This window comes from Trichomycterus rosablanca, chromosome 25, assembly GCF_030014385.1.
Source record: "Trichomycterus rosablanca isolate fTriRos1 chromosome 25, fTriRos1.hap1, whole genome shotgun sequence".
In the NCBI taxonomy this organism is placed as follows: domain Eukaryota; kingdom Metazoa; phylum Chordata; class Actinopteri; order Siluriformes; family Trichomycteridae; genus Trichomycterus; species Trichomycterus rosablanca.
The window spans coordinates 13810341-13882429 of record NC_086012.1 but is presented as its reverse complement, the minus strand read 5'-3'; the positions used below and the strand labels follow the sequence as shown (position 1 = coordinate 13882429).

At 41.6% G+C, this 72089-nt stretch overlaps 2 protein-coding genes and 3 long non-coding RNA genes across 5 annotated transcripts; 4 read left to right on the top strand and 1 right to left on the bottom strand.

Annotated features, from left to right (window-relative positions):
* Positions 1-257: 257 nt before the first annotated feature.
* Positions 258-7473, top strand: LOC134302516 (uncharacterized). The gene is made up of 3 exons (XR_010007542.1): positions 258-383; positions 821-901; positions 7209-7473. It is a non-coding gene; the product is annotated as an uncharacterized LOC134302516 (long non-coding RNA).
* A 7724-nt stretch (positions 7474-15197) lies between these two features.
* LOC134302573 (uncharacterized) lies at positions 15198-15703 on the bottom strand. The gene is made up of 3 exons (XR_010007547.1): positions 15639-15703; positions 15384-15480; positions 15198-15267 (listed from the first exon to the last, which is right to left on the bottom strand). It is a non-coding gene; the product is annotated as an uncharacterized LOC134302573 (long non-coding RNA).
* A 24096-nt stretch (positions 15704-39799) lies between these two features.
* On the top strand, positions 39800-41374 carry LOC134302769 (uncharacterized). Its single transcript, XR_010007580.1, has 3 exons — positions 39800-40001; positions 40206-40290; positions 40367-41374. It is a non-coding gene; the product is annotated as an uncharacterized LOC134302769 (long non-coding RNA).
* A 10463-nt stretch (positions 41375-51837) lies between these two features.
* LOC134302233 (collagen alpha-5(IV) chain-like) lies at positions 51838-57647 on the top strand. Its single transcript, XM_062987269.1, has 15 exons — positions 51838-51873; positions 51962-52042; positions 52329-52512; positions 53804-53911; positions 53983-54201; positions 54277-54444; positions 54523-54690; positions 54880-54999; positions 55824-55934; positions 56147-56263; positions 56337-56435; positions 56566-56637; positions 57039-57167; positions 57250-57348; positions 57421-57647. Exons 1-15 carry the CDS (start codon positions 51838-51840, stop codon positions 57645-57647), a joined length of 1938 nt encoding a protein of 645 aa, XP_062843339.1.
* Positions 57648-58188: 541 nt separating this feature from the next.
* On the top strand, positions 58189-62253 carry LOC134302232 (collagen alpha-2(IV) chain-like). The gene is given in 7 exon segments (XM_062987268.1): positions 58189-58213; positions 58394-58501; positions 58882-58998; positions 59952-60140; positions 61714-61773; positions 61776-61973; positions 62024-62253. Coding segments are annotated over 7 exon segments (927 nt in total).
* Positions 62254-72089: the final 9836 nt, after the last annotated feature.

Here is a 72089-nt window from a genome sequence, read left to right as displayed (position 1 = left end):
TTACACATAAGGTGCATATTTGCATTAATTGTATAAAAATATGAAATGTGGGACGCTCGTGTGAAACCATGAACATTTATTTAAAACAGAGGGATGAGGGAGTTATCCTTGTTTAGTAAACTGATTACCTGGAGAGAGAAGCTGTGAAGGTGATGGTTTGTTCGAGTCTTTAATGCTCTTACACAAACTACTGGTTCCACACTCCAGTCCAGATGGTGGCGGTAATGCAACAAAAATTTAGTTGCCATCCACCATGAAAAAGGTATATAAGTAGGAGACGAAGTAGGAGACGAAGTGGGTGAAGAAGGAGAAGAAGAAAAAATACGAATACGAATACGAAAACGACAACAACAACAACAACAACGACAACAACAACGACGCTGGTAAGCCGCAGTACAGACAGACAGCCGGGAATGTGCCAACAACACAGGTGCCAACTAACCAGGTTCAGTAGAGCAGATTAGCCGCGGTGCTAATGTGGCGCCGGCGAGCAGGAAGGCGAGCGTCGGGGCCGCGAGTGAGCTGCCTTTGGCAGTTCACTCAGTGGTCCCGACGCTCGCCTTCCTGCTCGCCGGCGCCACATTGGTGTCAGAAGTGGGATTGATTACTTTGACAGGCACCCATCTATCACCCCATAAAGGTGTAACAACCCTCCCAACAAGGATGTGCTTAGGCCTAGCTTTTGACTGAGTAGGTTCAACAATTACTGTGCTGCCTGCAGACATTGAAGATGTATTAGGTAACCTGCCCCAGACAAGATGTTCACTCTGTGGTTCAAGCGTCACACATTTTTTAACCTGTATTGTGCCCACTCTATCAGGAACAGGACCACCCCTCCATCTTTCTGTATTGGACAACAGACACATGAATTGACAAAGCTCATCATTCTGATCACCGCATGGTAAGGACATTAACTTCCAATAACTATCAGTGTCTTTCAAGGACGTCAAGAGGTGCTTAATTGCATTGCTGCCCAAGAGCATCTGCTCTGTTTGGCCTGGTACAACTAGTGCAGGAATAACCATTCTACACCCATAGACAGTAACATCAAGATTATACAAGCCCTTAGGAGTTACATGGTGACCCCCACAGCCAACAATGACAATATCCTCAGTCACTTCCTTGATAATGTCAGGACAATGTAATAAAAGGCCTGCCTCAGCAGCTTCACTTAATGTGCAGGCCATTGATCCACTGTCTATCATAGCTCTGAAATTGGGACCATTGTGCAAAGTCACCTCTGCGTAGAATAAGCTATCAACTGTAGCAATTCTCTGAGAACCAAGAAAAATTAATGTTTTGGATGAAACTAAACTAGTACTGCTTAATTCAAAAAGCGAATCATAATCGTGAAACTCAGCAGATCCAATGTTATTGTTGGGAGGCACATCATGCTTGTCTGCGCTGCCCTCCCTGAAGTGCAGACTGGTTAGTTTTCCTGATGCTGAGGGATGACGCTTGTCTTCACTGGGCAGTTGCGGCGTGCATGGCCAGCTGAATGACACTGGAAACACAGTTTCTTTTCACGGCAGTGAGAAAGGGCAGAGTGAGTGGTATCACTGCAAATTGAACAAGGTGTTTTGTCAAAGCCTTCAATTCTCGGTAGCTTGTAGGCATTTCCTCTCCGAAAGCCAGACTGTACGTCAGTGCCATGAAGCAAAATCTTTTCCAGCATCTCCACAACACGAGCTAAACTGGCATGGTCTGGGCTTGGCATCTGTTGTGAAATCTGATCACTTGAATTATTGACTGGGTTAGGACCCACCTCTACCTTGTTTACAGCAACGCTCACCTTCCCTCCAGTAAACACAGGTGCAGCAGCTGAAAAGCTAGTTTCGGCATGATATTCATTCAACACTTCCTGTACTTCTTCTGCTGTCCACTTATCAATGGGTTTGGATCTAAAAGTAAGGGCTAAGTCTTTGCTTGGGCAGTTTCTGATAAACATGCGCGTCACTTCTAATGCTGGGTTATCTAGTGTCTTACCCTGTTCGGTCAGACAGTCTGCGGCAGTGTCAGCAGCTTTATTCAGTCTCAACCAATAATCAAAGGGGTTTTCCTTGTCCTTAGGCAATGTTGTGTAGAAGTCAGCCAGAGGAAGAGAAGAATACTTAGTGCAGCTAAAGTGTTTCCTCAGGACACTATAAATCACATCGGGGTTACTCTGAATGTTGAGATTACTGTTACGAATTCCAAACCTTACAACATCTTTTGCTTTCCCCTGCAGGTGCATAAGGATTTCTTCAGCCTGCTCCCCCAAACTTATATTGGTTCTTTTAATGAAGGTTTTCATAAGATCCTCCCATTCTTGTATAGAAACAGTGTCTGAGCCATCTCCTTTAAAAGTTGGAGGTTCTTTAATTTTCCTAGGTGTGACTATATGAACCTGAGACGGATCCATAACCTGGCTGTTTGTGGACTGAGACTTAAGGCTGGTGTCTACTTGTGCATTGTCAGAATGAGAAGCTGTTGGGCTAGAAGCTGGAATGTGAGCTATTATGCTATCAGCTAACTGTTGACCAAGCTGTTGTATTATGCTGCTCATGCTATCGACCAAACCAGAGTAGTCATGTGTTAAGTTTGGTGTGGATGCAGTTACAGGGTCTAAAGTATGTGGAACACTACTTTGGTGAGATGCAGAGGGTATGCTTGCTACAGGCACTTGATCAAGATCAGGTACATCAATATGGTTGACAGTTACCAACAGAAAAAGGTATCGGTGTAAATTTTCCCTTCCCTCTACCAACAGATGGCGCTGGTGTATTTAAAATAGGCTGGTTACCAGGACTAGAAAACATCTTTCTGACTTAAAACAAATATGGTAACAACAAACACCCAAATAAAAATAGAAGAGAACTGCACGTGACAGGCCACTTAATGCTTTGCTTGGCTTCCACCTGAAGTGACGACAGGACGACCTCCAGTTCTTGATTGAAGTCACGAGTCACGGCACCAATGTGACCTTTAGTGTCTCGTCCTGTCCTTTTATCACACGACACTGGTTGGTGGATGAAGGGGTTTCTTTATTCATATGCCTGCAATGAGTTCAGCAATCACAGTTACAAAACGATCAGCCAGCCAGCCCACAGCACTGCTCCGTCTATGTGCTGTCGGCAGTTTACAGTTTTCTTTATACATATAACAAAACAAAAAGAACACTGCCGTCTTGTGGCGGACACAAACACTACAATGGCGGCAATGCCAAAACATTTTTTACAACGTAAACTTAGACAAATGAATAAATAATCTTTTATGATAAACAAACAAACAAACAAACCTACCTGCAATGAGTTCAGCAATCACAGTTACAAAACGATCAGCCAGCCAGCCTAAACAGAATGGGCTCATTATTAACTGAGCACGTGCGATTAACAAACTCCGATTAAAAAGATGCAAAATAGCTTATATTAACCACCAGCTCACAAATATTGATCTACACATTGCTATTAAACAAAACACAGCAGAGCTGAATAGTTACCAACGTGATAAAAGTATATTTTTTAGCAATATTTTGGGAGCTCTGCTGAGACGGACTTCACACAGCACTGCTCCGTCTATGTGCTGTGGATCTCCCAGAATGCAGCTGGTTATATAAAAGGGTGCTGGCGGCATGTGACCAAAAGGTGGTGCCAAACTCATTTGCAAGAATTTCATAACTATACACAAACATATGCATCTTTTTTACACTGTTACACTAACAGCGAGGTTCGGTAGAGCAGATTAGCCGCGGTGCTAACAGCGAGGTTCGGTAGAGCAGATTAGCCGCGGTGCTAACAGCGAGGTTCGGTAGAGCAGATTAGCCGCGGTGCTAACAGCGAGGTTCGGTAGAGCAGATTAGCCGCGGTGCTAACAGCGAGGTTCGGTAGAGCAGATTAGCCGCGGTGCTAACAGCTACAGAGACATCCCAAGGTGCAAAAATTCATTTCCGGAAGGTAACCCCGGACCAAAAAAACTAAACTATAAAAGCTTTTGCACACATTAAAGGATGTGGGTGATAACAGAACTTTTAGGAGCTGCTAACTGAGCTACTAAGCTAACTGTTCGTGCCCCAAACAAATTAATGTGTACTACATAGTGCTCTAGATAGTGTGAAAGAAAATAGATTTATGTATCCTACATAGTGCACTATAGTATTTTATATATGAATTCATGTTCCCTCATTAGTGCACTAGACAGTATATTAAACATGTTCCCTACACAGTGCACTAGATTGTATATCAGATAACGGATTTAATACGCTATCTGTGTGTAGGTGTGTGTGTGTTTGTAGGTGTGTGTAGGTGTGTGTAGGTGTGTGTGTGTTTGTAGGTGTGTGTAGGTGTGGGTGTGTGTAGGTGTGTGTGTGCGTGCGCTCTTAGCCGATCGTTATAGATTCCTTTTTTTATTTGAAACATATTCTTACATCGTTGAACATAAACACACATTACAAACATTACATTACACAGTGAGCATTACACAGAAATACTTCCAAACTCTTCCAGTAATGCCAAAGCTTTTCTAGCTTTCTTGTTCTTGGAAAATTTGATAGTCAATGTAGTTAAGAAGAGCTATATTAAATACTCAGGCATGGTTCTTACTGTTACCCCACACAGGATTACATGTTATGTACATGATACAATTGGGCTCTTATTGTTTTATTTAGTTAATTTGACCAAAACTACTTTTTTGTTGTTTTGCTCTCATTCTCTGTCACAAAAGAGATTGACACGACTGATCTAGACCCTCCTGAAACTAAAACACTACCATAATATGACAATGGTCATATTATGGTCATATATATATATATATATATATGTGTGTGTGTGTGTGTGTGTGTGTGTGTGTGTGTGTGTGTGTGTCACCTGAGTTTGGAGGCTGCTGCTTGTTTCTGTTCTCATTCATGTAAGATTCATTATTCTCATATATGTCCTCACTCATCTCCATTCTGATTCATCCAATAATCTGATCTAACAGTAAAATGTTAAAAAACTTTCACACTGAAATCAACAGGGATTAAAACTACACCATTTAGCTTGATGTATATGATATTTACCAAGAATAAAAAATAAATCACATATTTTCTATTTGTAGGGGTACCATCTCTGTAGAAATGTAATAACAACTTGCATATCCAAAGACATTCATGTAAATTTTTTTTTTATTCAAAAACTGAACCATCTCATGCCAAAACATAGATACAATGGGACATAAAAAAAAAAGATGCTCAATAGTTTCTGTCTCCATTACCGAAAGAACAACAATAATCTATATCCAGTCTGAATCTTTCCAAAGTAACCTATGGGCAGGATAAATCTTGTATTATCTTAAAAAATACTTTTTTAGTTTTATTCGCAATACAATATCGTTTAAGTACACTCCAAGTATCTTCCCCAGGGTGTCCGCGGATCCTTAAAAAGCCTTAAAAAGTCTTAAATTTGTGTATCTTAAAAAAGGCCTTAATTTGTTTTAAGTCTTAAATTCATCTGCCACTGGTCTTAAAAATGCCACAGAGTGTAAATACAATTTTGTTTTGATTTTCACGGATTGTATCTCGTAATTTTCAGATTTCGTATGCAAGTTGTTTAAATGTCTAAACAGCGGATTGAACTAAGCGGAACCGACGGCAGTCTTAATGGTTCCGAGGGGCGCTAATTTAATAACAGGGTTCGTACAAGTGCTTGAAATCCTTGGAAGAGCTCGTTCACAACCGACAGCTAGTATGTGAGTGCGATCTGCCGGTCTGTTTTATGTGTGATCTGTCCGAAGAGACAGTGGGTAGTGATGGATCGTTCGCTAACGAGCCGATTCTATTGAACGGCTCTTTAAAATGAACGAAATGAACAGAGCCGTGCCTCAGGGAGCCGTTAAGTGTATTTTTTTTTTTGTTTTTTTGCGCAGTTCTTATCGACTGTAATACACCTATTCAGCTTCACATCAGTGGAGGGAATCAATCAGTTATAATAAAGAGCGAGCAAGACACACACAGAGAGAGAGAGAGAATTCAATTATTTGGATGGTGGAGTGAAAACTTTTGGCAATATAGTGTATGCATTTGAGAAAATTAAGACCCCGTTTTTAGTGTACAGACGGTTCTGGTTTATACAAAACATAAGTATAAATGGTTTTGGTTTATACAAAACTGTTCATTTAAGTTTAAATCATTAAATATTGGTTAAACAGAAAATACAGCACTCGCATGCTTACAATAAAGTCTGTAAACATAATGTTGAGGTGTGCTTTTTGCTGCGTTGTTACTGCGACAGTGGTCTTAATTTTTGTCTGAGTGGTATTAAAAAGTCTTAAAAAGTCTTAAATTTAATTTCCCAATACCTGCAGATACCCTGTTCCCATATTAAGTCAGGAAACATTGATATCCATAAAGATTTGGAAGGGGGAATATAATAACAATTAAATAAGGATCAGACCTTTTTTTATTGATACGTTTATCATTAATAATATCAGTGTCACCCAAAAACAAGTGTTTGTTTATTGTTAAATTTTTTTTAACATTTCTAACATTTCTACCTTGAAGAGGACAAGGTAACCTCTATATTCAGCTATTCATAACATCCTAAAACTCACTGTTTAAAATGGGCTGGTCAATACAAACTTTGCCATTCATCCAAAATATTTTGAAAACAGTGCAGCCATAAAATCAAGTCTTGAGTTAGAATATTTCAGGAAGTAAAAACATCACAGCATTAGTGTATGGGTTCACATTAAGATCACAAAGTTTTGCAATGACACAAAATGATTGTCGCCGAAGTTTACTGAAGAAACTTCGGCAGACTATTGAGATTTTTAGACAACTCATTACTACCCTAATGAAGTATAACTTGTAATACCAGGCTCATCAGCAGTGTCTGATTTGTCATTCAGGGCAGATTCCAGCAATTTTCTTAAGTCACGTCTCCCTGAGGGTCCTGGCCTCTTGGATGACCTTGTCTTTAAAACTGGGGTTCCATTTTTCCAGGAACCGGGAAGCAGTCTCTGCTCCAAACATCAACAAGAAGTCTCGCAAAATCTAAAACAAAGGACTACCATTACAATCACAAAGTGAATTAATTAATTATTTTTTATAAATGTTTACCAAGTTCACATTTATAACTGACCAGTTCCTTAATGTCCAAAAAACGTGGAAACATTTGAATTAAGTCTGATGATTGCTGAGGGTCATGGAGCATCTTTTGACGATAATGAAATGTTTCTCTCATCTTTTGAAAATCTAGGTCACGGTCTGTGGTGTGGTGAAGTAAAGACATGACCTCCATACATCTCCTGTTTGCTGGTCATCTATGGAACCAAATGTTCTTGATGATGTGGGGCCTCTCGTTAGCTCCACTCTGTTATGGGATGTAGATTCAGCTTTGGACTGAAGTCTTCACACGCCACTCAAAAAAGCCTTTGTTGCTCTGAAGGTCATAGAAATGTTCCTAAAAATAAGAGTGTACTTGTTTGGAATAAAGTTTTTTGATTGACCTAATAAATGTATGCTGCTTATTAGGGGTGTGCTATATCATATCATTTACGATAATACAGTGGAACCTCTGTATACGTCCTTAATCCATTCCAGAACCTTGGACTTATACCAAACAGGACGTATACAATGACTAATCTGTTCCCATGAAATAAATCCTATTGTTATTGGCATATTATACGTTGATGGGGTTGTATAAAATAAGTTATAAAATGGATAGTTTTGGTCCTAAGATCTGATTGGCCGAGCTGCGTTCAAAGCCGTTGTAAAATCCCCGATAAAAGCGCACCTCTGACCACCTCACATCATTCCATATTAATGCACCACTGAAAAGAAAACAAAAAGAAAAAGTACACTATTTTAAGTCATGTACTATACATGAAAATGTCCAGATTAATATAAACAGTAATCCTGATCATTAAGCAGGTGTTTCGTCCAAGAAATAGTGTCATAGTTTGCGAATGTTATGTTCTCTCATGTTGCCTAGCAACACGGCACACCGTTAACGGGACTACAGTATCTGTAGTACAGTACCTGAAAATTATATTGTTTACTGTTTACTTGTTTACTGAATGGTAGCAACTGGCGTAATGACTCGTGAGAGGTAAACAAGAGTAGCGTGCGGTGTCGTGACTGATTTTGACCCGTACAAGTACTAGCACACGAGTCGTATTCCAAACAAAGGTCGTATACCAAGCTAACTTTTTCACATCCAAACAGGACGTATACCAAGTTGGACTTAAACCAAATCAGACGTATACCGAGGTTCCACTGTACTTGTATAATTTTTAAAACGATAAAAAAAATCCCATATCGTGATGATAGCGATATTCTGCGTACTTTACGTAATGAAGTCACACAGCTACGCAAATGGCGTACATTCGTTACGTGGGTCATTTGGGCACAGCACCGAGTATGGCAGAAAGCGGCACTGGAGGAGCTCGTTCCAAAAACTCCAAGTCCACCATAAATTAATCTTTGGCAACCCAAACCCCAACCACCGCTTCACCGGCAACTTTTTTATGGAAGTATTTCTGTACGCAGGTTTACACAGCGCACCTCCACCAACCAGTGCAGGAATACTCTCAACATTAATGTCAACCACCAACACAGATGTAGTACTACTATTACTTAGTACTAATACTGCTACTGTACTGAGTAGTAATTGTGGCGCGCTACGAGTTGGGCGGTTATACACCAGATTGGGCGGATTTGGTTGGAAAACAATTTAATAGCAGTTAAATAACACTTATTTAACCCCTTAATGCCTGAACTTACATCAAAAATTTTTTTGTGTTTTTGCTTTAAAGCCGATGCTACATTAAGTGGAGATTGTAAATGTGTCCATAGCACATAAAATAGATATAAATTTGGGTATGTTGCAAATTAGCGACAACAGGCATAAATAGTAAAAAATGGTAAACAGGCATAAATGGTAAAAAAAAAAAAAGTAATGAAACGTCTTCCGTTTCAGATATTGAGACTTTACATTTAGGTATGTAGACTAACATACATACATATACAGTACATTCACATATACAGTGTATCACAAAAGTGAGTACACCCCTCACATTTCTGCAAATATTTCATTATATCTTTTCATGGGACAACACTATAGACATGAAACTTGGATATAACTCAGTGTACAGCTTGTATAGCAGTGTAGATTTACTGTCTTCTGAAAATAACTCTACACACAGCCATTAATGTCTAAATAGCTGGCAACATAAGTGAGTACACCCCACAGTGAACATGTCCAAATTGTGCCCAAATGTGTTGTTGTCCCTCCCTGGTGTCATGTGTCAAGGTCCCAGGTGTAAATGGGGAGCAGGGCTGTTAAATTTGGTGTTTTGGGTACAATTCTCTCATACTGGCTACTGGATATTCAACATGGCACCTCATGGCAAAGAACTCTCTGAGGATGTGAGAAATAGAATTGTTGCTCTCCACAAAGATGGCCTGGGCTATAAGAAGATTGCTAACACCCTGAAACTGAGCTACAGCATGGTGGCCAAGGTCATACAGCGGTTTTCCAGGACAGGTTCCACTCGGAACAGGCTTCGCCAGGGTCGACCAAAGAAGTTGAGTCCACGTGTTCGGCGTCATATCCAGAGGTTGGCTTTAAAAAATAGACACATGAGTGCTGCCAGCATTGCTGCAGAGGTTGAAGACGTGGGAGGTCAGCCTGTCAGTGCTCAGACCATACGCCACACACTGCATCAACTCGGTCTGCATGGTCGTCATCCCAGAAGGAAGCTGACGCACAAGAAAGCCCGCAAACAGTTTGCTGAAGACAAGCAGTCCAAGAACATGGATTACTGGAATGCCCTGTGGTCTGACGAGACCAAGATAAACTTGTTTGGCTCAGATGGTGTCCAGCATGTGTGGCGGCGCCCTGGTGAGAAGTACCAAGACAACTGTATCTTGCCTACAGTCAAGCATGGTGGTGGTAGCATCATGGTCTTGGGCTGCATGAGTGTTGCTGGCACTGGGGAGCTGCAGTTCATTGAGGGAAACATGAATTCCAACATGTACTGTGACATTCTGAAACAGAGCATGATCCCCTCCCTTCGAAAACTGGGCCTCATGGCAGTTTTCCAACAGGATAACGACCCCAAACACAACCTCCAAGATGACAACTGCCTTGCTGAGGAAGCTGAAGGTAAAGGTGATGGACTAAACCCAATTGAGCACCTGTGGTGCATCCTCAAGTGGAAGGTGGAGGAGTTCAAGGTGTCTAACATTCACCAGCTCCGTGATGTCATCATGGAGGAGTGGAAGAGGATTCCAGTAGCAACCTGTGCAGCTCTGGTGAATTCCATGCCCAGGAGGGTTAAGGCAGTGCTGGATAATAATGGTGGTCACACAAAATATTGACACTTTGGGCACAATTTGGACATGTTCACTGTGGGGTGTACTCACTTATGTTGCCAGCTATTTAGACATTAATGGCTGTGTGTTGAGTTATTTTCAGAAGACAGTAAATCTACACTGCTATACAAGTTGTACACTGACTACTCTAAGTTATATCCAAGTTTTATTTCTATAGTGTTGTCCCATGAAAAGATATAATAAAATATTTGCAGAAATGTGAGGGGTGTACTCACTTTTGTGATGCACTGTATATGTCATAATAATATAATAATACACTATACATATAATATAGTTTGTTTATTAGGATTTTAACGTCATGTTTTACACTTTGGTTACATTCATGACAGGAACGGTAGTTACTCATTACACAAGATTCATCAGTTCACAAGGTTATATTGAACACAGTCATGGACAATTTTGTATCTCCAATTCACCTCACTTGCATGTCATTGGACTGTGGGAGTAAACCGGAGCTCCCAGAGGAAACCCACGTGGACACAGGGAGCACATGCAAACTCCACACTAATAATAATAATAATATATATATGTATACATATATACAGGGGTTGGACAAAATAACTGAAACACCTGTCATTTTAGTGTGGGAGGTTTCATGGCTAAATTGGACCAGTCTGGTGGAAAATCTTCATTAATTGCACATTGCACCAGTAAGAGCAGAGTGTGAAGGTTCAATTAGCAGGGTAAGAGCACAGTTTTGCTCAAAATATTGCAATGCACACAACATTATGGGTGACATACCAGAGTTCAAAAGAGGACAAATTGTTGGTGCACGTCTTGCTGGCGCATCTGTGACCAAGACAGCAAGTCTTTGTGATGTATCAAGAGCCACGGTATCCAGGGTAATGTCAGCATACCACCAAGAAGGACAAACCACATCCAACAGGATTAACTGTGGACGCAAGAGGAAGCTGTCTGAAAAGGATGTTCGGGTGCTAACCCGGATTGTATCCAAAAAACATAAAACCACGGCTGCCCAAATCACGGCAGAATTAAATGTGCACCTCAACTCTCCTGTTTCCACCAGAACTGTCCGTCGGGAGCTCCACAGGGTCGATATACACGGCCGGGCTGCTATAGCCAAACCCTTGGTCACTCTTGCCAATGCCAAACGTCGGTTTCAATGGTGCAAGGAGCGCAAATCTTGGGCTGTGGACAATGTGAAACATGTATTGTTCTCTGATGAGTCCACCTTTACTGTTTTCCCCACATCCAGGAGAGTTACGGTGTGGAGAAGCCCCAAAGAAGCGTACCACCCAGACTGTTGCATGCCCAGAGTGAAGCATGGGGGTGGATCAGTGATGGTTTGGGCTGCCATATCATGGCATTCCCTTGGCCCAATACTTGTGCTAGATGGGCGCGTCACTGCCAAGGACTACCGAACCATTCTGGAGGACCATGTGCATCCAATGGCGGTGCCGTGTATCAGGATGACAATGCACCAATACACACAGCAAGACTGGTGAAAGATTGGTTTGATGAACATGAAAGTGAAGTTGAACATCTCCCATGGCCTGCACAGTCACCAGATCTAAATATTATTTAGCATCACGTAGTGACCTGGCCACTATCCTGCAAGAAGAATGGCTTAAAATCCCTCTGACCACTGTGCAGGACTTGTATATGTCATTTCCAAGACGAATTGACGCTGTATTGGCCGCAAAAGGAAGCCCTACACCATACTAATGAATTATTGTGGTCTAAAACCAGGTGTTTCAGTTATTTTGTCCAACCCCTGTATATACTGTATATATATATATATATATATATATATATATATAGTATGTAATAATATAATACATATACCTACATATACATATATATATATATATATACACACACATATATATATATATATATACAGGGATGGACTGGCCATCGGGACGGTCGGGAGTTTTCCCGGTGGGCCGCTCTGTATGTGGGCCGCTGAGAGAGTGAAAAATACATTCTGTTTTAAATATTCCTGAATAATAATCCTGAAGTGTGCATTGGCCCACCACAGTATCCTCACTGCATGTCCATTGGCCAATCACAGAAATGTCCCTCCCCCAGGATAAACCGTAATCACAAGCACCAGTACAAAAACTATGAATGAGTGCGAGATGGTGAAAGGGTCGAAAAAGCGTAAAGGAGGCGCAGAAAAAGCCCGTGATAAAAAAACAGAAAAAGCTGCAAGCAGATGCAGAAAAGTGCAGGAAACTGGACAACCTGTTTGGCAGTGAGGAACTACAGCATATCCAGAGAGCAGAAAAGGAAAAGTTAGAGTTCAGAGCCTCTGCTTCGTTAGTAACGCCGTTTAAGAAGAGACTGTGGGCCCATCTCAAATGTCGCCTATGCCCTACTTAGGGTACTTCCTAACAGTACAAAACATTTCTTTTAACAGTCACTAATGATTAATAAGTAGTTATCTAAGCTACTGTTGGATATCAGGGGCTTTAAACCAGCCGTTTTAAGGACGATTTCTGTAAAAGTTCTATGATGTCATGTCCAACATAGTGCACTACATAGGGCGGTGGATATAATTTGAGATGGTACCATTAGTCTCTGCTGTTCAGAAAAAGTAAACACTATCTTGTCCTCTGTAATACAGAAAGGAACAATGCAGTTGTTCAGGACATTTTTAGACTGATTATGTTCATAGCGCACATGGTTAATTTCCCTTGTCAACATATAAAGTATTTATTTCTTTGCTCATCGGAGCAATGCACTAATTTGGAACAAACATGAATCACGTGTGAGTAAAAGTGCGAAAAAAGCATATTTACCAGTGTTAAAGGTTTAATGAAAGAAAGGTTTAATTTTATTTCTTGCGGTTTAATGAGACAGGATGGGGAAATCCAATAGAACCATTTAAGAAATTGTAAATTTTATGTGTGTGATAGATGGATAGAACTATTAATCCCAAAGGAAAGTGTTGGAAATATATATATATATTTGTTTGTAGTTATTTTTTTATTATTTTAATTTTTATTATAGTGAGTTATTAACTTTAGTGGTAAGATAGATGAAAACTATTAATATCAATCATCTAACATTTGATTAGGGGGTGATATGTGTGGCGCAATGTGCTTGTAGTGGGCTGGTCAAGAAAAAAGTCCAGGGCTGAATTTTGTTCCCAGTCCAGCCCTGTATATATATATATATATATAGTATGTAATAATATAATACATATACCTACATAAACATATATATATATATACACACATATATATATATATATATATATATATATATATATATATATATATATATATATATATATATATATATATATATACACACACATACATACAGTACATACATATACAGTAGATACATACATACATGCTATTTTACAATGATTATACAAATGAACTAGAATGGCATTTCCTAAAGAAAGTGCACGTGAGTGCTGAAATCATTCTAAATACAGCATTATTTATATGCAGACATTATGGCCGATTGTAGCCGTTATGGTCGGACGTAGCGAATTCGCGACAAACAGAAAACTTCAAATAACAGAAAAAATATTCGCCACATTAAATCTATTCCAATATCTCAGCTGTAGAAGCAATCAATAAGATTGTACGTATTTTTATCTTAGCACAACCTGCATCAAATTGAACAATTTCTCCAAATTTGCAGCCGCAAGATGCACAAGTCACTATCCGACAGGTTAGCTTCCGTGAATCGCATGTAGTTCCCACTCCGACCGGTCCTACGAGAAACTAGTGCTTGCAAAAGGTTCCTAGGAACGTATTCAATAAGCACAAACCGGCATTGCGAATTCGCGACAAGCGGCGTTAAGGGGTTAAAAGAAAATCTTCTGTTTTAAGAGGCTCCAGCATTGTAGAAGGCTATTAAAAGTAAAGTAAATTTTCAATGCTGATTTGGCTTAATAGTGTTGGTCAGTCTGTATCATATTGTTGAAAGAAAATTCACACTGGCATGTTCTGGGGTTCAACTTGGTGTCATCATTACACACAAGTTGGGAGCCAAATGATAAAGTATTGCAAATGAATAGCTTTGAAATTCTTCCTCATAATGTTAAGGTTGCTATATTATGTTTTTTACTTGTCAGGGAAAATAGAAAGAGAAAAAAAGCTTATTATTAGTATGCGGGTCTTCGTGATGTAATTCTACATGGCACTCACTGCCTGTATAGATAAATGAGTGAATGACCACATAAAAAAAATGTCAGTTTCTGTGCCACCCCTGTGTGTGAGCAATGGTCTCAGTCTGGCCACCACTATGGAAATCGCCTGACTTTATATTGTTACATTATTTTTATTTGAAAGACAAAATACAGAAAAGTGGGCATAATTATAACATATTTCTTACAACTTCTTACATTTATCTACGAAGTGTTTGAAACTCATATTAATTCTAAATAAAACCTGAACATTATTATTATTTTTTTTTGCAATAGTGTTTTCTTGAAAGAAATAAAATATTGTTCAGTGTTTTGTTATATCGCCAAAAATATAGTTATTGCAAAAATAATCTGAAATATTGTGATATTATTTTAGGGTCATATAGCCCACCCCGACTGCTTATACATAAATAATAAACAAGCCAAAATGTAGCTGAAAATCTTTAATTTACACTATGATTATAATGTAAACTCACATATCCCTTTTTCGAATTTGGATCCTTTAAGGATAGGAAGAGTGACACAATCCCAAGGGCATGAAACTCTTTTGTTGCTTTACTTACAGCTCTCCTGTAAAGAAGAAAAAGAAATGTTTTTTGGTAACATTTTTGCCTTGTTTACAAATAAGAGTCTCATGTCATGAACATCAAGCCTCTTACCCTTCCTTTTCATGCATGTGGGCTACAATGATGTTCACCATTAATCGCCTGGTGGAACTCCCAGTCTCTTCATACTCCTTGATCACAGTCATTCCTGATGGCTTGGAAGTGAGAATTTGCTCTACTATCTAAATACAATTATTAAAAATAAAAAAATAAAAATTAACCATTTTATTCAACTCCTTAACCCCAATTCATTTGTTTTTAACAACAAAGTGTACAAATATGTAAATAATAAAATTACATTTCTTGCGCTAGTGCTGTCCAATACCGGTTGAACCATGTATCTGTAAGACTTGGAGAGGAGGGTCCTTCACTGCCTTGGTGCAGAAAAGTAAACTCTGGAAATCAGATATAACAAACATATTTAAACATTTTAAATGCTGCTTGTATTTTAGAAAACTTCTCTAGTAAAACATTAAATATATTTTAAACAATAAGTGGTTGATGACAAAATATTTTTTGACCAGGTGGCCATTTTGTATTTCATTATGCCTACCACAAGGTGTGAGTATCACATATTCAGTCAGCTCAGAGTAGTCAGTTCTTGAGTAATTCTGCTGGTGAGGTGTTTAAATACAGAAGAGTTAAATGACTAACTTTATGATTGTTGATTTTGAACTGAAATTCACAGTCAGCTTACCATCATCAGTGTAGATGACAAAACAACTTCTTGGACTTTTGCAAGTTCTGGAAATACGTCCATATCCACCTCTATGCCCTGCTCATCGACTGAGATCATGTGACTTTTAGTGTGGTATTTTCTGGTATAATAAACTTTTGCTGCACTGACACATAAGTAACACTTCATTAACAAACTTACTGTTACACTACTACTTTAATGACTTTGCACAAAACCACTTCCAGCACTAATAAAGTCTGAGAAGCTGACTTCTAGTTTTATATATTTCTTTGTCCCTCTGTGTTTAGCCTTTATCAACATCTTGACAAAGGTAAAAAAAAAAAAAAAAAATTAAATCAAACCACATGGGCGGCCACTCGGTGGGTAGCACTGTCGCCTCACAGCAAGAAGGTCCTGGGTTCGAACCCCAGGTGGGGCGGTCCAGGTCCTTTCTGTGTGGAGTTTGCATGTTCTCCCCGTGTCTGCGTGGGTTTACTCCGGGTGCTCCGGTTTCCTCCCACAGTCCAAAGACATGCTAGTGAGGTGAATTGAAGATACTAAAATTGTCCAAGACTGTGCTTGATATAAACTTGTGAACTGATGAACCTTGTGTAATGAATAACTACCGTTCCTGTCATGAATGTAACCAAAAGTGTAAAACATGACGTTAAAATCCTAATAAACAAACAAACTAGGGGTGAGTTTATAAAATAGATTTTTCGATTCGAATCGATCTCTATTTGAATGATTCGATATCGATTCATATAAACGCGAGATCGATCTTTTAAATTCCCCCCTCTTTTTTACGGTGTACACGGAAATCTGTTACTATGGTTACCCCCTTTAATTTCGCATGACTAGCCACTGTTTTTTTTGCGCATCGAGATCTGACTTGCACATCAGTTCAGCATGGCAGAAGCTCAAGTTATGTCTGGTTCACACTACATGATTTTATGCCCTGATTTTCGCTCGGTGACAGGTCGGCGCTAGATTCGGGAGCAACTCTGTGTTCTGTCTGCGATCAAAACTCGCTTCTCAATCAGTGTGTGAAACAGCGAGGGGAAACACAGGGGAGAGGTTATAAACAGGTGGTTCAGGGGTATAATATAGTTTCCATCAGAATACATCAGCACACACACAAGTTTTACAGCATTTCTGACCTGTTCGTTCTCTACAAAAAAATTTTTTTATTAACCTCCAACTCACTACAGAACAATCCATGCTGCTCGCGTTGCCAGATCCACTCAGATCTCTTTATTTTTCTCACTTTGATCTCTCGCTACTTGTTGATCTGCATGCTTGGACCCATTAAACCCCTAGTCACTTCTCACGTTTGTTTTTGTGACAAAACGTAGTTTGGGAGAGCAGAGAAGCTCGCCTGTGATTCCAGTTGGTGATAGATGGTGTAGTGTAAAACCCCCCATCGCCTGTGATTCCAGTTGGTGATAGATGGTGTAGTGTAAAACCCCCCATCGCCTGTGAGTGGTGTAGTGTGAACTGTACAGCGACCCGGCAAATCAGAAAGTCGTGTAGTGTGAAGCTGTTCAACAGCCAGGTGTATGTTTACATTACATTTACACTGTTGTAGTGTGTCAGACATATAAAATAGTAATAAAACATTAATGTCACTGTTTTTTGTTTTGGATTAATTGTTTATGTAAACAAAATACACAAATATTTTTAATAATGAAAATATTATGTACTTTGTACAATTATCACATTCGTTCTCTGAACATCTTTACATATTCATACAAAACCTGTTAATGTAACTCAAATCTGCCTAACTGTGTTGAACCGAAATGAATTGAATCGAATCGAATCGGGACCTTGTGAATCAAATCGAATCGATCCAGGAAATTAGTGTTGATACCCAGCCCTAATCTGAACCACAACAGCAGCAGAAAAATGTAAAATGTGAAATTGATAGAAATAAGTAATATGATTTGAAATATTTTGAAAACTAATATTTTGCAACAACACCATTCATGCACCGTTTATAATCAAAAGTTTCAGTTTCTTTTTTCTAGGCCATAAAAGTATTTTGTATTTTTTTCTCCTTTTTCAAACCATTTGTGTCTTGATCTGATAAATGCACCCTTTGCTTTTTCCTCAAAAATATTATCTAAATTTCCTTGTAATTTTACCATACATTTGAACTTCTTTGGATTTGGATTATCACTAAGCGTAATAATTTCTTTAATAATAGTTTCCTCTTCTACTCGTTTTTCATTGACAATCATTTTACTTATTTTAATAGCTAAACATCTGACTTCATATTTCATCAATTCCCAATATATTGAATAGTTATACATGCTTGTCTATTTATTGAGCATGCATCAACAGCTTGTCTATGATGTTCTTTGTTAATGTCATATGTCATGTGTTCGAAATCTTTATTAAGTAGAAGTGAGTTGTTTTAAATTATCTGTCCCGTCAGCTGTATTAAATGATAGATCGATGGTCTGTGAGAACTGCAGGTTCAATACTAACTTTTGAAAAACTGTAGAACTACAGACGTGCACCTACATGGTATGTGAAGCTGAGAAAATCTACAATAAATATAGATTCAAGAAGGTGCAAAAGTAGGTGCAATGGTCTAGTATAGTGTATATTATATATATTTTTATATATATACACTGCTCAAAAAAATAAAGGGAACACTAAAATAACACATCCTAGATCTCAATAAATGAAATATTCCAGTTGAAAATCTTTATTCATTACATAGTGGAATGCGTTGAGAACAAAATAACATAAAAATGATCAATGTAAATCAAAATTATTATCCCATGGAGGTCTGGATTTGGAATCATACTCAAAATCAAAGTGGAAAATCAAATGACAGGCTGATCCAACTTCAGTGGAAATTCCTCAAGACCAGTTAAAATGAGGCTCAGTAGTGTGTGTGGCCTCCACGTGCCTGTATGACCTCCCTACAACGCCTGGGCGTGCTCCTGATGGGCGGCGGATGTTCTCCTGAGGGATCTCCTCCCAGACCTGGATTAAAGCATCAGTCAACTCCTGGACAGTCTGTGGTGCAACGTGGCATTGGTGGATGATGTCCCAGATGTGCTCGATTGGATTCAGGCCTGGGGAACGGGCAGGCCAGTCCATAGCATCAATGCCTTCATCATGCAGGAACTGCTGACACACTTCAGCCACATGAGGCCTAGCATTGTCATGCATCAGAAGGAACCCAGGGCCCACTGCACCAGTATATGGTCTCACAATGGGTCTGAGGATCTCATCCCGGTACCTAATGGCAGTCAGGGTACCTCTGGCTAGCACATGGAGGGCTGTGCGGCCCTCCAAAGGAATGCCTCCCAACACCATTACTGACCCACTGCCAAAACCGGTCATGCTGGAGGATGTTGCAGGCAGCAGAACGTTCTCCACGGCGTCTCCAGACTCTGTCACATCTGCCACGTGCTCAGTGTGAACCTGCTCTCATCCGTGAAGAGCACAGGGCGCCAATGGCGAATCTGCCAATCTTGGTGTTCTGTGGCAAATGCCAATCGCCCTGCATGATGTTGGGCTGTAAGCACAAGCCCCACTTGTGGACGTCGGGCCCTCATACCACCCTCATGGAGTCTGTTTCTGACAGTTTGAGCAAAAACATGGGTATTAGTGGTCTGCTGGAGGTCATTTTGCAGGGCTCTGACACTGCTCCTCCTGTTCCTCCTGGCACAAAGGAGGAGGTAGCGGTCCTGCTGCTGGGTTGTTGCCCTCCTACGGCCCCCTCCACGTCTCCTGGTGTACTGGCCTGTCTCCTGGTATCTGCTCCATGCTCTGGACACTGTGCTGACAGACACAGCAAACCTTCTTGCCACAGCTCACATTGATGTCCCTTCCTGGATGAGCTGCACTACCTGAGCAACTTCTGTGGGTTGTAGACACCGCCTCATGCTACCTCTAGCACGTGGAGGCCACACACACTACTGAGCCTCATTTTAACTTGTTTTGAGGAATTTCCACTGAAGTTGGATCAGCCTGTAATTGGATTTTCCACTTTGATTTTGAGTATGATTTCAAATCCAGACCTCCATGGGATAATAATTTTGATTTACATTGATCATTTTTATGTTATTTTGTTCTCAATGCATTCCACTATGTAATGAATAAAGATTTTCAACTGGAATATTTCATTTACTGAGATCTAGGATGTGTTATTTTAGTGTTCCCTTTATTTTTTTGAGCAGTGTATATATATATATATATAGGAATTATTTAGCATTCAGATATTGAACATTCAGTCGTACTGAACAAAGAGTTTGAACAAACATGGTAAATCAAATTGTTTTACAAGGCACAAGAAAATAATTACTGTGGGCCTATGGGCTGGATTTTAACTGAAAGGTTTTAACTCTTCTTTTGTTTTTAGCTCAACATGGGGCGTTTTAGGAAGGGCTCGCATCAAAAACGCGCTGATGTTTGGGGACTTGCTGGAGGCACTGAGGCCATATTTGGATTTTTTAAAGCATCTAACATTCAGAATAGAAACCAGAAGTATTCTTCTAAAATCTGGGCTGAATTGGCAACATCAGTATTCAATGAAGATACACAGAAGAACAGGCATTGGTTATGGACTATTTGGTCCTATAACCGCCGTGGGATTCGGGATAAAGTCCTGAGGTCAGGTAAGCAGAAGTAAATGTTACAGCATGTTCTTGTAATAAGGCAACTTTTCTACAGTTTTAAATTTACGCACATTTGGTTACTGAATTGACGTGATTTTTTATAAAAAAAAAATATATATGTTACGTGGGAGAGAAAGGACGCTGTCGCCACCCAGCGGTTGCAGAATCCCAGACTAAATGTTTTCAGCTACAAAGCTCCGAAATCGCCTCTGGCGCAGTTCGGGGTAACAGACGACTCCTTCATCAGCCGCAGCTAGAGCCAATCTGTTAAAGCACACAAAAAGGGTGCGGATTCGAACCGGGGAAGCTGGCAGTACAGCCACGCACTTAGCGGTGTCGCCACCCAGCGGTTGCAGACAAAAGCCCCGAAAAAGCCCCGAAATCGCCCCAGGCGAAGTTCGGGGGAAACAGAGGGCTCCGTTATCAGCCGCAGCTAGAGCCACTCTGCTATGAAAACTAAGTAAAGAGAACCGGTTAACAAAGCAGTTCACCAAGCTCCTAGTGCGGATTCGAACCGGGGGGTACTGGCAGACCAACCGAGTGTCTTACGGAGTCGCCACCCACCGGTTGCCGAATACCACCGCTAGATTGGCTAGGGGTGACATTAGCGGTGAGAGGACCAGCGCCGTGTCACGGGGCTGGCTTCACCCGCTAATGCTAAATGCTAACGGGTAAAAATAAAAACAGTACGAGGACTGCACGACATCGCACCACGCTACTTCTAAGAAGGTAAAAGAAAGGCTAATTACCTCAACCTTGCGGTCTACACACCCTGATGGCCTTATGCCACCGGGGGTACCTCTAAGGCTAAAAAGAAGCGTGGGGGAGCCGTCAGCAGTCCCCACAGACACCACAGTGCCCAAAACAAAAAGAGAAATGAAAGCAGAAGGTGCGACACCTGCAGCCAGGCGGCGTGCCCTTATATAAGGGAACCGCAGCTGCAGGTCGTTCACCCTAACGAGCTGGCCTAATTCTTAAGGCCTAGCTCAGAACTGCTTTGTAAGGCTTGTGACGTCGGGGAAGAGTGGTAAGTCCCACAGACGCCACACACCTTACAATATATATATATATATCACACACACACACACATATACACATATATATACAGTATATATTACAATTCTTGTTTTTTAAATTGCTTTAATGTCAGTTTGGTATATGAAGTGGAAGATTGATGTTTATAATGACTTGTTAATAGGTCGTTCTTGTTAAAACACAGTACATTATATTAGCATACATTACATAATGTGATATCAAAGTAGTAAAGGCAATATACAGTTCAGATATTTTTTCTTTCTTTTTTTTTTGTTGCATAAATTAATCTCCCTTCACTTTCCTGAGGATTTATTATTATAATAATTTTGGCTAAACACGGAGCCATGTGGCTGGATTTATAAGGTTTACCTGCACTAAATGAACAGATTCATAAACACACTACTGTACCTTTAACATTATAGTGCAGGTACATGAAATAGCATTCATTCATCTCTTATTTCATGAGTAAGTAATAATTTATTTCTACATGTAATTCAATTAATAATCATTAATCAATTAATTCATTATGAATATGCACTAGTTCATTTTGTCTAATGTAAGTGGTGGACAAGGTACACAAACCATGTAGCTGAGTTGAAGTAGATATCCAAGGTGAAATATTACTCCAGTAAAAGTAGTAGTAAAAGTAAAAATACTATTTACCTCCACTTGAGTAGAAGTACCAAAGTATTTAACATTTAAATGTTGAAAGTAAAAGTAGCATTAAAGCTGCACAGAAAAATTTCCAGCCCCTTACAACGGTTCCCTATGGGAGTGTCTCCTATGGTGTCAAAATACGGCCAAAAGTATTGAAAACCAAAAATCAGAGTTCAATTTTGAGTTCATTTTGTATTTTATATTTAGTCAGTTTGTTGCTTTTGGCTGAGCTTTTTTTTAATCACGCTTCTCTCCGTCTCACTTTTAAATTAAACAGTTTCTCGCCCCTGCGTTTTTTTTTTTTGTGCTCCGTTACACTTTTTTCTCGACTCAAAAATCCTCTCAAGTTTTTTTAAAAGTAACTTTTATTTTTAAACAATATTACATTAGCATACATATCATATATACATAAACATGTCAATTTTGTTTTTACACTAAATTTAACAATATACAAAATTATTGTTTTTAAAATATATTTTCAGATACCAATTTTTTTTCCCAAATCCCAGAACACATCGACCCAAAAGAAAAATGTATAGACGCATTCAAAAACAAAACAAAAAAAAAGATTAATGGGTAAAAGCAATTACAGAAGGTACATCTACCAGAAATATTAAAAAAATTGCTCAATCTAGCATTGACTGGATAGCGTTTATAAAGTATTTTAAAAAGTACATCTCTTATTTTATTATTAATTATGAATTTATACTATAAAGTCCAAATTAACTGCCTTTTTGTAATGTCTCCAGGTATGTGAGAGATAGTTCATATACTAAAATGTTGGGTAAGAAGGTTCCTAATATTTATTATTATTTTTTATCCATTACATTAATTATATCAATATAAATATTAGGATCTAAAACAGTAAATTGTTGAAATTGTAATGTCACATGTCCCGGTCAGCCAATCCTGAACACACTCATCGGCTCTGGAGTTTTGATTCAGTTCAGCGGTGTTTGATTCAGTGAATCTTAATTAAATGATTCTGTTTGTGTCTCGTTTTGCCGATTGTGTTTGCGCTTCTTATTTCTGAATCTAACCGTTACCGTGTATAATCCTTGTTGTCTTCCGGCTACTGTTTTAGTCTATCCTCTGGGTTTGTACACTGTTTTTGCCTATTTGTTATTAAACTTTCCCTGATTTATATTCTGAGAGCGTCTGGTCAGTTTCTGCCTCGTGACATGTTGATATTTTAATAAAAATATAAAGTATGTAAACAATCGCGATGGTCACATTCTAACATCGGGTGAAAACGTTAATGCGAATTAACCGAATTACACTGTGTGCACAATTATTAGGCAAGTTGTATTTTTGAGGATAAATGTTATTATTGAACAACTACTGTGCTTTTAGTCAATTCAAAATGTTAATAAACCTCAAACCTGAATATTTAAGAAAGTAAAAGTGAGGTTTTGGCTTTCTTAGGAAAATAGCTATGCGTGCATAATTATTGGACAACTATTAGTGTGCAGAATTATTATGCAACTAAATAAAAAACTAAAATTTTCTCATCTCACTTGTTTATTTTTATCTGTTAAAGTGAGAATAATAAACAAACAACTTAAAATTAACAAATAAACATTTCTGACATTAAAAAAAATAACAGTGATCAATATAGTCACCCTTCTTTTTAATAACAGCCATAAGCCTTATATTCATGGAGTTTGTCAGTTTCCTGATCTGTTGATGATCAACTTTTTGTGCAGCAGCAACCACAGCCTCCCAGACACTGTTCAGAGAGGTGTATTGTTTTCCTTCACCGTAAATCTCCCCTTTAAGAAGGGCCCACAAGTTCTCAATAGGGTTTAAGTCAGGTGAGGAAGTGGGCCATGTCATTATTCTTTCATCTTTTAGGCCTTTACTGGCTAGTCACTCAGTGGAGTACTTTGATGCATGTGATTGAGCATTGTCCTGCATAAAAATCATGGTCTTTTTGAAAGATGCAGACCTTTTCCTGTACCACTGCTTGAAGAAAGTGTCTTCTAAAAACTGGCAGTAGGTTTGGGAGTGGATTTTAAGTCCATCTTCAACCCGAAAAGGTCCAACTAGCTTATCTTTATATACCAGCCCATAGGAGTACCCCACCTCCACCTTGCTGGCATCTGAGTAGAAGAGGAGCTCTGTGCCTGTTACTGATCCAGCCATGGTCCCGTCCATCTGGTCTGTCAAGAGTCACTCTCATCTCATCAGTCCATAAAACCTTTGAAAAATCTGTCTTCAGATATTTCTTGGCCCAGTCTTGACGCTTCAACTTATTTGTCTTGTTCAGTGGTGGTCTGGTTTTAACCTTCCTTACCTTGGCCATGTCTGAGCACTGAACACCTTGTACTTCTGGGTACTCCAGTTAGGTTGCAGTTCTGGAATATGACAGCACTGGAAGATAATGGTTCCTGGTAGCTTTACGTTTAATTCTTCTCAAATCTTTGGCAGTTAATTTGCATCTTTTTTTCTTAACACGTTTCTTTTGACCCTGTTGGCTATTTGCAACAAAACGTTTGATGGTTCTGTGATCACGGCCCAATATCTTAGCAATTTCAATAGTGCTGCATCCCTCTGAAAGACATTTTACAATTTTTGACTTTTCAGAGTCACGTAAATCTCTTTTTTGGCCCATTTTGCCTGAGAAAAAGAAGCTGCCTAATAATTATGCACACCTCAATATAGGGTGTTGATCTCCTTAGGCTACACCCTCCCACATTACACAAATACACAATACCTGATGTGCTTAAATACAATAAGCATTCAAGTTTATACAGCTTGGAGTTGGAAAAGATGCATACAAATTATGATATGGTCAAAATACTCACTTGCCTAATAATTGTGCACACAGTGTAATCATGAAAATCGCCCAGTCCTACCTAAAGGATTTTAAAAATCATTTTTAATCCACTTTATTTTGATAATTTGGTTGAGTGTTGTAAAGTCCAGTACATTAAGTCCTTTTTCAGCACATAAGATGCTGTGGTCCCACCAGTTTAGCAGAGTGTCAAAATATAACTTGGATGCTAAGCCCACCTCCACAACCTCAAACATGCTGCATTCCCTTTACAAATTGCTAGGCATCTAATTTCATATTTCAGCATTTCCCATGATCAGTTAAAATAGCTGGGAGAATACCAACTTCTTTAGTTTTATACTCTAAACTGGAAGAGATTAATCACATGTCTAGTCTAGATTGTGAGCTAAAGTCTTTGTTATTTTTGTTATTTCAGGTACATTTTGTTTAATCCGGTGCAGTGGTTCCCAAACTTTTTCTGTCAGGCCCCCCTTTGGAATATAAAAATTTGCCATGCAGCAGATTTTCAGATGTTCATCAGAAGGATGGACCCATATTTAGACTTCATTATTTTCATGTGAGAAAAGGCTGATTCACACATGTAGGTTGATCCGAAAAAGCTGTCAAATTTGTGGAAGTTTCAAAATGTCCAGCAGAGGCCCTAGAGTTCATATAAATGTCAGATTGCTGGATTAAAATTTCTCCATCAGAAAACGTTATGGATTAGCTGCTTTACTTCTTGCGAGTTATTCATAACCATATTAAAATCATCCCTTAACTATAATTTTAGTTGACTGGTACGAGATTAAAATCTGATAAGTTTTCAATTTCCCTACATAAAACAACATTAGCATTTAAATTATAGCCATAAACATTACATAGCAAAACAAAATGGTCATTATAAGCAATCAAAAATAATCCAATGTATGTTCAAATCATATTGTGAGAATAATACTGATCCCTTATTCACACCTTTAAGAATCGCTGTTCCACTCGAGTGAGTAGAGCCATGAGAGCACCATGTTGTTACCCCATTGTGTTTTCCAAAAAGATCTTCCAAGGAGGAATGTGATTCCTGCAAAAAAAAAAAAAAAATAGAAATAACTCAAAACAATGAAAATAAGGGTTGTCCCGACTTTAAAAAATGTGGTCAATATATAAACAACATTAGAAGAATTCTGTTAAGAAAGAACAATAGAAAAAAAGAGAAACTGCAACAGTAAACGTGAATCCTTTCAGCTGCTCACGCCAGAGGTCACCACAACGGATCGCAATCCGCATCATGGATCAGTCCTACCCTATCGAAATGCATTCCTGTGGTAAATATTATTATAAATAAGTTTTATCAATCTATTCTTATTAAAAGTATGTCTAGCTTATTATACCTAGTGATAGCACATTATCGATAGGTCTGTATCTTATTATAAACTACAGGTAGCACATCTGGATAGGTCTGTATCTTATTATTAACTATAGGTAGCACATCTCGATAGCTCTGTATCTTATTAAAAACTATAGGAAGCACATCTGGATAGCTCTGTATCTTATTATTAACTATAGGTAGCACATCTGGATAGCTCTGTATCTTATTATAAACTATAGGTAGCACATTATCATAGCTCTGTATCTTATTATAAACTATAGGTAGCACATCTGGATAGCTCTGTATCTTATTATTAACTACAGGTAGCACATCTGGATAGCTCTGTATCTTATTATTAACTACAGGTAGCACATCTGGATAGCTCTGTATCTTATTATAAACTATAGGTAGCACATCTGGATAGCTCTGTATCTTATTATTAACTACAGGTAGCACATCTGGATAGCTCTGTATCTTACTATTAATTATAGGTAGCACATCTGGATAGGTCTGTATCTTATTATTAACTATAGGTAGCACATCTGGATAGCTCTGTATCTTATTATAAACTATAGGGAGCACATCTGGATAGCTCTGTATCTTATTATTAACTACAGGTAGCACATCTGGATAGCTCTGTATCTTATTATTAACTATAGGTAGCACATCTCGATAGCTCTATATCTTATTATAAACTATAGGTAGCACATCTGGATAGCTCTGTATCTTATTATAAACTATAGGTAGCACATTATCGATAGCTCTGTATTTTATTATAAACTATAGGTAGCACATCTGGATAGCTCTGTATCTTATTATTAACTAAAAGTAGCACATCTGGATAGCTCTGTATCTTATTATTAACTATAGGTAGCACATCTGGATAGGTCTGTATATTATTATAAACTATAGGTAGCACATCTCGATAGCTCTGTATCTTATTAAAAACTATAGGAAGCACATCTGGATAGCTCTGTATCTTATTATTAACTATAGGTAGCACATTATCGGTAGCTCTGTATCTTATTATAAACTATAGGTAGCACATCTGGATAGCTCTGTATCTTATTATTAACTACAGGTAGCACATCTGGATAGCTCTGTATCTTATTATTAACTATAGGTAGCACATCTGGATAGGTCTGTATATTATAAACTATAGGTAGCACATCTCGATAGCTCTATCTTATTATAAACTATAGGTAGCACATCTCGATAGCTCTGTATCTTATTATTAACTATAGGTAGCACATCTCGATAGCTCTATATCTTATTATAAACTATAGGTAGCACATCTGGATAGCTCTGTATTTTATTATAAACTATAGGTAGCACATCTGGATAGCTCTGTATCTTATTATTAACTAAAGGTAGCACATCTGGATAGCTCTGTATCTTATTATTAACTATAGGTAGCACATCTGGATAGGTCTGTATATTATTATAAACTATAGGTAGCACATCTCGATAGCTCTGTATCTTATTAAAAACTGTAGGAAGCACATCTGGATAGCTCTGTATCTTATTATTAACTATAGGTAGCACATTATCGGTAGCTCTGTATCTTATTATAAACTATAGGTAGCACATCTGGATAGCTCTGTATCTTATTATTAACTACAGGAAGCACATCTGGATAGCTCTGTATCTTATTATTAATTATAAGTAGCACATCTGGATAGGTCTGTATATTATTATAAACTATAGGTAGCACATCTCAATAGCTCTGTATCTTATTATAAACTATAGGTAGCACATCTGGATAGCTCTGTATCTTATTATTAACTATAGGTAGCACATCTCGATAGCTCTGTATCTTATTATAAACTATAGGTAGCACATCTGGATAGCTCTGTATCTTATTATAAACTATAGGTAGCACATTATTGATAGCTCTATTTTATTATAAACTATAGGTAGCACATCTGGATAGCTGTATCTTATTATTAACTAAAGGTAGCACATCTGGATAGCTCTGTATCTTATTATTAACTATAGGTAGCACATCTGGATAGGTCTGTATATTATTATAAACTATAGGTAGCACATCTCGATAGCTCTGTATCTTATTAAAAACTATAGGAAGCACATCTGGATAGCTCTGTATCTTATTATTAACTACAGGTAGCAGATCTGGATAGCTTTGTATCTTATTAAAAACTATAGGAAGCACATCTGGATAGCTCTGTATCTTATTATTAACTACAGGTAGCACATCTGGATAGCTCTGTATCTTATTATAAACTATAGGTAGCACATTATCGGTAGCTCTGTATCTTATTATAAACTATAGGTAGCACATCTGGATAGCTCTGTATCTTATTATTAACTACAGGAAGCACATCTGGATAGCTCTGTATCTTATTATTAATTATAAGTAGCACATCTGGATAGGTCTGTATATTATTATAAACTATAGGTAGCACATCTGGATAGCTCTGTATCTTATTATAAACTATAGGTAGCACATCTGGATAGCTCTGTATCTTATTATTAACTATAGGTAGCACATCTGGATAGCTCTGTATCTTATTATAAACTATAGGTAGCACATTATCGATAGCTCTGTATCTTATTATAAACTATAGGTAGCACATCTGGATAGCTCTGTATCTTATTATTAACTATAGGTAGCACATCTGGATAGCTCTGTATCTTATTATAAACTATAGGTAGCACATCTGGGTAGCTCTGTATCTTATTATAAACTATAGGTAGCACATCTCAATAATATAGCTGCTCTAAATATCTATCATTTCAATCATGCTCTTGTCAGCTCTGTCTTGTAGCATAGAGCAACTTATGCAGTAATCCTCTGTAATCCTCTGCATCGTCTTAAATCACCACTCAGCCCTGCTGTCATGAAGTTCCCTTGGCTTCATAATTCCTACTAATTCATGGAAACGGTGGCAAGAAGCTGAGCTTCCCTTGCAGTCTTAAAGAAATCGCCACTGATGTGTGTGTGTGTGTGTGTATACGTCATCGTTTATTCGCAAAACCCCCTTTTTTTTTTTTGCATTTCGGCGATGCCATACTCGAACTTTTCCACCTCTTAAAACATAAAAACTTTTTTTTGCGATATTTGCATCTTTCTTTTGACTTCATAAATATGAAATACAAAATGAACTCAAAATCAGCTTTTTAGTTCTCGATACTTTTGGCCCTATTTTGACGCCATAGTCGCCACTCTGTTCTCTCTACTAGTGGTGTGCGATACTGCAAAATTTGTAATCGATCTGATACCAATTAAATACAGGACCAGTATCACCGATATCGAGCCGATACCAATACCAACGTTGGTATCGATAATGGTAGAAATATGACTGGCCTGTGGACGGGACTTTTTAAGGAGCTCTGGGTGAATCAAGCGTTGTGATTGGTCAACATTGCTTTCGATCATGCATTAAGTGAAACGTGTTAAATGTATTATTTCAGATAAAAAAAAACAAGATAAATTATAATTTTGCTGACACTGGATGCTTTTCTAGCTACATAAATGATGACCTGGGGTCTGTGTAGATGCACAGGGGTGAGTTGAGATGTGTTGTATTGTTGGGGTTTAGCAACAGTTAGAACAGAATTCTTTTATTAGCAATTTTTTTTACATTTATTTACACGTTAAATTCGTATAGCGTTAAATGTAATATGTGCTTATTTTTTACTTATATATTGTTAGGGCTTAAATTTCAGTGTGTTTATTTACCATCAGCCACAACTTGATTTCCTATTAATAATAATGCACATGTTGGTATGTGTATTATATCAATGTTTCTTATAAATACAAGATTTACTTCATTTTACTTCCATTAGTCAAGTCTGTTTATCCAGTCAAAAGTTTGCATACTGTTACTGTACAGGGCAGATTTCTGTGCTTTGTGGGTATACAATAACTGACTGTCACCAATGTGTTGCTCAGTATACTTTGTCCTGTTGTTTTTAATTCTGATTGTGTTTGATTGTTTGAAGGTGAACCATCCCCCCCGGAGGAGCATCTGGAGGTATGTTCCAACTCAAAATAAATACATTTACATTTTTAACAAATGCTTTTATCCAAAGGGTTAAGGGCCTTGCTCAGGGGCCCAACAGTGTTAACCTGGCAGTGGTGAGGCTTGAACCAGCAACCATTTTATTACTAGTCCAGTATTTTAATCTCTAGGCTACAGCTGCCTTTTGTTTACAAATGTTCTATTTGGGTTGATAGAATGTTAGAATCACTAGATATCGGAACATAATTGTCGGGATTTGTTTTCATGAAGCTACAAAAAAGTAAAGTAGTTGGACGTTTAGTTATTAGGTCTGGCTTACAGTGGGAATTCTAATTCATCCCAAATGTGTTAGATGTGTTAAAGATGTCTTAGTCATGACCCTTTCGGTCAGAAGTGGAAGTCTGCAGCAGTAGAGGTGAAATATGATCGGGCAGTTGGATATGACTAAATGCATAAAAATAAGATACAAACACGTTTTAAGGTTCACAAAATAATTATTAAAGTTACGCTTGTCGATTGGAACCCACTTTCTGTTGCTGAGATCAAATCCAGCACCACACACACACACACACACACACACACACACACACACACACACACACAAACACACACGTTCAGTTCCATAAAAAAAAAAAACAGTCCAACTGCAAAGCTCAATATAAAGTCAGTAGTTTACATACACATGTAAAGAACATGTTTAGAATGTAATGGTTTCTTTTTTATTCTGTTTATGCATTAATAAGGTCTAAAAGACGGTCCACAGTTCAGCCAGTTTGAACTTACAGGGTGCTGTATAGAGTGTTTTCTAAAATAAAGCAGATATTTGCTGAATTAATGACGTGCTGCTTTTTTTCTATTTCAGCAAAGCCAGGAGGGCACATCTTCCGTGCAACAACAGCCAGAGTGAGTGTGTTTTATTTACTAGTGCCACCATATCACACAGCGACGATCACACATCCTCGTCTAGGATTTAAAATCCACAAACATCTCTGTAGATTTAATGATCAGGCAGTAACTGAATACATCGTTTACTCTCCTCTATTAAAAGAACAAACCCTGACAATATTAAGCTAAGATTCAGGTTGTGTTGGAGACGTGACACACGCTGCAGAATTAGGATGCGGGAAGGTCTCCGGCTACTCCGTAATCAGTGTTCACCTACGCTGATGCATGCTGGCAGCTTTCATCTGGCTCAGTGTGAAAGCCAGTACACAGAAAGAGCAGCTCACGTAATATCTGTTATCCACACCAGTTATGCAGTGATTTGTTAATGCAAACGATAGTAATTAATGGTTCTTAAGCCTCTGACCCACTGAGACCTGGACTGTCTGGTGGTATGTGGTACCAGGATTTGACCTGCAGCTTGTTTAGCCTCTTTGTTTCGAGTTGGATTGTGCTCAGCCTGTTCTTCAGAAAACTGGATTTGTGTCGACCTTCTTCTGTCGCCCCATTGTTGATGCTTTCTATAGTGAACTGGAGTTGCATGGGCACTCTGACTGGCACAAGAAGGGTTGGATGCACTGTGTTGTGACATTCACCTCCTCACGGCATTCACGTCCTCATGTTCCAGCCATGACCGTGACCTTCAACTTCCACCTTTCTCTTACATGTCTGATTTACACAGGTAAACACTGTTTATACAGTCACTAATCTCTCTGGCATTAAAACAGAGAGTAAAGCGTACATAGCTTTTCAAAAGCTGCAGTCAGGCTCATATCCATCCGGTGTTACCAGCAACAGTCCTCTCCATGGCTGGTGTCACCATAACACACTGTCCAGACAGCGGTTCATTTATTATATAATGGGTGGGATTCTAAAAAAGCATGAACTGGAAATAAAGTCAGCAGCCTGGTAGCGCTTCCCAAAATCTCTTATTAGAGCTTATCAGGGTAAATACTGAGGCGGGGGTTAAATAAGAATGCACATGGACATTTGTCAAGAGAGCTAGACGTATTTTTGTTTTACAAAATAAACAAACGTTGCCACTTCACTGGACCAGCCCTCAGTGAAACTGGATGTGATTTAAGTTTAGTACCTGCTGTAACGTGTTGATGTACAAATGTCTGTGTGTTTTATTTCTCAGATGTGACCATCCTCCAGAGGAAGAAAATGAACAGGTATGTTACAACTCAAAGTAAATACATTTACATATCGGCATTTAGCAGATGCTTTTATCCAAAGTGACTTACAGTTGGGACAGTGTACAATCCAAGCACTTGAGGGTTAAGGGCCTTGCTCAAGGGCCCAGCAGTGGTAACCTGCCAGTGTGAGGCTTGAACCGGCAACCGTTTAATTACTAGTCCAGTATTTTAACCTCTAGGCTCCAGCTGCCTTTTGTTTACAAATGTTCTGTTTGGGTTGATAGAATGTTAGAATCACTAGATATTGGAACATAACTGTCGGGATTTGTTTCCATGAGGCTACAAAATCTTTAGTAAAGTAATTGGATGTTTAGTTATTAGGTCTGGCTTACAGTGGGGATTCTAATTCATCCCAAATGTGTTAGATGTGTTAAAGTATTGGGCTACTACTCACCAAGGTGAAGCAATACAAAGAACAAACATCACTCTAGTCACCTACACAACAACAACTAGCTTATCCTGAAGAGAGAGAGCGCTGCATTTACGCCCTCTGTTGGCTGATCGATGGTGCTGCACAGAGACGGGAAATAATGGATATTGGTGCGTGACCATGTGTGCGATACGGATCTCTGTATGAAGCCGCCTGCCGAATTAATGACGTGCTGCTTTTTTTCTATTTCAGCAAAGCCAGGAAAGCCCAGCAACAACAGCCAGAGTGAGTGTGTTTTATTTACTAGTGCCACCATATCACACAGCGACGATCACACATCCTCGTCTAGGATTTAAAATCCACAAACATCTCTGTAGATTTAATGATCAGGCAGTAATTGAATACATCGTTTACTCTCCTCTATTAAAAGAACAAACCCTGACAATATTAAGCTAAGATTCAGGTTGTGTTGGAGACGTGACACACGCTGCAGAATTAGGATGCGGGAAGGTCTCTGGCTACTCCGTAATCAGTGTTCACCTACGCTGATGCATGCTGGGAGCTTTCATCTGGCTCAGTGTGAAAGCCAGTACACAGAAAGAGCAGCTCACGTAATATCTGTTATCCACACCAGTTATGCAGTGATTTGTTAATGCAAACGATAGTAATTAATGGTTCTTAAGCCTCTGACCCACTGAGACCTGGACTGTCTGGTGGTATGTGGTACCAGGATTTGACCTGCAGCTTGTTTAGCCTCTTTGTTTCGAGGTGGATTGTGCTCAGCCTGTTCTTCAGAAAACTGGATTTGTGTCGACCTTCTTCTGTTGCCCCATTGTTGATGCTTTCTATAGTGAACTGGAGTTGCATGGGCACTCTGACTGGCACAAGAAGGGTTGGATGCACTGTGTTGTGACATTCACCTCCTCACGGCATTCACGTCCTCATGTTCCAGCCATGACCGTGACCTTCAACTCCCACCTTTCTCTAACATGTCTGATTTACACAGGTAAACACTGTTTATACAGTCACTAATCTCTCTGTGGTTCAGCCCTCCTGAGCACTGCGTGTAGAAAGTCGACCCAGTCATCTGGCTGTAATGATGTGGTCTATATCAAAGAGGGTCCTTCACCTTCTGTTTTTACTGCCCTGCAGACTTTAATGACCAGTTATGCCCACTAGCGGGTGCCCAGCTGACTGGTGGCAGTGCTGAGTTTTGAACTTGGAGTTCAGAATCCCTGCACTGGTGCGCTAGCAGATTATCCCGCTGTGCCACCCGGACAGACAGGTTTTTATTGCAACCACGTTATTGTGTTCTCTTTCCTCTACAGCCTGACACGCCCAAGGTCTTCGGGGTTTAAGCTGGGAAAAACCTACTATCCTCGGTTTCAAATGGGAACAAACATTTTGGGTTCAGTACCTATTTATTTTTGAATGAAAATACTTTGCTCTGTCTGAAACTGGAAGTCTCGTACCATATGTAGTTCACTGAAATAAAAACTAGGAGTGAATTTGGGACCCTTTTTGGCTGATGTGAGGTAATTGACTCACAGTGGTTTCATATTTAGCCATTTTGGTGTGTGGAGATCAATAATGCCAAGTTCACACTACATGGCTTTCTGATTTGGTGGGTACCTGTACAGTTCACACTACACGACTGAATCTCTGGCACTCAGGAGTCTTCTCAGTCGGTGTGTATTTCACACTACACGATTGATCAGTGATGGGGGGTTTCACACTTTACGATCTATCACCAACTGGAATCTCAGGTGAGCTTCTCTGGTCTCCCAAATATCGTTTTGTCGTGAAAATGTGAGAAGTGACGAAAGGTTTAATGATACGTCCAAAAATGCACGTCAACAAGTAGCGAGCGATCAAAGTTTGTGCGCGTGAAAACGAAGAGAAAAAATAAAATGAATCTTAGTGGATTTTGCTTGGATTGTTCTATAGTGAGTTGGAGGTTAATAGGCTAATGGGTTTTGTAGAGAACAATAAGGTCAGAAATACTGTAATACTTGTGTGTGTGTCGGTGTATTATGATATAAACTACATTAAACCCCTGTACAGCCTTTTACACACTTCTCCTGCATTTTTCCTCACACTGCATCTTGTGTTCTCATTGGACAGTTTTTCGATATGGAAGACAAAGATCAGGAGGCGCTGCATGCTTATGACGCAGAATAATGAGGAAAGCACGCCAGTGTCAAGGTGAGCCAATCAGGTGACTTCTAATTATTAAGTACAGTTGCTAACAGCTGTATAAAAGTTAATAAAAATAAATAATCGTTTATTAGTCAAACAGTGGGCAAATTCACATTGTTGCAGCAGTGAAAGGATAGTACAGCACTCAGTACAATAAGAATAAGAAGTACAATAATAATAATAATAATAATAAAGTCAGAAAAACTCTAAAAAATATTTACAAATAATTGCACTTAGGAAAAATATTGCACACTGTTATATATCCACACGGGGAAAAAGTTACACATTTGTTAAAAATTTGATTGGAGATCACCTGTGGTAAATTCAGTTGATTAAACATATTTTGGAATGGCACACTTGTTTATAAAAGGTCTCACAGTTAACTGTGCATATCAGAGCAGAAACCAAGCAATGAAGTCAAAAGAAATTGTCTTTAGACCTCCGAGACCAGATTGTGTCCAGGCACAAATCTGGGGAAGGATACAAAAAAAATGTTAGCAGCATTGAAGTTCCCGAAAAGCACTATGGTCTCTTATTCAAAAATGGAAGAAGTTTGGAACCACCAGAACCCTTCCTAGATCTGGCTGCCCGACCAAACTGAGTAATCGGGGAGCCTTGGTCAGGGAGGTGACCAAGAACCCAATGGTCACTAAGGCAGAGCTCCAGTGTTCCCTTGAGATAGAACAACCATAAAGTAGGTCAACCATTGCTAACACACTCCACCAATCAGGCCTTTATGGTAGAGTGGCCAGATGGAAGCCACTTCTCACTAAAAGGGTTTGCCAAAAAAGACCTTAAGGATTCTCAGACCAGAGGAATCAAAATTATCTGGTCTGATGAAACCAAAATATACCTTGTTGTCCTGAACTACAAGTGTCATGTCTGGAGAAAAACAGGCACTGCTTATCGGCTGGCTAACACCATCCCTACTGTGAAGCATGCTGGTGGCAGCATCATGCTGTGGGGATGTTTTTCTGCGGCAGGAACTGGGCGACTAGTTGCATATAGGGTACGATGACAGCAGCCAAATATAGAGAGATTCTTCAAGAAAACCTGCTCCAGAGTGCTCTGGAACTCAGACTAGGGCAACGATTCATCTTCCAACACGACAATGACCCAAAGCACACAGCCAAGATAACAAAGGAGTGGCTTCAGGAGCAGACTGTGAATGTCCTTGAGTGCCCCAGTCAGAGCCCGGACTTGAATCCAATTGTACCTCTCTGGAAAGACCAAAAAAATGGCCGTCTTAAGACGCTGCCCATCCAACCAAGAAGTTTGCTATTGTCCTGTTGCCCACCCCAGCCTTGTGCAGGTTTACAAATTTTGTCCCTGGTGTCCTTTGACAGCTCTTTGATCTTGACCATAGTGAAGCGGTTTAAGTGTGATTGATTGATTGAGTGTGTGGACAGGTGTCTTTTATGCAAAGGTTGCTGAACAGTTCACACTACACGACTGAATCTCGTGGATCTGAGTGGATTTGGCAACACGAACAGTATGGATTGTTGGAGGTTAATTAATAATTTTGCAATGCAGCATGGATATAAATGTTTTGTAGAGGACGATCAGATCAGAAATACTGTAAAACGTGAGTGTGTCGGTGTATACTGCTATAAACTATATTATCCCCCGTCCCACCTGTTTACACTCCTCGCCTGCGTTTAGCTGCCAGTCACACATCTCAGATCAGATATCTGACATGCTAGAAATCATGATTCTGTCGCCGAGCGCTCGGCGAGCCGGTCGGGCTGAGTTGTTGGGTAGTTCACACTTAGCGATTAAGTTGCGAGTTGCTCCCGAGCCGGCAAATCTAGCCAGTTGCCGAGCGAAAATCAGGGCGAGAATTGTGTTGTGTGAACGAGTTCAAACATGGGGCAATAAATACAGGTAATGAGTGCAGAATAGGAGGAGCTTCTTAAAGAAAAACTAACAGGTCTGTGAAAGCCAGAATTCTTGCTGGTTGGTAGGTGATCAAATACTTATTTCATACAATAAAATGCAAATTAATTATTTAAAAATCATACAATGTGATTATCTGGATTATTTTTTTTTTAGATTCTGTCTCTCACAATTAGTGTACCTCTGATAAAAATTACAGGCCTCTCCATTCTTAGTAAATGGGAAATCTTGCTAAATCGGCCGTGTATCAAATACTTATTATCCTCACTGTATATATATATGTATTATTGTACTTTATATTATTGTAGTTAATCATTATATCTATTTTACATAGATCATTTGTATGTATAATCCAGCATTAGTAGTATATATTAATATTATTATAAAAAAAAAATACTACATATAGTATTATAAATATTTACTATGATTGTATTATTTTATATTTTTGTTATTGGTAATATTAATTTGGAAATCATTAACAAGTATTATTAGTATATTTGTATTATTACTATTTAAAATATTCATAGTATTATTATTGTTGTTAATATTATAAGTAATATTATTGTAAATAATCATAATTAATGTAGGTATTACAATGTTATAATATTCTACTTATTGTTATTATCATTAGGAATATTAATTGTATGATTTTGTTTGTTGCTGTTTGCAGACTAGAGACTGACTAGAACTGCCTGACGTGCCCGGATCGCACATCACGCTTTCTTTCTCTCTGTGTGTGTGTGTGTGTGTGTGTGTAAAAAAAAAAAAAAAAAAAAAAAAAAAAAAAAAAAAATCCAAAAAAAAAAAAAAATTCCCCCCCCCAAAAACAAACAAACAAACAAACAAAAACTTTCCTATTCCTATTCTAATCTGACTTAAATATTTTTTAATCAATGATTGAACCAATTGCCGTATGGCAATACATTTTGGGGTTCACTAACACACCATCAATTCCATAATTGGGACAAACATCCAACAGAGACCCTGCACACAGAGTTCTGTAAAACCATCCTAAAAGTGCACAGAAACACCACGAACAATGCGTGCAGGGCAGAATTGGGCAGATTTTCTTTTTTTATTTCATTTTTTTATTTTTTTTATCATAAACACACAGAGAAGAGCAATCAACATCTGGAAACATCTAAACGAGAGCTACCCCCAACCTTATCATTATAAAGCCCTGAAACACCAAGAACTGAGCAGTGATCCCTGATTTGGGATTTGGAGTTACTGAAACAAGGAAATCTGAATCACTTAGCATGAACAAGCAAAAACATGTCAGGTCAACAGATTTCACCCTGATATTGTGCCAACAAGATTCTCTGAGTTACCACAACAATCAATTTTCAGATACACAATGTTAATTTGTTTAATTGGCTGATTGCACACGCGCACTAAGGCACATGGATAAACGCAGGGTTTCTCCGTCTGCAAACCAGGGGCTCAATTTGAATGGTGCTTCACATGCGGTTTCAGAAAGGTAAGTTATACAATATTTATTTAGTATTAATTTTTGCTAAATGTGGGTTGTGTTTATTGGAAATAATAATGCTTATTTTACACATTCATGCATTTAGTTTGAGTTTAGGATTTATTTGGTAGCCTAATGTTATTTACTTAAAGCTAAATACAAATCAAATAAGACTCATTAATTCTGTTGTTCTTCACAAAGCTACTCATAATGTTCTTTAGGGTTTTACTTAATCATAAGATTTTTAATGTTTGTTTTATTCCACTTTCCGCTGTTAGAAATTATTTTCATGTGTTCCAACCCGTGACTTTTGTGTGCCGTTACTGTTTTGTATAATTATCATTACAACTTACATTCAAGTACAATAAAATAGTCGGCGCTCAGCCAGGGTGCTTAATTTCAGTAAAAAATACCCCAATTTTCAAAATTACAAACATCATTTAACTTGTTCAGAGGATGATGAAAAAAGTCTTGCATGATTGTAAAATAGTACAGTTTATCCTGTTTGTAAGTGTGGTTTATGTGTAATGATGGAATATACTGTAGATGTGGTGTTTTAAGTGTTAATTACTTAATCAATATATATTTAAGATACAGACTCATTCATATTTTCAGAATGTGTATATACAGAAGTACAGAATAACAATCCATTTTGATGCATAAATGTCAGTTATAATAGAGCTATAATGGAATTGTCTCTCCATCAGCTTCATGTGTGGTTAGGAAGACTGAAGCTAATGAATATGAATACTTGATGTCTGAAAACGACTTGGAGGAGGTATGTACATATTAACTTATGTATTTATATTTGAATTAAAAACAAATGTCAATAATTCCTGCATAAGTTTTTAGATAGAAATAAATGTAAGATAATTAAAAACACAGTCATACGTGTGTCTAAACTGTAACTGGCATTGTAACTACTAATGCTTAGGACAGTAATTATTGGTGTGCGATCATAATGCTGTAAGTTCATTGCAGTTCTAATCCCTTAAAACCCCTGACCATGATTTGGATCCACACTTCATACATATGCACATTAGTTCGAAAGGATGCACATTAGTTCGAAAGGATTTACCAGATAGTACATAGTTATTCAAGAATAATACATTGTAAGATGGTTTAATTATTAGTTAATCAGTGGTTTATTAATTATTTATTTTAATTAATGATTACAATTAAACCATTAGATTCCAATATAAAAATTAAAGTGATGTTTCTTGTTTTTTCAGATTCATGTAATTGCAGGGCTGCATGCAATTTCACCAGCTTAAGCCAAGCTGTCCTTTGGAGACACTATCGACTTCATCATGAGAAGCTTTCCTACTGGCCTTGTATTCATACAGACTGTGTGTGTCTTCAGAACAACATGTGCCTTAAGATCACATCTTTCCAGATCCCACTGCAACAGCACTTCAGTGCATCACAAACTCTTAACATTTAAGTGTAGATCCTGTGATTTTCAAGAAATTTGTACTGAAAAACAGTTTCCTACTCATCTTGGAAACCAAATCTTAAAAACCGTAAAACAGTTCAGTGTCCCCATGTTTGATGTGGATTTAAAACAAACAACCGTCCAACTTTTAGCTCTCATCAAAGCAGAATCCACAAAAATACACCGTTAAGGATTTTCAAACTATAATAAGTGCGAACCCTGACGATCTAGACGCTGGTCTCAAAGGAACATGCCACTTCATCTACAGTGTCAGGTAGGTTAAGATCTGGTATTATTTCAGTGTTTTTGCAACAACGGTAACATTTTAATAAACCACAAATGTTTAGCTAGATTCTTCATAGTAAATATGCTTTCATTTTTGTGTTTATTTCAGGACCTCTGACATTGTAGCCCACCAGAAAAGTGCTGTGCTGGATTCTTCATAGTAAATATGCTTTCATTTTTGTGTTTATTTCAGGACCTCTGACATTGTAGCCCACCAGAAAAGTGCTGTGCCTTTGTTTCTAAGAGAAGATCTCACAAGGTTATTCAAGAAATGTCTGGTAAGTATGCTATCAAGAAGCATGTCTATGATATGAGAAACAGTTAATTTAATGTATTTCTGTGTCTCTTTCGTAGGGTACAGATCCTGAAAATGGGCAGACCAAAGTGTTAGTTCTGGAGGTCTCTGTTGCAAGCTTGTCATTGAAGGAGACCAGAGCAGGCTGATCTCCTATCGAGCAAAATTATACCACTGGAATTACTTTGAGAGGGGTGGTAAAAGCGTATATGGAGCACAAGAGGATCAAGAGAAGGCATACAGAACCAGCTGAGGAGAAGGGGTAGCCGGCTTCCGTTACCAGCTATCAAGCTGACAAAGGTGCGCTCATTACGCAACAAAACTCAACACTTCTGAAGTTCGATGGGGATTACGGACAGACCAGTCTTTTTAGTTTTACTGAGACCTGTCTTTCAGCAGACACAGATAACCAGTTGGAGGGGTTTACCATCATTGGCCTTGACAGAGATGCGACCAAAACAAGGAAGACGCTTGCGGGCGGTCTCTGCATGGCTGTAAACAGCAAATGAGCGACCAACTACACAGTGAGAGAGACGGAGAGCTATAGACAGTACGAACTCTTAACAGTGTCATTTAGACCACACTATCTCCCACTGTTATTTTGGTTTATGTACCTGGGCATGATTTTAATCTTGCTGATGAGTACATAGTGGACAATTTTAACAGGGCTGTTAATAGAAGAGATGGAACGATCGATCGGCTATGTATTGGTTTTAATAAAAATTTGCGATTGGTGATCGGCAGATATTTCTTAAATGTAGCTGAGTTGATCGCAAGCGCCTAAAGCAGACCTGGGCGTCGTACGCCACATCCGGCCCACGTGGGGTTCGTGGCAATTAAAAATAAATTCATAAAACGGATAGTTCCGGTCCTAAAATCTGATTGGCTGAGCCGTGTTCGAAGCCGTTGTAAAATCCCCGATAAACTCACACCTATGACCGCCTCACATCATTCCATATTAATACGCCACTGAATAGAATAAATTAATGTTATTTTCGCCCTCATGTTGCCTAGCAACACTGTTAATCGGATTACCTTGCGTCGCGGAAGAATGCTTTATTGTAAGTTTATACACAATAAATACATTTATGAATGAAACATTGTTGTATTTATTGTATTTTATGTTGACCGCCGTTTTATAAATGCAATAAGCCACTCGAGACCGTGCGTTACTGTTATGATTTTAGCACGGGGAAAGAAGTTTTTGGCACTCCGCTTTGCGTCGTGCCAAAAACGTCATCCCCGTGCTAAAATCACAGTAACGTACGGCCTCTCGTGGCTTATTGCTTTAGTACATCACACATGCTATATACTGTATATATGTCTATGGATTTATGTGTGTGTGAGATGAGTATATCGTGAGATGAGTATATCGTAATCTGTCATGGAACAGAACTAAAATGTGATTGACGGTCGATTTTTTTTAACAAAAGGTGAACTGAATTATTTATTTACTGAAGTCAGACGTAAAGCTGTTTAATACAGGGGTGTCCAAACTTTTTTCTAGGAGGGCCGAAGTATGCCTGTGGGAATTTGTGCCCGTTCAGTCAAAAGATGCACTGCACTGATGTTTTGAGAACTTGTGGAACTGTTATGACACATTAAATACGGGCAAAAATATGTGGACACCCCAATAATTTGCGTTTAGGGCTGTGGTAGCTCACTGGTTGAGGTACTGGACTGGTAATAAGAAGGATGCTGGTTTAGTCTTCACCGCTGGACTCCTGAGCAAGGCTCTTGGCCCTCGGTGTCGGTCAAGAAAGCCTCAATTGATGTTCCGCTTCATTCCAAAGCTCGAGTCACGCTTGAACAGGAAAGCGCCTTCCCTAAACTGTTGCGTCTGTGTGAAGTCAGCGTTTACCTGCCCCGCGCCCCCCGATAAGTCCTCCAGTCACTTTGAAGTTTATAGAAGAATTAAATATTACCTTCGAGTTCTTCCCGGTGGTTGCATACAGGATCGTTCCTCGTTTACCGGGTGTACCAGGAAGTCCCTGATCTCCCTAAACCCACCGTATCAAAAAAAACAAACACACACATATCAGTACCGTAGTAAAATACATGAGAAGAACAGTTCCACACTTGAGCGATGAGCAATCAGCTGTGAATACCTTCAGTCCTGGAGGTCCAGGAGGCCCCGGAGGTCCCTGCAACGAACCACACATCAGTTCAAGAGCCTCTCCAAACCCCCGCCACATCTGGACTAGACTAGATAAATAAATAAACCCGTGTGTACATAACGGAATCCTGTTTACATTCACGCAGTGTCTGGTGTACCACCACTGTATCCTGTTCAGGGTTGCTGTGGGTGGGTGTGTTTTACTGGGCAAAAAGGTAGGAAACACCTTGGACAGGTCGCCAGGCCATCACAGGGCACACACACACACTAAAGAGAATTTCTAGTATCTTCAGTTAACCTGACTGCACATCTTTGGGCTGTGGAGAACATGCAAAACCCACACAGAAATGACCCTGGTTCTAAGGAGAGTGCACACAGGTGGTGGACAAAATAACAGAAACACTATATACAAATTAACCTGACTTTACAGCTGCCTCATCACAGTTCAGTTACAAGGGTCAAGCCTAATGGGTGGAGCTTTGGGGTATCAATCAGAAGGTTGTGGGTTTGAATCCTGGCTCTGCCATCCACTGTTTGGACAGACACTTTTATCCCTTTCAGACCCGACGCTGGGAGAACAGTCGCCCTGTTACCCAAAAATCAGATCGGAGAGAGAAACGGGATTATTTAGGGGTGCAGCGGTCAGTTGTGATGCCATTGTGATGGGAACATCCAGAAAAAACTATTTAAATAAAGCAAGCGTATCAGAAAACACCCATACAGACACGGGAGAACATGCTAAATTTACACAGAAAGGACCCTGGACCCAAAAAGATGACATAAAAGTGGTGGACAAAATAACGGAAACACCAGATGCAAATTAGCTTGACTTTAAAGGGTGGATAGTTATTTGCGATGTCAATCAGAAGGTTGTGAGTTCCAGTCCCAGCTCTGCCATTCAATTTAAATAAAACAGGTGTATCATAACGACCCGGTGAAAACCCAACGAACATGGGGAGAACATGCAAAATCCACAAAGAGAGGACCCTGGACCAAGACAGGTGGTGGACAAAATAACGGAAACATCAGATACAAATGAGCTTGACTTTAAAGGGTGGGTGGAGATTTTGGGCAATCAATAGGAAGGTTGTGGGTTCCAGTCCCGGCTCTGAAACACAATTAAAATAAAGGAAGTGTATCATAACGACCCAGTGGAAACCCAACAGACATGGGGAGAACATGCAAAATCCACACAGAGAGGACCCTGGACCAATACAGGTGGTGGACAAAATAACGGAAACATCAGATACAAATGAGAAAGGGTGGGTGGAGATTTAGGGTGTCAATCAGAAGGTTGTGAGTTCCAGTCCTGGCTTTGCCATGCAATTTGAATAAAACAGGTGTATCATAACGACCTGGAGAAAACCCAACGGATATGGGGAGAACATGCAAAATGTACACAGAAAGAACCCCAGACCCATACAGGTGGTGGACAAAATAACTTGACTTTAAAAGGTGGGTGGAGATTTGGGCTGTCAATCAGAAGGTTGTGGGTTCCAGTCCTGGCTCTGCCATACAATTTGAATAAAGGAAATGTGTCATAACAACCGGGAGAACGTGCAAAATACACAGAAAGGACCCTGAGATTACATACACGTGGTGGACAAAATAATGGAAACTGTAGATACAAATGAGCTTGACTTTAAAGAGTGAATGGAGATTTGGGATGTCAATCAGAAGGTGTTATGATATATGTAAGGTGAGGACTCGGAGGCGAGAGGTGCCGGTTTAGAATACACAAATTAGGTGACTATCTGCACCGAATGAAAGAGGAGGGGCCGGGCGAGCCCAAGCCAACTGAAATATCTAAATATAAATAAAACCCCAAACGTAACACAACGAGTAGACCTCAGTCCTCCAAAATGTTTAAACAAAAGAAAGCTCCAAAAGGATCTCGTGTGCACTGCACAATAAATTATTCTCACCGCGCTCACGGCAACCCCGCGAGCGAGATTCGAACCGGGGAACTCAGACACACACACGCTATGACGCAACCGAGCGATAGCTATATATATTAGGGCTGTTGAAGTTAACGCGATAATAACGCATTAACGCAATCTCAATTTAACGCGATTAAAAAAAAATAGTGCCATTAACGCACATTCTAGTTCATGTTGAGACTTGACTGGTAGAACAAACGTTTTAATGTCGGACTTGCCCCCGTTTTTCATTTGCGGTTTGTTAACAAAATGTAAAAGAGCGTCGTAGCATCTGCACTTGCATAATAAAGAAATAAATACACGCTATATTCACAAGTTGTCGGGAGCAGAACACTTTAATAAACTTATTCTGTTACGGTAAAGAATACCGGACAGCTGAGTCAAGCACGTTGTCCATGAACTATGGAAGCCCCAAAGGGTCAAAACACACTCACTTCGTGTAGAAACGTCCATCAAACCATTGGATAGTATTACTGCCTAATATGTGAGTGAATAAAACTCCCTTACAGTTTTCTCTTGTCCCAGCAGTTTTTAACATCAGTACATTTAGCATAAAATATGTTCACCATTTTAATTGTAACATTTCACATAAAAATCCTTGTTTTCTATAACATTTACACAGATTTTTTTTAATGCGATTAATCGCGATTAACTATATGAAATTCTGAGATTAATCGCGATTAAAAATTTTAATCGTTTGACAGCCCTAATATATATATATATACGTATATATATATAATGTGTATATATAGCGATATCAAACTACCTAGAAAGGCAGTGGCGCAAAAAGGGGGTATGCAGCTTATGCAAAGCATAGGGGCGCTGCACCAGAGGGGGCGCCAAATCGATGCCGGAAAATTATTTCTTGTCAGCATTTTCTGTAAGAGCTGTTTGTTCGTGTATGACTACCTGTGATGTTTCAAGAGATATAATTCAAGAAATATACCCAGCAAGCCGTCTACTGAAGGGTTACAATGCTCTAGAGAAGTTACATTTCCTCATAAAGGAGAATCTTGATTTGGTGTTTCCAAATTTGACAGTAGCCCTTAGAGTATTCCTGACCATGCCTCTGACCGTTGCATCTGCCGAGAGATCATTTAGCAAGCTGAAGCTCATCAAAACATACCTTCGTTCGAGTATGAGCAATGATCGCTTGACCCAGTTAGCAGTGATCTCAATTGAAAACAATGTGGCGCGGTCTATTTCATTTGATAGTATTCTTGACAAATGGGCAAGTGCAAAAGCACGACATGTAACAATTTAGTTACAACTCTTTTTAAAAATCTTACATCGAGTCCAGGCTGTTGTTCAGATTTGCCGTTACATATTTTTACTTAGACTGTTTTTTGTTTGTGATGTTTCAGAAGATCACCTGCTGTAATATGTAACGAAAGAACACAATAAAAGTGTACAATATATGTCTTGTATTTTATTAAGGGGGGGGGGGGGGGGGGGGCGCCGATAATATGTTTGCATACACCTCAGAAAGTATGTAGTTGCACCCCCGCTTCTAGGTATAAGAACCCAGGAAATGCCGCCTTCGAGCGGATAACGACAAAAAAAGAAATAGATATATATATATATATATATATATATATATAGTTATTTTTTGTAACCGTACCCGATCCGGTTAGTTCTCCGCGACTCGGGTTTATATCAAGGTTCGTCTCCCTCGAGACTATTATGGATATATTCGCGTGAGCGAACAGAGGTGCTTAAACTTTACCAGCGCGACACTCAAGGCGGAGCGGGGATGGGTGCTGGTAGCGAACACCGCCGAGGCCAGCCAACCCCGAGATCCGCTTGAGCGCTCGGCGCGAGTGCTCCGACCACGCGGGTCCGGAGCTAGATGCGAGAGATAGAGAGAAAGAGGCGTGAGGCGAGCGTACTGATCGGAGGCGGAGCCTGTGCGAGCTCAAACCCAAGGGGCGGGGTGGAGCTCGGGAGCACTGCTGGTTCCCCAGGCAGCCAAAACAATGGAAAGAGGAAGAGATTCGGGGTACGCAATTCTCCTGGTAAAATTAGGAGAGTGCAAAGGAGTCACACCAAAACCTATTCTTTCCCTGAGTTACTTTTATTACCTCGGCCCCTGGGCCTACCGCAAACCCTCTATGAGGCCTCGCGTTACCTGTGTCCCTAACATAACGTGCAAGAGAGCACAAAAGAACAAGGGTGTGACGAGGACACCTGGCTGAGCGCTGCTTTAAATACCAACTCAGCCAGGTGTGCCTCGTCGCTGCTGATTGCCTGAGGGTGCCTTGGGATTTGTAGTCCTTCTCCCCCTGGTCGAACTACGGACTGTGCGCCCTCTGGTGGCAGCCGGCGGAAGCTCACGGGTTTGGCTCCCTCTGGTGGGCGCAGAGGGAGTTGATCGGCCTCTTTCAGTGCGAGCACTGGGGTTAACTGTGTGAACCGCGGTTCGGCCCCCCCTGGTGGCCGCCTGGGAACCAGGCCGACTCCTAACAGAAGGTTGTGGAATCCAGTCCCAGCTCTGCAATACAATTCAAATGAAGACAGTGTATCATAGCGACCTGGAGAAAACCCAACGGACATGGGGAGAACATGCAAAATCCACAAAGAGAGGATCCTGGACCCATACAGGTGGTGGACAAAATAACAGAGACATCAGATACAAATAAACTTGACTGTAAAGGGTGGGTGGAGATTTGGGCTGTCAATCAGAAGATTGTGGGTTCCAGTCCTGGCTTTGCCATGCAATTTGAATAAAACAGGTGTATCATAACAACCTTGAGGAAACCCACCGGACATTGGGGAGAACATGCAAAATCCACACAGAGAGGACCCTGGACCCATACGGGTGGTGGACAAAATAATGGAAACTCCACATATGAAGCTGCTTCATCACAGTTTAGTCACAGGGGACAGTGGCAGCCTAGTGGGTGGAGCTTTGGGCTGTCAATCAGAAGGCTGTGGGTTCTAATCCCAGCTCTGCCATGCAATTTAAATATAGAAAATATATATTTATAACGACATTGTAATAAAGCACTCACTCTCTGTCCAGACCAGCCAGGAAGTCCCTAAAAAGGAAGTACATTTACTGACTGATGTTAAATAATAATTATAATATTAATATCAGTCGGATAACACAATTAAATAAGAATCGATTACTTACTGGAGGTCCGGATAAGCCAGACGGACCAGGTGACCCGGGTACACCCACGTCTCCCTGTTGCCATAAATGTGCCAGACTCAACAATTCATCTTCAAGGGCAAAATAAAATAAAATAAAATAAAATCTAAATGAACTTTTTACCTTCGTGCCGTTACATCCAGGGACTCCGGGGGTGCCAACTGGACCCTGTCCTCCAGGCGTGCCCTAATTAGAGCACACACAGTTTAAACTGGACATACTGGACATACTGGACACACTGGACATCTCATGTACACCATAACAGTCTTATATTCAATTATCTAGATCTATCACATCACTGCTGCGGACTCCCTACCTAAGCCACGCCCACATTCATTCCCACGGGGATCAGTATCGCGTACAGAGAGTCACGCACTGCTCTCTATTATTCCCTGTCTCACCAGCAGAGGCCGCAGTTGCATCAGTACTGAGGAATCCCTTCGACCCTCCCTCCCTCAGACATCATGCTAATCGCCCGGCCGGCTGACACCAGAGCCGAGATTCAGACTCCAGACTCCTTAGCGGTGGTGGGCTAGTGCTTTAGACCGCTGCATTTTTTTCCTGTGACTGAACGTTAAGATTAAAAAGGCTCCTGATTTAATATCCTGGCTTCTTGATTCGTGGACTGTTCTCATCTTACCAGTAAACCTGAAGCCCCGAGAAATTCTGGACTTCCCACGGCTCCCTACAACACACACAGAAACACCAAAACTCAGGTGAGTGGTCGGGTATGGGTCTTCTGGCCTTGTGCCCCTCTCTGCCCCTCAGTTACGGCGTAGCCCTGTAATCCAGGAGACCCGGGATCACCTGCAAATCCCTTTTCCCCCTGCAGAACATCCCAGAGTGTATTAAAAAATATTGTTAGTGGTGTGTTAGTGTGTGTTATGCTGGTATGAGTGGAGTTTTTAAACACCTCACTGTCACTGCTGGACTGAGAATCGTCCACCAACCAAAAATACCCAGCCAACAGCGCCCCGTGGGCAGCGTCCTGTGACCACTGATGAAGGTCTAGAAGATGACCGTCTCAAACAGCAGCAATAGATGAGCGATCGTCTCTGACTTTACATCTACAAGGTGGACAGACTAGGTAGGAGTGTCTAATAGAGTGGACAGTGAGTGGACACGGTGTTTAAAAACTCCACTCATACCAGCACAACACACACTAACACACCACCACCATGTCAGTGTCACTGCAGTGCTGAGAATCATCCACCACCTAAATAATACCTGCTCTGTGGTGGTCCTGTGGGGGTCCTGACCATTATAAAACAGCATGAAAGGGGGGTAACAAAGCATGCAGAGAAACAGATGGACTACAGTCAGTAATTGTAGAACTACAAAGTGCTTCTATATGGTAAGCGGAGCTGATAACATGGACAGTGTGTGTGGTTTTAAAGTTATGGCTGATCAGTGTATGTGATGTATATGGACGCCTCACCTTTTCACCTTTTACTCCACTGCAGTGGCAGATCGATTTTCCATTACACTCACATTTCTGAAACAAAAAACAACAATAATAATAATAATAATGTTAAAACATGCACATCAGCGCACATATTCGCCCCAATGAGCTTTAATTATTGTTTAAATCAGTCAGGAAACACAAATGAATAGTTCGGTCAGATATAAAATTGAGATTTTATGATTTTGTGTGTTCTAGTGCCCCCTGTTGGTCAGTTTTGGCGCTTTTACTGACACTACACACGGGGGTTCAAGAGAACTGAATTGCCTTGTAGTAATCAGAAAGTTGCCAGCTCAGGTCTCACCACCAAGCTGCCACTGTTGGACCCCTGAGCAAGGCTCTTAACCCTCAACTGCTGGAATTAGATTGCAGATCAAGTCCTTCCATCATCGTCCTGTGGGGGGTCCTGTGGGTAATGCTCCTCCTTGACTTGTACCCTCACTCCCCCTCCCTAAAAAATCACACACCTAACCAATCAGCTCCATATTTAATCCATGTTGTTTAATAACAACATTATAGAGCTTGCTTTGTGCACAGAAAAAGACCTTCCCTAAACTGCTGCTGCACAGTCAGAAGCATGTGATTTCCTGTATTGGAGCTGTATTGGCAGTGATGTGGACAAGCACGGTGGCTCGGTGGATGGCACTGTCACCTCACAGAAAGAAGGTCCTGGGTTCGATTCCCCGGGTCCTTTCTGTGTGGAGTTTGCATGTTCTCCCTGTGTCTGTGTGGGTTTCCTCCGGGAGCTCCGGTTTCCTCCGACAGTATAAATCTTGTGTAAGCGGTAAATACCTGTCCTGTCATGTGTGGAACCAAAGCGTTAAAATCCTAATAAATACATAAACTTGTTCATATCACGTACACACACACACACACACACACACACACTCGACCTTATTTGTTATTCCTCATGTATCATCGTTCTGTCTCTGGTTCTGTTTATGCCGGTGAGTAAACACAGACCAGGCCAGGAACCGAAGCGCTCGTACCGCACACACGCCCCGGGTCACCCGTCCAGACCTCGACGTCCTGCACAAACACTCCTGAGTTTGTGAACACATTCCGTCTGCTCACCTCTTATGTTGTTTATCATCAATGGGGGGTATTGTGGACTTTTAAATGTCACCTGCTGACCCATGTGACCCCTTAACCGATCCTACAGCATGTCATGTCCACTCTGAGGGTCAGCACTTACGTCTCTTACATACCTGAAGCAGTCTGACCGGTAATCACATAAAGGAATCATTAAAGCTCCACATGTGGTCAGAGTCACACTGGTCACCCGTCCCACTTCCTGTTCGCTTTGATCTCCGGCTGACACACACATCTCTGCACGGTGTAGCGCGAAGGTTGTGGGTTCCATTCCTGGCTCTGCAACTTCTTGCAAAAGCATACAGACACTAAGAATAATTTTTCTTCATCACTGTTAACCAATCGTGTCTGTGCAGACGCCCAACCGGCTGATAGCACCTCATAGATTGCTAGTATTGGTTAGGCTGGTGTGATGTAGGTCCGGCTCATGTGTAGGTCCAGCTCATGTGTAGGTCCAGCTCATGTGTAGGTCCAGCTCGTGTGATGTAGGTCCGGCTCGTGTGATGTAGGTCAGGCTCATGTGTAGGTCAGGCTCATGTGTAGGTCAGGCTCATGTGTAGGTCCAGCTCGTGTGATGTAGGTCCGGCTCATGTGTAGGTCCAGCTCATGTGTAGGTCCAGCTCATGTGTAGGTCAAGCTCATGTGTAGGTCCAGCTCATGTGTAGGTCCAGCTCGTGTGATGTAGGTCCGGCTCGTGTGATGTAGGTCCGGCTCATGTGTAGGTCAGGCTCATGTGTAGGTCAGGCTCATGTGTAGGTCCGGCTTGTGTGATGTAGGTCAGGCTCATGTGTAGGTCAGGCTTATGTGTAGGTCCGGCTCATGTGTAGGTCCGGCTCATGTGTAGGTCCGGCTCATGTGTAGGTCCAGCTAGTGTGATGTAGGTCCGGCTGGTGTGATGTAGGTCCGGCTCATGTGTAGGTCCGGCTGGTGTGATGTAGGTCCGGCTGGTGTGATGCAGGTCCGGCTCGTGTGATGTAGGTCCGGCTCATGTGTAGGTCAGGCTCATGTGTAGGTCCAGCTCATGTGTAGGTCAGGCTCATGTGTCGGTCCAGCTCATGTGTAGGTTCGGCTCATGTAACGGTCCAGCTCATGTGTAGGTTCGGCTCATGTGTAGGTCCGGATCATGTGTAGGTCCGGCTGGTGTGATGTAGATCCGGCTCATGTGTAGGGCCAGCTAGTGTGATGTAGGTCTGGCTTGTGTGATGTAGGTCCGGTTCATGTGTAGGTCCGGCTCATGTGTAGGTCCAGCTAGTGTGATGTAGGTCTGGCTTGTGTGATGTAGGTCCGGCTCATGTGTAGGTCCGGCTCATGTGTAGGGCCAGCTAGTGTGATGTAGGTCCGGCTTGTGTGATGTAGGTCCAGCTCATGTGTAGGTCCGGCTCATGTGTAGGTCCGGCTCATGTGTAGGTCCGGCTCGTGTGATGTAGATCTGGCTCATGTGTAGGTCCGGCTTGTGTGATGTAGGTCCGGCTTGTGTGATGTAGGTTTGACTTGTGTGTGGGTCCGGCTCGTGACAGTCTGTCCTTTCCTCCTGACCTTAACAACACACCACTGTTCCATGTAATTATTCCTCCCTGGTTATATGGGCACAAAAGAGTCACAAGCTGTACTTACTTACATTTTTAACATTTATCCAAGGCAACTCACAAATATTATTATATACAATTGAGAGCCTTGCTCAGGGGCCCAACAGTGGTAACTTGGTGGATGGTGGGGCTTGAACTGGCAACCTTCTGTTTACTTGTCGAGTACATGTCACAAAGTTAAATATGATTGTGATCCGCTCCAGACCACTAATGGATCAGGCGAGATCAGAGAAATCACTGGCGCATTTCGTTACCCATCAGCACTTGGGAGACTCATGTATCTCATTAATCTGTACTTTTCCATCAGGGAGAACCGGGACTGCAGGGTCCGCCTGGTCCAGACGAGATCGTGGAACCGCCTGAGGTTCATTTCATCAAAGGAGAGAAGGTACGGGGACGCCGAGCTGCTTTACAGAACAGAATCATGAACAGAATGAAGGTTCTGACGTGAGGAATTTTATTTTAGGGAGATAAAGGTGATCCGGGACGCTGTGGGCCTGACGGAGAGGACGTGAGTATGAGAGGGAGGGGGAGGTCCGGGGCGTCTGAGTGAATTTAAAGCTGATTGTGATATAGATCCAGGACCACCGGTGGGTGCCTGCTAGTTGATCACGTGGAGAATAAGCGCCACACCCGTATGTTTATATTAAAACGGCTTTTTCTTTGTAATTAAGGGTGACGCTTATGAAGGTCTGGACGGTTACGTTGGAAACCCGGGACCCACGGGCCCTAAAGGCTACCAGGGGTCTCCAGGTCCTAAAGGCATTGGGATTCAAGGTCAAAAAGGGCTACGAGGGCCACCAGGAGACCCAGGTACGGATGGTCCATCAGGGTTTCCGGGACCTCCAGGTGTTCCAGGTCTGAATATAAATATATATTTATATACACCGATCAGCCATAACATTAAAACCACCTCCTTATTTCTACACTTACTTACCATATAGGAGCACTTTGTAGTTCTACAATTACTGACTGTAGTCCATCTGTCTCTCTGCATTCTTTGTTACCCTATTTCATGCTGTTCTTCAATGGTCAGGACCTCCACAGGACCACCACAGAGCAGGTATTATTTAGGTGGTGGATCATTCTCAGCACTGCAGTGACACTGACATGGTGGTGGTGTGTTAGTGTGTGTTGTGCTGGTATGAGTGGATAAGACACAGCAGCCACTTCACTGTCACTGCTGGACTGAGAATAATCCACCAACCCTAAAATATCCAGCCGAGCGTCCTGTGACCACCGATGAAGGTCTAGAAGATGACCGTCTCAAACAGCAGCAATAGATGAGCGATCGTCTCTGACTTTACATCTACAAGGTGGACCGACTAGGTAGGAGCGTCTAATAGAGTGGACAGTCAGTGGACACGGTGATCCACTCCAGCACAACACTCACTAACACACCACCACCATGTCAGTGTCACTGCAGTGCTGAGAATGATCCACCTACCAAATAATACCTGCTCTGTGGTGGTCCTGTGGGGGTCCTGGCCATTGAGGAACAGCATGAAAGGGGGTAACAAAGCATGCAGAGAAACATATGGACTACAGTCAGTAATTGTAGAACTATAAAGTGCTTCTATATGCTTGATCAGTGTAGATTTTGTATACTATTCTGACTTTTATTTCCCGCCATGTGTATTTAGGGGATGTGCTCCCATGTCCTCCTGAAACATCTGGGCTACCTGGACCAAAGGGCGACAATGGCGACTGTGGTGACAGAATTCCAAAATTACACAATTACACTATAATGAGACACTTAGAGTCAGAGCTGAAGTTAGTAAGAAGATGATAGTTTATTCTCTGCAGAGGATCCAAACAGTCAGCAAAGAGTATGCAGGCTGAAGTATTACATTCTTTGTAATGTTTTTTATAGATAGAGGTTCAACCCATATAGATAAGAGCAATGATGTTGTTAAACTGTTAACTTGCTATCAAACAGAAGTGGAATATTCTGTTCTAGTACATCGTGTTCATTTCACATATTCAGTAGCTTAAACAGTATAAACAAACTTATTCAAGGTTCGAGTTTCAGTGACAAACAACTTAATTTTTTCTTCCACGACAGCGACCAAGGTACAGCACTTCAAAAATATGATTGATTGATTAATGAGGTAGTTTGAAATATCAATCACCCCTTCATCACAATCAGGACCCCCTGGCCCACCGGGACCACCCGGGCTAGAGGGCACCTCTGGACCCACAGGACCAAAAGGAGAACGTGGAGATGATGGAGAATACGGAGGTTACGTATCTTCAGGTAGGATCTTTCAGGATGTTCTGTTGTCCTCTGTTCTGTGTTTGCTCTGCTGCTCTGAATGTCATCTCCAGGTCCCCGAGGGTCGTCCGGTGATCCAGGTGATCAGGGTCCGCCTGGTGGCAGCTATGTCGGCACGCCAGGCTTTTTTGGGCTGCCTGGGCCACCAGGGTTTAAAGGACCCAAGGGGGAAACCTTCTCAGGTACACCTGGAATTCCTGGACCGCAAGGACTACCCGGAAGCTGTGGTCCGAAGGGTAGCCGTGGTCTAACAGGTCCTCCTGGATTACCAGGTAGGTTCCATGCCAAGTGTTCTGTCTTGGAATGTCACTTTACGTCATGTGTATCACCTGTTGGGTTCTGTCTAGGAGAATCTGGACCTCCTGGATATCCTGGATGTAAGGGGCAAGATGGGGACAACGGGGATCCAGGTCCACCTGGAATACTGGGACCCAGACTTGAACTTTGTAATGTCTTACCAGACACACAAGGTCCTCCAGGGCTCGTACGACTGCCTGGACCGCCTGGACCACAGGGTATGACGCTGGATATTCAAGATCTGTCTGAGAATGATCTCACATCGTTATCCTGCTAACTGATTCCCTTCTTGACAGGCATCGGTGGTGCGAAAGGAGACAAGGGGTTGGTTGGTTTTCCTGGAAATGGACCAAAAGGTCTTTCAGGACCACATGGTCCACCTGGTCCTCCAGGCTCTCCTGGACCATATGGCTTAAGAGGAGAACCTGGTGATCCAGGGATGCCTGGGCTTCCTGGGACAAAAGGTAATGTTTTTCAGGGGTTTAACAGGGGTGTCAAACTCTGTGGTGATCCTTGGTGGCCAAGTTCCTCCAGGACTGGAGTCTGACCTCTCTGTGTCATTAATTGACCATAATTGAGCCTAAAATTGGCCACAGAGGCGTAGACTGATGCACAGTGTTGCTTTAAAGGAGCGAAAGGTTGTCCTGGGGTAGACGGACCACCAGGACCTTCTGGAAATCCAGCCATACAAGGACCTCAAGGTAGAAGAGGAGTGAGGGGTGATGAGGGATCGACCGGTTCGGCCGGCGACATTGGATATCAGGGGCCCAAAGGTACGAGTCTTTACACCGTCCACATTCTTTCTGTCCTCTGTGAAACGTTCCTGACCGGTGCTGGTCCTGCTCAGGTATCAAAGTTTGGAGGTTTTTAATTATAAGCACATTTACAACATAACGGATTCTTTTCCTAATGGGACGCACGCTTATAAATGTAATAACATCTGGAAGAACAGAAGCTCAGGTAAGCAGCGGTTATGGATTTTTTTTGCTGTGTTTGGAATTTTGGCCGCTGTGCCGTGATTTGCAGTGAAAACAAAACATCAGTTTAAGCTTTTAACTGGAACCTAGAAAAGTAAAAGCACAAAGTAAACGGCTAAATACACTCGCTAATCTGTTTTTTAATCTGAATTTACAGATTATTTCTTTATTTCTACGCTACATTTATAATATATGTTTAGTGTAGATTATATTGACTCGGACTCTAGTCTAAAGACTTGTGACTCAACTTGGACTCGTATTTTGTGATTTGTGAACATCTCTGGGTCAGGGTTTAAGTGGATCTAGCTTTTCCAAAATATTGCACAGATTGTGGGGTCTCAATGCCTAAAAGCCTCATTCTTCTTTCCCTTCAATAAATAAGCGATTATTTCGGTCTGCTGGGAGTTCTAACCCTGGATCCAAGCTGTGCCACCCAAGCGCCATAAGGTTCACAATACTTCTATTAATAAGGTATTTCAGTTTTTAATTATTACAGCTCATTAAGCGTGATTAAATGTGGGCTGATGGGTAAATATGTCCATTCTATCCATTCAAAATCAAATCCACAAGTCAAATCAAAATGCACTAATAATTAAGGGCTCATAACGTTCCACATTCAGGGAACGGTGGTGTAACCATTGATGATGTTCTTCCAGGTGACAAAGGCGACTCCAGTGGGTATCCAGGTCCGCCCGGACTCAAGGGCATCAAGGGTGAAACTGGACGAACAGGTCAGATCTCTTTCTAAATGTCTTTTAGACGTAATGTGTGCAAATTAATCGACTTTGTTCTGTCTTCTTCTTTATGGACGTCTTCTTATGGACGGAATCCGGGGTCAGAATGTCCCAGTGAGTCTTTTTGTGCTCTATGACCAGCATGACTAGTTTACTAGCACTAAACCCAACAACTCACTGCTACTAACAACCATCTCTGTCTTATACAGCTGAGATCGGATATCCAGGAGAGCCTGGGGACCCAGGGCCTCCGGGGCTGAAGGGACAACCTGGTCCTCCTGGTTTTTCAGTTCCTCGTGGAGCACCAGGCCCCCTCGGGCCTCCAGGTAACCCTTGTTTTCATTAAAAGGAATAAATCTGTCTTGTAGCATAATCATAGACGATTCATTCTACTTGTAGGACAGAGTCCAGATCCTTTGATTTTGGGTCCTCGGGGTCCTCACGGACCTCCAGGGTTACCAGGACTGAAAGGTCCTCCAGGCCCACCAGGTCCAAAAGGTAATGCTGCAATCCACAGTGCATACAAGATTAGCTAATAGTACGTCAACGTTACCTACATGGACATTATTTGTACATCATAGTCGTAATTGTGGCCGCGTGCTTTGCTAAACGTTCATTTTTCTTCCAGGATATCGAGGAGCAGCCGGTCTTGAGGGTCTGGACGGCCTTCCTGGTCCAAAAGGAGAGAAAGGTTGGAGAGGTGAGAAGGATCTAGATCATAATCCTGTTTTCCTGGAGTTTGTGTGTGCAGTTCCGCACTGCCTGATGGGAAACACATTTTGGATCACGGTGTAGATGTTACAGGACGCTTAGTCACCACGGGGTCACCACTGGGCTGCAGGGGGTCTCCGCCCAACAGTTCGCAGTGTAGTTACTTCAAAGGTGCAGGAGCTGTTTGGGCATGATTGGCTACGTCTGAGGGTGGAGGGTGGATGGTGGTCCTATACGCAGTGTGTTGCTGTATTGCGCTCAGTGATTTTGCTGAAGCCGAACCCACTGCACCGCCACCCTGACCATGATAAACAGATAAAACAGAACATGATCTTCCAGTACTGATGGATCCTGCAGATCTGCTCTGACACTCCCGATTCCTAATCACAGGTTCAGATCTCGTTGGTCTTCCTGGGTTCCGAGGTGATCCAGGGCATCCAGGTCCACCCGGTGATCCTGGAATCAAAGGCGCTTCGGGACCAGGAGCGAAGGGTCAGAGAGGACCTACAGGAGACCCAGGTATCAGAAAGTGGTCAGAAATACGAGCTCTTGGTGTCCGACATCTATGTACATCTGATAAATCCTGCTGATGTTTCTTCAGGTCCTCGGGGCTTCTTAGGTGCACCAGGGGTTTCAGGAAGATCCTGTGATGTTTCACTTCCGGGACACAGGGGAGACCCGGGATACCCAGGACCTCCAGGTTCATGTTCTCGTTTGGAATCCTTTAGAAGTTTTTGTTATGACTGTTGTGTTAAAATCATAATTATTTTAGGTATCATTCAGTCAGCTGTAGAAATGATGAAGATACTGAGACATGACCGGTCATTCCTACATGTGTGTCCAGGTCCGGCAGGTCTGACTGGACCTCCAGGTTTGCTCCTCCGTGGAGATCCAGGAGACGATGGTCCACCGGGACCTCCAGGACCCGCCGGTGTGAGGGGTCTGTCAGGGCCGCCAGGCTACCCAGGTTACCACGGACCACCGGGACCCAAAGATTAGATCGTCCACTTATCGGTGAGTTTGTGAGTTTGTTGGTGTGGTCACTGATATGAAGTTGCCTTTCCTTTTTTTGCAGGTATAACAGCCTCCACTCTTCTGGGAAGGCTTTTTATGGGGTTTTAGAGTGCGTTTGTGGGAATTTGTGCCTGTTTAGTCGAAGCCAGGCTCACAATCATCACGATTTAAAGAGAACCAAGGGAGTTCCTTGACAGCAGACTGGCCAAACCATGTCATTATTGATTGATTGATTGATTACTTCATTGGACCTTGAAGGGAAACTGTAGTGGATGTAGTGCAAGGAAATAAAATGATTCAAACGTAACGTAACTGGGATCCATTACTGGGATGACTGGTGGCCTTTGCTACCTTCCTGGCCCTTGACCAGCACCGAAATGAGTCCTTTTGTCTGCACTATGAGGCGTCCTAGCTATCCTACGGCAATTCAGTTAGCAATAGCTCAGGTGGCGCAGCGATAAAACACACCCTAGCACACCGGAGCTGGGATCTTGAATACATCGTATCGGCTGGGATGAGCGGCCACATGACCAACGATATAGGGGGAAGGAGTGCGTTGATCAAGGTGTGTCTCTCCGTACACAGTCCTGATCCACATGAGGCGAAAAAATGCATATGGCTGCTGCCCACGTGTCGAGGGGGCGTGGGTTAGCTTCGTTCTCCTCAATCAGAGTGGGGATCGGCATTAGGACGTGCTAAAGGTCTAAGAATCTGATGTGTGATTATTCCAGGGCAGAGGGGATTACCTGGTTTGATGGGCATCACAGGACCGGAGGGTCTCAGAGGAAGAGACGGACCGCCTGGGCTCCAGGGTGAAAAAGGACTGAAAGGTCACAAGGGTAAGAACCTGTACTACAATCAGTCAGGGTCACGGTCAGTAGACAGGACACACACTAGACTTCATGAAGAGTCTTCTCAGAGGGCTTCTCACAAGACTCTGTGCAGGACTGTTTCTCTAAAGTTAAATAATCTCTGTGTGTTTCCTCATGCATGTATTCCAGGCGCCAAAGGTAACGCGGGTCGAGTTTTGCTGCCCACTCCCACCCCCCCGACCACCAGGGCAGCCGGGTCCACCTGGACCTCAAGGACCGCCAGGAGTACCCGGACCTCCAGGAAGTCCAGGACCCGCCGGTGAGGTCCATTACCTCGACGCACACCCTCTCAGACTGTGCATGATTCTGTCTGATCATTAAATGGCATGATGTTGGGATCTGTTCAGGACAGAAGGGCATGGCAGGACCTCAGGGGTTATCTGGACCGCCGGGGATTACCGGACACCCGGGTGCTCTTGGAGACGCCGGAGAACCTGGAGCACAAGGCTTTGTGGGGCAACAAGGTATAACATCATAATAATAATATTATACTATAAAATAATATGGTCTGATGTTCTCCTTTCTGAGGTCTGATGCCCTCCTTTTTGGGGTCATTTTTGGGGTCTGATGCCCTCTTTCTGAGTGTCTGATGTCCTTCTTTTTTGGGATCTGATGCCCTCCTCTTTTGGGGTCTGGTGTCTTACTCTTTGGGGTGCTTTTTGGGGTCTGGTGCCTTTTTTTGGGGGTCTGATTTTCTCCTTTCTAAGGTCTGATGCCCTCCTATATAGAGTCTGATGCCCTTTTTGGGGGGGTCTGATGCCCTCCTTTTTGGGGTTTAGGTTTAATGCCCTTCTGTTCGGGGTCTGATGTTCTTTTTGAGGTCTGATGCCCTCCTTTTTGGGTCCTTTTTGGGGTCTGGTGCCCTCCTTTTTGGGGTCTAGGTTTAATGCCCCCCCCTTTTGAGGCCTGATGCCCTACTTTTTAGGGTCTGATGCCCTTTTTGGAGGAGTCTGGTGCCCTCCTTTTTAAGGTCTGATGTTCTTTTTGAGGTCTGATGTCCTCCTTTTTGGGTCCTTTATGGGTCCTTTTTGGGGTCTAGGTTTAATGCCCCCCTTTTTGTGGTCTGATGTCCTTCTTTTGGGATCTTATGCCTTCCTTTTTGGGGTCTAATTTTCTCCTTTTTCTGGGGTCTAATTTTCTCTTTTTTTGGGGTCTGATTTTCTCTTTTTTTGAGGGTCTGGGTTCTGATGTCCTCTTCTCTTTTTTGGGATCTGATGCCCCTTCTTTTGGGGTCTTATGCCTTCCTTTTTGGGGTCTGATTTCTGCTCATTTGAGGTCTTTTTAGGGTCCTTTTTGGGGGTCTGATGTCCTCTTCTCTTTGTTGGGATCTGATGCCCCTTCTTTAGGGCACGACCCCCCGTACACTCATCACACACAGAACCCTTGATTTCATGCCCCTTCTCTCGTCCCCTTCCAGGTCCTCCGGGTGCCAGGGGAGATGAAGGTTTCCCAGGTCCAGCAGGTTCGGGGCAGCCTGGATTCCTCCTGGTGATCCACAGTCAGACGGAGGCGGTGCCAGAGTGCCCGGCGGGGATGGCGTTCCTCTGGAGCGGGTACAGTCTGCTCTATATGGAGGGTCAGGAGAAAGCGATCACGCAGGACCTGGGTAAAGTGTCCAGCTCAGATTCATGTTCACACCGCCAGCAATTCCTGTTTGTTTGTTTTATAACGTTGTTTTGTTTGTTTGTCAGTTTAGGTCGGGTCGGTTCTTGTTTGTTTGTTTGTTTTATAAGGTTTTGTTTTGTTTGTTTATTTGTTTGGGCTGGGCCAGGTCTTGTTTGTTTGTTTAGGCTGGGCCGGGTCTTGTTTGTTTGTTTAGGCTGGGCCGGGTCTTGCTTGTTTGTTTGTTTGTTTAGGCTTGTTTGTTTGTTTAGGCTGGGCCAGGTCTTGTTTGTTTGTTTAGGCTGGGCCAAGTCTTGTTTGTTTGTTTGTTTGTTTGTTTAGGCTGGGCCGGGTCTTGTTTGTTTATTTGTTTAGGCTGGGCCGGGTCTTGTTTGTTTATTTGTTTAGGCTGGGCCGGGTCTTGTTTGTTTGTTTAGGCTGGGCCGGGTCTTGTTTGTTTGTTTGTTTAGGCTGGGCAGGGTCTTGTTTGTTTGTTTGTTTAGGCTGGGCCGGGTCTTGTTTGTTTGTTTATTTAGGCTGGGCCGGGTGTTGTTTGTTTGTTTATCTGTTTAGGCTGGGCCGGGTCTTGTTTGTTTGTTTATTTGTTTAGGCTGGGCCGGGTCTTGTTTGTTTGTTTATTTAGGCTGGGCCGGGTCTTGTTTGTTTGTTTATTTAGGCTGGGCCGGGTCTTGTTTATTTGTTTAGGCTGGGCCCGGTCTTGTTTGTTTGTTTATTTGTTTAGGCTGGACCGGGTCTTGCTTGTTTGTTTATTTGTTTAGGCTGGGCCGGGTCTTGTTATTTATTTGTTTAGGCTTGGCCGGTTCTTGTTTGTTTGTTTGTTTGTTTAGGCTGGGCCAGTTCTTGTTTGTTTATTTGTTTAGGCTGGGCCGGTTCTTGTTTGTTTGTTTGTTTAGGCTGGGCCGGTTCTTGTTTGTTTATTTGTTTAGGCTGGGCCGGTCTTGTTTGTTTGTTTGTTTAGACTGGGCCGGTTCTTGTTTGTTTGTTTGCTCATTTGTTTTATAAGGTTTTGTTTGTTTGTTTATGTCGGGGCGGTTCTTGTTTGTTTGTTTTATAATGTTGCTTTGTTTGTTTGTTGTTTTGTTTGTTTGTTTGTTTTATAACATTGCTTTGTTTGTTTGTTTGTTTGTTTGATAACATTGTTTTGTTGGTTTATTTGTTTGTTTAGGCCAGGCCGGGTCTTGTTTGTTTGTTTTATATTGTTTTGTTTGTTTGTTTTATAATGTTTTGTTTGTTTGTTTCATAAGGTTTTGTTTTAGGCCAGGCCTTTTTTTTTTAAAGGTTTTGTTTGTTTGTTTTATAAGGTTTTGTTTGTTTGTTTGTTTAGGTCAGGCCGGTTCTTGTTTGTTTGTTTTATAATGTTGGTTTGTTTGTTTGTTTGTTTAGGCCAGGCCAGGTCTTGTTTGTTTGTTTTATAAGGTTTTGTTTGTTTGTTTGTTTGTTTGTTTTATAACATTGTTTTGTTTGTTTGTTTTATAACATTGTTTTGTTTGTTTGTTTTATAAGGTTTTGTTTGTTTGTTTGTTTTATAACATTGTTTTGTTTGTTTGTTTGTTTAGGTCGGGCCGGTTCTTGTTTGCGTATTTTCAGCACCATGCCCTTCTCCTACTGTAACTGTAACTAAGCCCGTTGCCCATGATGCTCGTGGCGGGCGCAGCGATCCGCCAGTACATCAGTCGGTGCGTGGTTTGCGAGGCGCCCGATTTTGTGGCGGTTCACAGCCAGGACGCCAGCGTGCCCGTTTGTCCTGCGGGCTGGAGTGGACTGTGGATCGGCTACTCCTTCCTCATGGTGAGTGTCTTCATACGGAGAGTAAATAATCGCACCTTTTTTATGTGTGTGTGTGTGTGTGTGTGTTGACCTGTGAACCCTCCCTGACCTCATCCGGGAGCTGTCTGAAGGACTTCAGGTCGCAGCCCTTCGTGGAGTGCCAGGGTCCACGTGGAACGTGCCACTATTTCGCCAATGTTTACAGTTTCTGGCTGACTCGGGTGAGCAACGAGGAGGAGCTCGGTCTGGCTCCGGTGCCCGGCGTACTGAAGTCGGCCGGGGAGCAGCGGGCGCGCGTCAGCCGATGCCACGTGTGCATGAAGCGGTGATGGGATCCGTCCTGCAGCTCGTGGGTACCCACATCACCCTCCCCCGAAATGTCGTTTTTGATCGTTTAATGAACTTAAAGCTCCAGTGTAAGACACCGCCATCCGCCCACCACTAGAGGGAGAACGCGTGCCACACCCAGGGATAATTAAGCTGATTGACATCAGCTGTGCAGCACCTTTATAAAGGCTGCGCACGGCTCACTTGGCGCAGAGTCTTGTGTTAATCTAGTAATATCAGACCTTGCCGGTACTTTGGTATTTGCTTCTTAAAATAAATCTTCCGTCCTCTTTTTCTCTGTTTTGGGAACATTGGTTTCCCCCAAAAGAAAAACCTTTTTGTTTATCTCCCTGTTTAAATAACTGGAACAGTTTTAGAAAAGTAAAGTAATTTATTATTTCTTTAGTAACCTCACACCTTTGTTGAGGTCTCAACAGCCAGCGGGTAGCTCATCAGATTAGTTTTTCTTTGTGTATCTATTTTGGGTTTGTTTGGCATCCTTTGTTTCATTTCCCGCATGTTAATAAGCGATTCAGAGTAGAGTAGAGAATAGAGTAGTGGTTAGTGCATCAGTCTCTCGAGCTCAGTACGCTGACGTGTGGGGTTCGAAACCACATGTTTTATTTTTTATTATCAAGTTGCGGTCTCCGCTAATTCAGTCAGTCTTTCCTCTCTGTTTTCCCTTTTTTCAACAAACACAAAGTTCCTTTATATATATATATATATCTCTTCTGCTATTTATTTACATTCAACGATTATCATTTAAAACCGTTAAGTAGTTCAAAGTCACAAGCTCTTTAACCAAGCCCATAGTGAATCGGGTAGAGCAAGGCTCTATAACACCAGCGATCCCGGTTCAAATCTCACTCACTGCAATTTTTCAAATCTGCTTTTGGGTCTAACCAGACTGTTATAAGATCTGGGAAAACATAACACGAGGCGTTTGAGCCCCGTAACAGAAAGACTCTGCCAGTGTAACCGGTGGATGTCGACTCTGCTACCACAATAGACAAATGGACTCTGCGTTGTGTATTCGATGATGATTTTATTCTGTTAACAAAACAATATAGCCCTTAGTACCGGTAGAAATCCCCTGCTTCTCCTCTACACTCCTCACATCTCCTCATACAGTACAAAATTCAAAAGGGCCGGACAGAAGCAGGGCTTATAATAAAGATTACAATATAATACAAGACAATTACTAAAACAACAATAATAATAATAACAATTGCTTTTCATTTACAGACCAGACAAACACATACAGCAATGACGTCACTCCATTACGCTCTGTGCATTAGCATAGCCAACTGGTATAACTCAGAATTTCTCAGATTTATTCATATAATTATGCATACCTGTTAACAAAACAATATAGCCCTTAGTACCGGTAGAAATCCCCTGCTTCTCCTCTACACTCCTCACATCTTCATATAAAAAGAATATAAAGAACAGACTTATACATTGCGTGGACCATGCTGTGCATTATTAGCAATATAATTAGAAGTATTATTCACTTTAAAACTGACTATCAACAAAATATAACATAATAATATAATATAATAATAATAATAATGTACCCAGAAATCTATATATAAACTTGGTGAGATATTTATATTAACTAAACGTGTATGATTAATATAGATTTAATTTGGAGCATATTGTGATACCTACCTCCTCATACAGTACAAAATTCAAAAGGGAGGAGGTAGGTGGAGGGGAGGAGACTTTAAGAAAGGCGGGAAGGGGACGGGACGTCCCAATGTGAACTTACCCAGCACCAATAAGGCTATATGTAAAAAGAGAATTATGTGTAATTATAACATGAACATATATGGATTTTTAACTATGTTACACTCACCCCCCAAGAATTACACAAAATTCTAAACCGATTAGGGGATATTAATAAACATGAATACTCAATGAGTAGAAAAACAAACATATAAATAAATTCAGACCAGCCAGCATCATACCCACTGTAAAACCGGTATGCTTATCAACTCAGCAGTTACCTAATCAAAGGTTATGAAGATACAGAGATTGATCAGTTCTCTAGTCATCCCATAGATACACAAGGTGCCCTTTACACCCATACAACATCTGACTATACATTAAACTTTGAATGAAAAACATTTACTCTTCTGCACCCATGTAACATCTGACTATACATGGAACTTAGAATGAAAAACATTTACTTTTTTTTTTTTTTTTTTAATCACATTAGACCTGAATAATCTCAGGCACAGACACATTACCCCCAAATATGGATTCTAACTGGACCATTGACTCTATCAACCTGCAAACTGGCTTAATAGCTCTCCCAAATCTAGAAGTGAGTGGAACATGGTTTTGATTGGAACAATCTGTTGCTGAGGATTGTCCAGTACTTGGGTTGGGCAAAGGGGGAATGTTGTCATGAGGGAGGTCTTCAGCAAGAGTGTCCGTCTGTAAGTCACCAAGACTCTGATTATCACACTCATCTTCAGCCAAACCAGCAGCTCTGTCCGGGTCTGTAGAGTGCTCCTGTACCCAAAAGGAAGTCCAGCTACCATCTAAGCTGTCAACTGTGGACAAGGCCTTGGCTACTGAAGCAGTTGCATTCGGAAGAACTGAATCGTGATCATGTTCAGAATTATCTTTACATAGGGATTGGCTTTCCACACTACCGTTGACAAGACTGGAGACTTCATTTAGTGGTTCGTCTATGGGGAGAAAGTTGACTGGAAGAAGGAGATTTCTGTGCAGCACTCGTTCACTTCCATCCCGATTCTGAACCTTGTAGATGTGTAGCGATGGCTTGGAAGACACAACGGTGTAGACACATGGCTCCCACTTGTCGGCGAGTTTGCGTTTCCCTCTGCACCCTTTGTTAGCTACAAGGACTTGATCACCAACTGACAGAGAGAGACCTTTGGCCTTTTTGTTATACTGCTGTGCCTGGTGCTCCTGTTCTACAGCTGAGTTTTTCTGTGCTAATAGCATGGCTGACTGAAGGTCACTCACCAGCGATTTGACATACATGTGGTAGTCACAGACCCTCTCGTCTTGGAGCACATTTTTGAACATCAGGTCAACAGGTAGTTTGGGCACTCTGCCAAACATCAAATAGAAGGGCGCAAAGCCGGTGGTCTCGTGCACCGTACAGTTGTACACAAACGTTAATGTTTGAATCATTTGGGGCCACTTCTGTTTTGATTTTGGAGGCAAGGATCTTAACATGTTCCCTAGTGTCCTATTAAACCTCTCTGTACCTCCATTCCCCATTGGGTGGTATGGGGAGGTCCTTGATTTTACAACGCCAGCTAGCTCAAGAAGCTCAGCGATAAGTTCGCTTTCAAAATTTGCTCCCTGATCAGAATGGATGCGCGTAGGGAATCCATATACACAGAAGAAGTTATCCCAGAGCTTTTTTGCCACTTTCTTAGCTGTTTGATCTTGGCAGGGAAAAGCATGAGCCAACTTGGTGAAATGGTCCGTAAGCACCAAAACATCTACTGTTTTGTTGTTGTTGTCCTCAGCTGACCAGAAATCTATACAGACCAGTTCCAGTGGAGCAGTAGTTTTAATGCTCTCCAGTGGGGCTCTTGCTGCAGGTTCTGGGGTCTTGCTGAAAACACACCTCCGACAGGACTTAACATAATTTCTTATGTCTTTCTCCATGTTATACCAGAAAAACCGCTGTCGGGCGAGAGAGAGCGTACGTGGCTGACCCTGGTGTCCGGCCAGATCATGGATACCAGTCAGGGCATCTTTTTTCAGCGACTCAGGCAAAACAAACTGAAATCTCTTGTGCTTGGTCATGGGATCTTTGGAAACTCTGTATAGAACACCATTTATCAATGTCAACTTCTCCCAGTGTTTCAGTATTTTCAAAGTCTCGGGGATTTCACTGAACCGCTCACGTCTGGTCGGCCGACGCTTCCTTTCAACGTAAAACAATGCCCTAGCAATTGAAGTGTCTTGTAGTTGACGTGACTTTAGTTCCTCCATGGACCAGGTTGGGAAAGTGTCTTGGCTACTAGGAATCAGTTCCTCTATGTAGTCTACCATGGAAGCAGCTCTCTGCCTAGGCACAGCATCCCAAGACTCATGAGATGTGAGGAGACAGGAAACATCATCCTCGGACATGGACGCTGACGCTGATGGATTACATGCAGGAAGGTTAGCCATTATTTGTGGTTGACATGACAGACGGAAAAGTTCCTGAACACATTCATCCTCCATTTTGCATGTCTGCTCAACTAGTGTATTGTAAGGCTCCGCCAAGAGTCTCTCACTTATAGGCTTCACGAAAGGTCTCGGCTCAGGGCATCGGCTACTACATTTTGTGTACCTGGAACATGCTTGATTTCAAAGTTGTATGGAGCAAGTTTGGAAATCCATCGCTGCTCACATGCATCCAGTTTTGGTTTGGTCATGATGTACGTGAGAGGATTGTTGTCTGTCCAAACCGTGAATCTGTGACCCTTGAGCCAGTGACTAAACTTGTCACACACAGACCACTTAAGCGCCAAAAACTCAAGTCTATGTGCTGGGTAATTGGCCTGACTTAGAGATTTACTAGCAAAATCTATTGGCCTAGCTCTGTCTTCTCCATCTGGAACTTGTGATAAAACAGCACCAAGGCCATCAAGAGATGCATCAGTGGAAAGGATAAACGGCTTTTCAAAATTTGGGTGGGCCAGTGCTACACTGCTTATAAGTGCTTCCTTCAGTCTCTCAAACGCTGCCTCACAAGCTGGAGTCCAGTCATCGGGTTTAAGCTCACGGAAGGTGCCAGGCCTCTTACAACCTCTATCGCCTTTACATTTGCGCTTTTGGCCAGCAGTTAGGGCAAACAAAGGTTTTGCAATTGATGAACAGCCAGGAATGAAATTTTGATAATACAACACCATACCCAAAAAGGATCTGATCCGTTTCTGAGATGGAGTGAAGCCATCCTCCATCAATAGATCCTTAGCTGTGAAGTCAGTAATGACCTTTACTTTCTCAGGGTCAGCAGACACCCCTTCACTGTTAATAATATGGCCAAGAAAACGCACAGACTGGCGCAGAAAATGACATTTCTTTTGGGACAGCTTCAGGTTGTTTGCTCTAATCCTACTTAGTACAACTTCAAGACGTTTCAGAGCCTCCTCCTCCGACGGTGCCATCAAAAGTAAGTCATCCAAGTAGCACAAAAGAGTAGAAAAATTCAGGTCTCCAAATATGGACAGCATCATTCTCATGAAGGAACCTGGGCTGTTAGAAAGCCCTTGTGGGAGCCGATTGTACTCATATAAACCTAAAGGCGTGGTAAATGCTGTGTATTTCCTATCAGACTCATGAAGGGGGATGTTGTAGAACCCCGATGTTAAATCCATGGTGCTGAAATAAGAGTTTCCACCCACTGCAGCGAGACAGTCTTCCTGATGTGGCAAGGGATGAGCATCCTTATTGGTCTTGGCATTGAGCCAACGGAAATCTGTGCAGATCCTCAGATCCCCATTCTTTTTCCAGACCATGACAAGAGGAGAGGCATACTCACTCACTGATTTGCTAATGATATCTTTCTCCTCCATCTCATTCAGCACTTCCCTCAACTTGTGATAGTGAGCAGGAGGAACCCTACGGTATGGAAGCCTAAAGGGACGATCATCAGACAGACGAATCCGATGTACGAAATCTTTTGCCTCACCGCAGTCCAGCTTGCCTTTAGAAAAGACATCTTGGAATCTCACCAGCAGCTCAGCCAGCTTAGTTTTCCAATGTTCTGAAACTTCACATGCATCAATGTCAATATCACCCAACCCACAATCCTTAAGCATCTGCTTAATGTCAGGTGATGACATCACTGTTGGGGGTACCAAGTATGAAGTGTCAGAATGACTTTGAGATAGACCATGAGTGATTGGTAGGTCTTCAACAGCAAGACAGTGAGACACATCGGCCAGCTTGGTGTTGCGTCGCAGTGTAACAGGGCACAGGGATGCATTCATAACTCTCAATGGGACCCAGCGATCTCCCCACATGGGTGTTATGACTCTACCCACCAGAATGTTCTTGGGACCTGCTCTTGAAGACGTAGGCTCCACCATGACAGTCGCTCCTGGTGAAACAATGACATTGCTTGGAAGCCTTCCCCACACCAGATACTCCTTCTGTGGGAGGAGAGTAACTGCTTGCCGCAATTTCACTGTGCCAACTTTACTGACTGTCTCTAGTCCTGCCCCCCGTGAAACACAGCTCAGTAACTCAAGCAGCTGCTCACATTCTGGATCTCTGGTTCTGGATGAGATGAGATTCCAGTACTTCTCATCAGACTTCATTGTTTGTATAACAGGTTTAATCACATTTGTACCAATGATGAATTCATCACGCTGGCCAGGAACGACAAGAACTGGCACAATGAACCTGGACTGACATACTTCAATGTTCAATTCGTATATGCACTTTGGATGAGTAGTTAAACCACCACAGCCAATGAGCACAATGTTACTGGGTGCTGGCTGTGAGCAAGGAAGAACACCAGCATCTTTCAGCTTCCGTTCACCCTCTTCGCTGATTGTGCATGACATAGAACCTGAATCCAACAGTCCTTTTAATGTAACTTGGCCACTGAATATCACAGGGGTATAAAACAGTTCACTGGCTCCTTCGAGTTTCTGTGAGCCTACAAAAATTGCCGTTTTCTCTGCCGGTAATAGTGCACAGCTGTTTACATAGATTGCTTCAAAGTCTGAATCAACGAGGGTAGCTGTAACATTGCCCACGTTTCCCCTCTCACCACATGGGCTAACTAGTTTAAAGGACTGCTAGAGCTCTGCGCATCGCTCACCTGTGGCTTGGCAGTATTCGGGCATTCACTCTTGAAATGGCCTGGTTGTAGGCAGTGGCGACACAGCCGATGAAGTTTACAATGATCATATGTTGTGTGTTCTTGTTTTCCACACACTCTGCAAGGCTGGCGGGTTTGTCCATTAGAGCCATAGGGTTGCTTGCGTCGCTCTTGTGCCGGAACAAGAGAAGTTGTGCAAAGTGAAAGAACTTTGTCAAGCATACCAATCACCTCTTTAAAGCTAGGCTCAGCTGATGTAGGGTCAGAAGATGGGATTAACTGCATTGGTAAAGCACTGCTGGGTTGCAAGTGACTAGATATTTGTACAGGTTGTTGATATTCATCCTGTTTGATAACTGCTTGGGTGATAGGTGCAAAGCCCATCCTACGTGCTGTTACTGACGGGGCATGCACTGTAACTTTTTTCATATCTCTCTGGTGGGCATCTAGTTTCTCTTGGACCTCAGCTGCAGTCCATTTTTCAGCAGACTTAAAAGAGAAAGACAAAGCAAGACTAGGGTCTGGACAGTGAGAGATAAACATCATGACAACTTCAGCACTTGAGTCCTCCACACTCTTACCTCGTCTCCTCAAACACTCATCTGCCACATCTATGGCTTTATTGAGACGAATCCAGTAATCCATAATGCCCTCACCAGCCATAGGAACAGTGTTGTAGAAGTCTCTCATTGGCATATTGGAGTATGTTAGTTCACTGAAATGCCTCTTCAAAATGTCAAATATAGCGGTAGGACTGCTGGAGCTTAGCTGTGAGTTACTGCGCAGAGAAACTTTCACCATATCTCTTGCTTTACCTGTCAGCCGGCTGATAATGAATTTACCCTTCTCTTCTTCTGCATGGTTTACACGTTTAAGATAGTTCATCATCATTTCTTCCCACTCATGGACTGTAATGTTGTCTGTATCATCACCTCGAAAGAAAGGCGGAGGTTTAATATCTGACTGGATAGTTATGTTCAGTTTCGAAGCATCAATGACTGACTGTGACTGCTGGTTGTGACACTGGGCTCGGGAACTGCTTTGCTGATGCATGGTGTGGATGCTGGCAGTAATGCTTTCACTTATCTGTTTAGCTAGATCAGCCATAACACCACTCAGGACATCTGCGCTTATTACTTGAGATGGGGTCTGAGGAGCTTAATGAGGAATAGGGGTGGAAACTGCTGCTGGGCCTTTATGACAGTCTAACACGAACTGATTAACTGTGTCATCCTGATTTACTGTAAAGGTAGAAGATACCGCTCTGCCCCTCCCATAACCCGCAATTGGCTGACCCCTCCCAAAAGTAAACCTTGTATTTTGTGAAACAGGACTGTGTACCTCATTACTGGCATCATCAAAATTTGACATATTTAAATCCTATTTAATCAACGTGCAATAGAAAAAAAAATAGATAAACAAATAACTATTACTTCTGATTGCCTTGTAACACTGTTATCATAACTTTCCCTGCAATAATGTTTAGTGTATAACCAATAGTCAAGAAAAGAAAACACAAAGAAAAATTTCACAGAATAACAATGATCATGTGGTATAAATCACTGCTATACGTTTATAAGTACAGAACTACTGGAATTTATTACAATTAACTGAGGATCTGAGCATATGAGAGAGTGTCTGTCACCAGCGCAGACTCACGCGCACACACACACACTCAGCAAGCGGACGGGAGGGGAGGGGCTCGTCTCTGTAGCAACCGGAGAGCAGCGCGAGGCTAACAGTAGCAGCGTAGCACACGCGGAAGAGAAGCGAGCGGTAGCAGAAACCCACGGCGATCAAACGAGCGATGATCTAGTGGATCCAGGACGGTCACGGCACCAAGTGTAACCGGTGGATGTCGACTCTGCTACCACAATAGACAAATGGACTCTGCGTTGTGTATTCGATGATGATTTTATTCTGTTAACAAAACAATATAGCCCTTAGTACCGGTAGAAATCCCCTGCTTCTCCTCTACACTCCTCACATCTCCTCATACAGTACAAAATTCAAAAGGGCCGGACAGAAGCAGGGCTTATAATAAAGATTACAATATAATACAAGAAAATTACTAAAACAACAATAATAATAATAACAATTGCTTTTCATTTACAGACCAGACAAACACATACAGCAATGACGTCACTCCATTACGCTCTGTGCATTAGCATAGCCAACTGGTATAACTCAGAATTTCTCAGATTTATTCATATAATTATGCATACCTGTTAACAAAACAATATAGCCCTTAGTACCGGTAGAAATCCCCTGCTTCTCCTCTACACTCCTCACATCTTCATATAAAAAGAATATAAAGAACAGACTTATACATTGCGTGGACCATGCTGTGCATTATTAGCAATATAATTAGAAGTATTATTCACTTTAAAACTGACTATCAACAAAATATAACATAATAATATAATATAATAATAATAATAATGTACCCAGAAATCTATATATAAACTTGGTGAGATATTTATATTAACTAAACGTGTATGATTAATATAGATTTAATTTGGAGCATATTGTGATACCTACCTCCTCATACAGTACAAAATTCAAAAGGGAGGAGGTAGGTGGAGGGGAGGAGACTTTAAGAAAGGCGGGAAGGGGACGGGACGTCCCAATGTGAACTTACCCAGCACCAATAAGGCTATATGTAAAAAGAGAATTATGTGTAATTATAACATGAACATATATGGATTTTTAACTATGTTACACCAGCATGGACCCAGCAGACAGGAATGTGTTGCAGCAAGCCATAACAGCCCAGGGGGCCCGGTTAGGGGAGCATGAGGAGGCGCTGAGCCAATTGGCCCAACGCATGCATGAACTAACATTGGCAGTCCAACGGTTAAACTCCCCTCCCAAGGAGGAGACACCTTTTGTTTCACCTGATCAGCCACTCCCCTCTATCCACCAGGACGTCATGTTACCAGCACCCATTAGATTCAGTGGTGAACCAGGGGCATGCAGGGGATTTCTGCTTCAGTGTTCCCTGACATTCCAACTAGCACCCAC

Bases quoted from the DNA above. Each gene is read 5' to 3' on its own strand.
- LOC134302233 (XM_062987269.1), top strand. From the start codon at position 51,838: ATGATTGTGATCCGCTCCAGACCACTAATGGATCAG. The intron at 52,043-52,328 runs GTACGGGGACGC...TTTGTAATTAAG, and splicing joins ATTTCATCAAAGGAGAGAAG to GGTGACGCTTATGAAGGTCT. The intron at 54,202-54,276 runs GTAGGTTCCATG...GGTTCTGTCTAG, and splicing joins AGGTCCTCCTGGATTACCAG to GAGAATCTGGACCTCCTGGA.